This window comes from Pezoporus flaviventris, unplaced genomic scaffold (assembly GCF_033815535.1).
Source record: "Pezoporus flaviventris isolate CSIRO_AGI_PZ_B2104156 unplaced genomic scaffold, CSIRO_AGI_Pfla_v1 ptg000007l, whole genome shotgun sequence".
Lineage (NCBI taxonomy): Eukaryota > Metazoa > Chordata > Aves > Psittaciformes > Psittacidae > Pezoporus > Pezoporus flaviventris.
The window spans coordinates 44,364,280-44,435,182 of NW_026892555.1; the positions used below are offsets into that span (position 1 = coordinate 44,364,280).

At 39.1% G+C, this 70,903-nt stretch overlaps 3 protein-coding genes and 3 long non-coding RNA genes across 6 annotated transcripts; 3 read left to right on the forward strand and 3 right to left on the reverse strand.

The window, feature by feature from the left end:
- Positions 1–6,533: 6,533 nt before the first annotated feature.
- B4GALT6 (beta-1,4-galactosyltransferase 6) lies at positions 6,534–39,337 on the forward strand. Its single transcript, XM_061448596.1, has 9 exons — positions 6,534–6,813; positions 22,852–22,968; positions 23,324–23,437; positions 28,435–28,559; positions 29,074–29,190; positions 30,610–30,797; positions 33,431–33,553; positions 34,423–34,524; positions 35,783–39,337. The coding sequence occupies exons 1-9, from the start codon at positions 6,699–6,701 to the stop codon at positions 35,928–35,930; spliced, it is 1,149 nt and encodes a 382-aa protein (XP_061304580.1). The 5' UTR covers positions 6,534–6,698; the 3' UTR covers positions 35,931–39,337.
- Positions 39,338–40,340: 1,003 nt separating this feature from the next.
- On the reverse strand, positions 40,341–46,789 carry LOC133266890 (transthyretin-like). Its single transcript, XM_061448598.1, has 4 exons — positions 46,632–46,789; positions 44,769–44,899; positions 42,356–42,491; positions 40,341–40,631 (listed from the first exon to the last, which is right to left on the reverse strand). The coding sequence occupies exons 1-4, from the start codon at positions 46,698–46,700 to the stop codon at positions 40,524–40,526; spliced, it is 444 nt and encodes a 147-aa protein (XP_061304582.1). The 5' UTR covers positions 46,701–46,789; the 3' UTR covers positions 40,341–40,523.
- Positions 46,790–47,553: 764 nt separating this feature from the next.
- Positions 47,554–48,881, forward strand: LOC133266892 (uncharacterized). Its single transcript, XR_009742557.1, has 2 exons — positions 47,554–48,323; positions 48,593–48,881. It is a non-coding gene; the product is annotated as an uncharacterized LOC133266892 (long non-coding RNA).
- Positions 48,720–58,116, reverse strand: LOC133266889 (transthyretin). The gene is made up of 4 exons (XM_061448597.1): positions 57,960–58,116; positions 57,056–57,195; positions 50,901–51,036; positions 48,720–48,999 (listed from the first exon to the last, which is right to left on the reverse strand). Exons 1-4 carry the CDS (start codon positions 58,026–58,028, stop codon positions 48,892–48,894), a joined length of 453 nt encoding a protein of 150 aa, XP_061304581.1. The 5' UTR covers positions 58,029–58,116; the 3' UTR covers positions 48,720–48,891.
- LOC133266891 (uncharacterized) lies at positions 51,075–53,872 on the reverse strand. The gene is made up of 2 exons (XR_009742556.1): positions 52,126–53,872; positions 51,075–51,248 (listed from the first exon to the last, which is right to left on the reverse strand). It is a non-coding gene; the product is annotated as an uncharacterized LOC133266891 (long non-coding RNA).
- A 10,986-nt stretch (positions 58,117–69,102) lies between the features above and the next one.
- On the forward strand, positions 69,103–70,418 carry LOC133266893 (uncharacterized). The gene is made up of 2 exons (XR_009742558.1): positions 69,103–69,416; positions 70,223–70,418. It is a non-coding gene; the product is annotated as an uncharacterized LOC133266893 (long non-coding RNA).
- The last annotated feature ends 485 nt before the right edge of the window (positions 70,419–70,903 follow it).

The window sequence follows — 70,903 nt, forward strand, 5'->3', positions numbered from 1 at the left end:
GTGGCTGTTTTTTGGTTTTGTTACTTATTGTACCACTGTACTGCTTATTATCTTACTCTGTTGTGCCTGGGAACAGTTTGATAACAGCAATGGCAACGTGCCGGGGCTGGCCAAAGGCCAGGGCATTGCTGCTGTTCCTGTGCTGCTGTACCAGACAGGCTAGAAGTCCAGTGTGAACTTGAGACAAAGGGACTGTGACCTGTAATGAGTCCAAATGGGAGCAGGACATTTAGGAAGGGATGCAGTGTACAAATGGGCTTATGAGGTGGACTTGACTATTGATGCCATTGCACAGGTTATCCACGAATGTCAAAAGTGCATCATTATTAAATAAGCTAAGCAGCTAAAACCTTTTTGGTATAAAGGATGATGACTGAAATATCAATAGGGGCAGCCTGGCAGATGTTACCATGAACCCACCATGGCAAGCACCATGTGCTTACAACGGTGGAAGCAACTACTGCATGATACCTTGTGCCCCATGCCACTGCCTGGAATCATAGAATGGTTTGGGTTGAAAAGGACCTTAAGATCATTTACTTCCAACCCCTCTGCCATGGACAGGGACACCTCACGCTAGACCATCTCGCCCAAGGCTCTGTCCAGCCTGGCCTTGAACACTGCCACGGATGGAGCATTTACCACTTTTTTTGGGCAACCCATTCCAGTGGCTCACCACCCTCACATTAAAGAACTTCTTCCTTATATCTAACCTGAACTTCCTTGTTTAAGTTTAAAGCCATTGTCCCTTGTCCTATCACTACAGTCCCTGATGAAGAATCCCTCTCCAGTATCCTTGTAGGTCCCCTTCAGATATTGGAAAGCTACTATCTTGGGCATTGAAAAACATGTTTTATGGCAACACAGTACCCCTGAAAGAATTGAATCAGACAACTGGGCTAATTTCTGAAAAACATTCATAAACATGTGGGCCAAAAAGCGTGGCCCTGTCTGGGTGTATCATATCCCTTATCAGGCACCATCCCCCAGGAAAACTGAATGATAAAGCGAACTGTTGAAAACTACTGAGAAAAATGGGTGGTGGTATATTCAAGCATTGGGATACATGCCAGTTGGCTAGTTAACACTAAAAGATCTGCCAGGTGGCCTGCCCCTGCTCAACCAAAATTCCTGCACACTGCGAAAGGAGACTGACATCACCATAGCTCATATAAGGAACTTGTTGGGGAAAACAGTGTGGATTACTCTTTCCTCAGGAAAGGGCAAACCCATTTGTGGGATTGTTTTTGCTCAAGGACCTGGGTACACTTGATACCCAGGGTAATGTAGAAGGATGGGGAAGCCCAATGTGTGCCTCAAGGCAATTTAATTCTGGGTGAAAATAATCCATAATTTGAGTTGCACATTATGGTAATTATTATATCAGGAACCCCTTGTTGCCAGCAAAGCTAGGAGCAAGGGAAAGAGGAGTTAATTGCAATATTAAACAGCTCAAAGGAACTAGGGGTGGAGACCATAATGGAAATACCTTTAAATTATTGTGACCTACGATTTGAGTTGCATGTTATTAGAATTACTATAGCAGAAACCACACAAACCAGTGGAGAACAAGTCTTACAAGAAGCAGCTCAAGTGCAGCAGTGACCTGACCAGAGCTGGCTTTAGTGTCCAGTAAGTCCACGCAGCACGCCATCCCTCCTGTTGTGAGTGACCACCATAATAGATGGAGCCCAAAGTCTAAAGGAACTCAGTATTCACAGCAATTTGTACATTTTGTGGGAATTTATGGATGTTTTACAGACATTTCACAGGGGATAATTTCTGAATCCAGAAGGCTCATGGACAAAGGGAAAAATATTTGTGTATTGCATCAGAGGATGGGAAGGGACTGGTGGGTAATGAGGATGTATTTGATAGTGTGAGACCTGAGCGTGATGTAATAATAAAGGGTGATGTATGGAATAAGGGGTGAAGAATGTGCTGGGTTTGGCTGTGGAAGAGCTAAATTTCTTCATAGTAGCTAGTATAGGGGTTTTGCCTGTGGCTCAGGGGGTTTCTTGGAACCAAGGTAGGTTTGTGGGTTGGCTACAATTCACCAGGTTTGTTTGGGGAATAGGCAGTGTGAGTAGAAGAGAGCTCTTGCAAAAAGAGCGTGAAAAAAATCCTTTTAATTGCTGGGGCTATTAACTACAGCCTAAACAAGGCAGTTGGATTGGCTTAGCTGAAAGTAAAGACAAAGGGACAGTCAGCAACAAGAGCAAATAAACACGATTGTATTGAAATTTACAGGTAGGGTGTAAGAGAGACAAAATGATGTTGGTGTTAATGGTTAAACTTGCAGAAACAAAGACAATGCAAAAGTCCCAAGATTTATGTGGTACTTTAATACTTCATTGTCGATACAAATAGTTTTAAACAGATAAGTAAGAAAAGTTGCGACAGAAGCATGCGCTCTTTCTACCTGAACCATACAGAACACAGAGGCAGCCAGGTAAAACTTAGCAATGTGTACATTGCTTAATGAGTATTAATTGGAGCAGAGGCAGACTCAAGATAGATCATTACACAGAAGAGAAAGAACAGCTAGTTAAACAATAGTTTATCATACCTGATTCAAAGACTGGGTATGAGCAATAAGAAGTAACATAAACAAGCAGCAGTAAAAGACCTAGTGAACAAAATGTGAGATTCTGAATTAGCATTGCAGACTGTAAAACTGGACGTTGTATGAGCAGCACATTTATACATGTATTGATTTAACCTCCAGCTCTAACTAATGGTTTAAGCAGAATACCACCTTCTACTTCCTTGGGTAGTAGAACCTCTGACTCAGATTCAGTGATGCTTGTGTCAGGCTCAGATTCTACACTCGGTGACTATAGCAGTGTAAGATACTTTTGCTTCGCTCAAGGTCTTTCGGCATTCCTTCCTGCCCATTGTCTCACAGCACCCTATGTCCACAATTATAAAACCGCAATGGTTTGGAGTGTCACTCTTTCAAATGGATTCCAGAAGTCACCCTGATGAAAAGCCACCAGACCTATCAAAAAAAGTGCTGTTAATTTTCTCCAACCAGTCAGATTTTGTTAACATAGCATAGTCATGCACAGTTGGACCCATCCAACATGGGAAGCATGTTAGTTTAATTTCATTCACATATTTTCTATGGCACTATTCATTGGACATGATGAAATATATAACCTTTTGGAACAACTGACAAATGTGTTGATTATTGCAGCTTTGGAGACATCGATGGTTTTACAGTTGTTGCTCTGGTAAGATCTTACCGGATTTTGTGTTTGCTGATCCACAAAAAACACACTTTTGGATGGTTAGACTGAAAACAGGAAAGAGGAGGGAGAGTTTTTTGAACTACCAACTTCTTCTGTGGTAAGCTACAATTGTTTATGAATTTTCTGCATAAAATCCATTGCAGGATGAAATACAGCAAAGTGCAATGTATACTCGATGGAACTTCCTTTTCTTACAATTATGAGTAAATTGCAATATTATGAATTATTCAGAGGAGTGATCTACATATTGTGCAGTAATCTTTTTACTGAAGAAAGTAATATTTAAAGAAGATGGAGGATGTTTCAAGCATTCTCTTCAGAGCAGATACTGGGGCCTAGTCATCTGCCACAACGGTGTGAGTCATGCTGCTGCTACTGCAGCGTCCTGCTGCTGGAGAATCAATTAAACATGACACATCTATCTTCTGAAACTCCATTTTGATATTCTTCCACAAATGCCTCTGTAGGTTTTCTCACGCTCATCACAGTAGCACTTAAAGTCTTACAAGTGTACCTAACATTCTAAGGAATTAAAACCAAATTAATACTGTTTGAGCTGAAGGTATGGAACTTGCTTTTAGTTATGCAGAGACAGTGATGTGTATGGTACCACTTAATGTTCCTCCACACAAAAGTTATGGCCAGTTTTAGACTTCATGTACCATGGATCTTACACTCAGATCAGCCAAGATTCTGCAGGTTGTCATTGTATTGATCTTCTACTGTACTTCTCTATTTTTACAGCATAGGAACAATTATTTTAGTACAATAAGAAAACCACTAATAAAAGTGGAATACTCATGTTGTACTCAATTGTTACTCATGTATTAGTTAACACAGTAAATCTATAGCTTTAATATGTAAAAAGACAGCAGCAATAACACTGCATCAGATGTAAAATGAATTCTACCTTAATGTGAGGTAATAACATGACAAAGATACATTTTTGCTTCATAAACCCAAGTTCATGTCCATAGAGACCCTCTGTACTACAGTCAGCTGTAGCTTCAAATTTAAGCCATATATGCATATAGTAGTTCAATGTTGTACTTTTATAGCCTTCTTTACACTCTGCTCAATAACACAAATGACATACATCAAGTTACATAGCCACTACTGGCAATTCAAAAACAATTTACTGACAAAAGGCATCACTCAGTCTATCCATCTCTCTGATACCCACTGCAATAACATCCATCAAAATATTATTCTCAAATCTCTGCTTCTGAGCTGAAGGAGCAGAATTTCTCTCTCTCTTATGGAAACCCTTATTGAGAAATTCTTATGTCTATGCTCTGCATTAAAGTGAACAATCAGGAAATAATGTGATGTGGCTACAGATTGTTACTGTGTGTACTGTATTCTGCTGTACATAGAAATGTTCCTGTTCAATATCTAGCATGATTGGAGGATAGAGTAACCTCTTTTTGACTGTTTAAGGTCCTTTTAGTAAACATGTGGTTTTGTTGTTACTATCACTTGCATCAGTATTCACTTGATTAACCAATAATTTTGTATTTCTAGATCTGATGTTTACATGTCAACTGACTTAGGCTTTCTACGTTTATGCTGCAAAAAACACTGATATGGAATCCTGCAGTCTTTGTTATGCTGTGACTGAAGGGAAAGAAGTGATAAGGTCACTGAGCCTAAAGGATAAACTCTACTTGACCATGAGCTGTGCTGGCTGAACAAAATAATTTGTCTCAGTTGTTACTGAAAAAAAAAAAATGGAGTTATCAGTAATGTTTCTTGCATAAAAAGCACTTGTACCAGTATAGTGACTGAGACAAAATTGTATTGGGGGGCGGGGGGGCAATTCTATATCTCCATTCGTTTTACTTATGTCCGTATAAACTAAACGCACATTAGCAACAGAGACCTGGATTCTTACACAACCAGATCCTGCTGCCATCTCAGGTGCGCTCAGGCACATCCGGGCCTGCTGCCAACCCCTCGGCACACATCTTCCCATCAGTGACAGCATTCTGCAGAGGAGTGGAGAGATTAGTGGCTTGCCCCTATCACCTAGCAACTTGCGGTGGCCAAGGTTAGCTGCTAAAGCAAGAAAGATAAAGAGCGACTTGATGTGGCACTTCCACTACCGACTTTTAAAAAACACCTTTATCATGCGGTGGGTGTGAGAGCAAACTGCTAATGGACTGTGTAAGTTATCACATACGAACTCAGCCCAAGTGTAGCCAGATGTTCAGGAAATGATTTATTATCTGCTCTGCGGAGAACTGGTGGGTCTGCTAGCCCTGACTCCCGCTCAAACCCTTCTTCACTAACAGCAGCCGAAGTGTGACGACGTCCGCCTGCAGCTGCGCTTAGCGGAGAGGCAGCACCGACAGAGCAGGGGCAAAGAGCGGGGGTACAGCACCGCCGCTGGGAAGCGGGCCGAGTTCCTGAGGGGCACGGCGGTGCTCCCTGCAGCGGGACCCGGCCGATCCCAGCCGAGGTGGAGGGGCGCGGAAAAGGAATCCCCCTCCCGACGGGAGCGCCCGCAGAGCGGGACCTGACGAGGAACGCTCTCCAACTCCACAGCCCCCAACGGCTCTTCCCGCTGCACCCCCACATGACGGCAGCGGAGACCCCAACCACGCAGGGAGAGGAGCCTGGCGTCCCCCGCTCCTCCCCGCACCAGCCAATCGGGACAGCGGGCTCGCTTCTCCCTGTCCTCCTATTGGTTCGGAGCGCAGGGCCGCGCGCGCGCCGCCGCCGCAGCATAGCGTCGGCACAACCGTCGGCACAACCGTCGGCGGTCCCCCGCCCCTCCCGCCTTAAGGCTGCTCCGGCGGGGCGCGCGCCCGCCGCAGTCCTGCAGTGCCGCTGCCGCCGCTGCGCCGGGGCTCGCGCACGCTCCAACCGCCGCAGTAGCCGGGTCTCGGCGGGGCGGGGCCGGGTTAGGGCTGTGCCGCGCGGTTGCAGTGCGCGCTCCCCGCCGGTGCGGGAGGAGAGGCGGGAGCGGCGGGGCTGGGCCGGGCCGGGCCGGGCCCCGAGGTGACTGCCCGCCGGCAGCGGGGATGCTGCCGCCGCTACCGCCGCCGCCGCTTGTGAGGGGGCACCAGGCGGGAGAGCGGGCGGCCGGCGGCATGAGCAGCGGCGGGAACATTCCGCGAGCCCCGCGGCAGCGCTAGGGGCCCCTCCCCGCTCCGGCCGCCACCTGCGAGCCGCGGCGGCGGGCTCAGCGCAAAGGAAGGCAGGGCCCCTCCGGCCGGCCGGCCGTGAGGGGGCCAGCCACAGAGCGCTGCCGCCGCTTCTCCCCCGCTCCCGGGGAGGCGGCGGGAGTTGAGGGAGGGAGGGAGGAAGGGGCCGAGCAGAGTCCCCTCGCCGCCTTCTTGCTGCCCGATTCATGGGAGGAGAGGGCCGCTTCCCTCTGGGAAGCCCCGCTGCGGCTCTCTGGGATTGAGCGGAGCGGCCGGCCGCCGGCGCGGAGAGAGGATGCCACTTTTCCGGAAGGTGCTGCGGGTTTCCAATCGCTCCATGCTCGCGTTCATCTTCTTCTTCTCCTTTTCCTCTTCCTGCCTCTACTTCATCTATGTGGCCCCCGGGATCGGTGAGTCGGGAGCCGTCCCCTCGGGGGGATGTGAGGGCGGGGTGGGGCTCCAAGAGCCGGGGGGCGGCGGGTGCTGCGGGGCGGCTTCGGCTGTGCACACTCCTCCTCCCCGCCCGCTTACCCCGGCCTGTCACGGCGGGCACCGCGGCGGGTAGACGAGGGACGTCTCGGGTATGGAAACGCGAGCCCTCCGCTGCCGAGGGAGGGTCTGGGCGGGCTGGCGAGGGCCGTCGCAGCGGCGGTAACGCATGTGTTAATCCCACATCTTTGTTCTGTGGATTTCAAACGCTCTAGAAGATTCAGTTGCTATCGCGAGCTAGGTGAATGATGTTCTTGGTTTACCAGGATGGAAAAGTGGGGCAAGAAAGCACCTCGCCGTTTCGTCGTGTTATAAATTTATGGTAGGAACCAGGAATGAACTGCGAAGCTGCCTGCTGGAGTCACTTGAATGAATTCATCTTAAAGTCATTAGTAACCGCGTTAATAATAAAGCATGTGTGAACAGAAATTAAGAATCAGTTTGAATATTTGTTATTTATTTCTGTCAGTGGTATCTCTCTTCACAGTTTTACAGTTTTGTTAACTTCCACTTCTGAACGAACCATTTCAGAGGGGAAACAAGTCTTTTCTTTTAGAAAAGCTATGTAAAATAACACTGCAAGTCTGGTTGGACAAAAAAAAAAACAAAACACACTCTTTTCCTTGGTGTGCTTTTTGAGAGACCATCATCAGGCTTTTTCTTGCTGCATGATCATTTCAGACCTGGTTAGCCTTAGCCCTGAGCTAAGGCAAGTGGTATCAGGTATGGTGCCCTGTGGTGTTTCAGTGTGGTGGGTATCTATTAGCTAGGCAATGTTTTCCTTTTTTTCCAGGAAACAGTCACTTTTTCCTGCACTTTCCTTGCTTATAGAGTGCTACCCAAATACCTGTAAACCTGTCTTGATCCTTGTCCCCAGTGCTTAAAACTCTGCCGTCATTACTACAAAATGTCCATGTTGATTTGACCGCTGAATCTGCATGAATTGTTTCCCGTTCACTGGTATCTTTCTGCTGTTTGGCTTCCTATTGTTCACAATCTTCTCTTTAGCTTATAAACTCTTTCAAGATGTAGTTACTTTTCCCATGTGTACAGTATTTTATACAGTATTGACATACCTGTTAGTTGTTCTTACAGTTCAAATAAATACAAAAAGAATATTAGGGAATGTGTCATGGGTTGGAGTTCTTGAACTGGGGTTCAGTGTTTCCCTGCTGAAAGGGATGTAATTGCAAGTGAGAGAAGGATGCTGCTAGGGTCCATTTGGACATTTTAGTTCTCTGGGACAAGAGTGCAGTATCAGAGTGGACTTAATTATAAGCAGTTGGTATATGATTTAGAAAGCGAAGTTCAGCTTCCACATCTTTGTAAGTAAATGAACCTATTTGCATCTTACATAATGCATGCAGTTGGAGTTTTACTTCCTTATTTAAATGTTTCTTCTTCAATGGGTATCTTGGAAGTGCGTCCTCTTATTACTAAGCAATGCTTATGCAGTACCATGTTTAGAATTGGAGCCTCTAGTGATGAGGCTTCTCTCTTGCTGCTCAGGTATTGGGGTTTACACGTCTGTTCAGTTTCCACTGTACCAGGAGTGAACTTAAATCAACAATGTGCACCAAAAGTATTCCTGCGGGAGGTTAGTTAGGTCTGATTAACTGTAAGGAAAAAAATTATACTCAAATTGGTCTCTCTTGCTATTTCAGATGTATATACTGCAGTTAGCTCTCAGGCAGTGGTTTAGCAATACAGAAATCTTCTGTAGTTATATGAGTTTTTGAGATTACAGCTCTTTCCGGTGATCAGTCAATGAGGTGCTGCCCTAAGTGTATGCAGTTGTGTTGTGAGGTTGTCTGTCTTAAACCAAACCCCTACAATACTGGAGTTACTCTTTGTGGCACTTCTTGGATCCAGTTTGAAATGCTATCGTGCTGTTCTGGTCTTACTGAGGGAGAGAATATAGAAAATGGGAAATGAAGGAGCAGTAGGAAAGTTTTTACACTGTTAACCTCTCGGCTTCCAGATGTGATGCTGATTTTCCATGAGTTTGCTACTGTAAAATGTTACTGTGTAGAATGGTCAAAAGAAGGTCAGATATTATCTTAAAACTAACAGGCATCTTTGCAGTATTTTTGGAAAAATGTAATTTGTAAGAATGTAAGACTATCAAAAACCCCAGTAACACTCCAACCCCCAAATTTATAGGCAGATGATTTGTCTAATAATCCTATGCTGTATGCTCATGCTGTTTGCATATTGTGGTAGAATAGAATAGACTGTTTCAGTGTGCTTGCTTCTTTCCACTGAGTGTGATGAAATAGGTGTACCCAAGTCAAATGTGATTTTGTGTGTGTGTGTGTGTGTGTGTGTGTGTGGAGAGGAGAGCTTAAGCTTGTGGAAGTTCAGCCACTTTACCTGTTGGCAGCTTTCAAGGAAACATATTCTGCAGTTATCATAAATGGGTACACTGTCAATTTATGTGTACAGGTGTTTTTGTGAAGGTATTTTGGTTCATCAGAACACTTCCACAAGAATTCGTAGGTCACAGTGGCAGAGAGGAGGAAAATTCTGATTGTACTGTAGGGAACTGGAGCTGCTCCCTGGCTGGTTTCTCTTCCTAGTGGTCAGAGGAACTGAGAAGAGAGGGAGACATTGGGCTCCCAAATATTTGATAAAGCATCAGTGTACCAGACAGTGGGAGGGGAGAAAAAAGTGGGTTATGTAGGAGAATGACTTCCTGAGAGGTCAAAGCTGACTGAAAATTTGAATTCTTATGGGTTCATAGAGCAGGCTTCCCTCCTAGCAAGCAGGTCATGAATTATCAAAGGGGGGAGATGTCTGCACAAGTAATATCTTAGCACTAGAAGAATTCTCAAAGAAGTCATTATCACATACATTCTGTCCTTCATGCAAATTAGAAAATAAGTTTTCTTTTTTTTTTTTCTTTTTTTTTTTTTTTTTGGCGAAATTGCAGATTTTGTGACAAATGCAGTTTGGGTCAATTTGAAATACTGACAGTTTGTTTAGAGGGGGAAAAAACTTATTTTAAGGTATTTAATTATATCTATTTGAAATTTTTTATTTGCACATTAATTGTTTGTATATAACTTTGTTTTTGTAGAGGCCTCAGAATGTTACTTCTTTGGGAAATAGAAACTTGTTATCCCATGTATTTCAGAATATGAGGAGAGGAAAAGCATTTAAATTTCAGGTTTTCAGACAATTTGTGTTTTGAGATTAAGATATTAATATAATATTCCACATAATATAAAAATACAATGTATATATGGTTGAGAATAGTTCATACACTATGTTGGGGTAGTTCATGTGCATCCTTTCCTCTCTTCTCTAAGAACAGAAGATGGGATCAGGTAGATAAGGCTGCATCCCAGTGGCCTTTTGATAGGCAGAGGAGGCCAAACACAGGCTGATTTCTGAGGGCTGTTTAGAGAAGAAATATTTTTCTGATTTTCATTTTTCCTGTTTACTTGAATGAATGTTTTGAAGCAAAACCGAAAGGGTAGGATGGCAAGGTAAAATGGTAGAGAACATTTTTGATGTCTCAAATTTCAGAATCTTGTTTAAATACTTATATGTGATAGTATCAAGTATTTGATGGAAGCAGGCAACAGGTGCTGCTTCCCCAGAAAGACCTATTTTCTGATAGCACTTCACCTGGTGCTCCTTTTGTGGAACCTGAAATGAAAAGATACAAACTGAAGTTGCTGGTTTTGAATTAGTCAGTGAAGGTGGCCTGTGATTCTGAAACTTCACTGGAAGTTACAAATATCCATGTGTGCTGCAGTTACAGACTGAAGAAGCTAACTGAAAGCAGGAATCTTAGACACCGATACGTTCTTTTTCATTGTTGTAGATAACAGTACTGATAAATGGGACTTAGTCTATGTCTGGTGTTGACAGCTATTCAGAACCTATTTAGGTTCAAGTTTACATCACAGGAAGGATCTAGAGATGAGGACAATTAGACAAAGTAGGAAGGGAGGGGTGACCAAGAAAGAGCATTTACTGATCTTATTTCACTGCCAAGCCAATATGAGTATTCCCAGATAATTTTTGTTTCTTTGCTTTTCCCATTTTCTATCAGCATCATAACTGGAATCACATTGGACAACATAACTGATCTGAGAAAATGTTCTCTTACTTATCTCTGGGTTATTCCTTTCTGGATGACTGCAGTAGAGAACTTTTACCAGATTGGGTGTAGTACCTTAGAGCTCTCAATAATGTAGTCAATTGCAGTCTAACTTAGGTAGCTTGGACATGATGACCTCTGTAGTTTTATAAGAACTAGTTACAGAACAGCAATTAGGGAAGATGCAGCTTGTCTTTGACATCAGTAGCTAGAAATCCTGAATGGTGGAATAACATTAAGGGGGAAAAACAACCACTATTTTCTCTATTCTGGTCTTCTGCTTCTCTTATTAAAACTTTTTACTACTTCTCTGGCAATTCTAACCAAAGGGCAGGTGTGCAGGCTGGGTGGTGGAACTTAGAAACACCTCCATTGGTTTTAGCTCACAATTTGTTATCTATTTTATATTCTGTTTTTGGGAAATAATTCCTAATACTCCTTTTTGAACTTGTGCAGAAATGGAAGAAAGAGCTAAATGTGCTATAGCAAGATAAATGGTTGCCGGGTTTCCAGGTGCTGAGCCTGTGGATATGGGCACAGCCTTTGTGCTAATATTCTTTGTTCCTGGCATCTGTGGCAGTTGAGGTATTTCTAAAGACCTGCTGTTTGATCAGAGAATGATTTAGATTGGCAGGGACCTCTGCAAGTCATCTGATCCAACCTCCTGCTGAAAGCAGATCCTACCAGATCTAATTGCTGAGGGCCGTGTCCAGTTGAGTTTTGAATAACTCCAGGGATGGAGGTTCTGTAGGCTCCCTGGGAAATCTGTTCCACTGTTTGACAACTGTAAGAAATATATAACTGTGATTTCCCATCTTGCACCTTGTGTAGGTTGCTAAGACGTACATCTTTTCTGTGTGTACCTTCAAGTGTTCAATTTAATCTCTCTAAACTTCTACTATATAGATGAAGACAGAAAAAAAAAAATCATCCTCTCCTTAGCCATTTCTACTTAAGACTATACATACCCATTTCTTTCTATTTTTACTTGTACATCATATGCTCCATCTTGGAGGTGTTCCTCTGGTATGTTAATGTCTGTCTCTTACTGGGATCCCCAAACTGGATGCGGTACCCCAAATAAGGTTTCGCAAGTTGCTGTTCAGAGGGAATAGTTGCTTCTATCAGTCTGCTGGTTATGCTGTTGCTAATACAGGATAGTATACATGTGTTTACCACAGTAATACACAGATGGTAATACTTCGAGGGTTTTGTGATAGAGCCTGTGTCTTCAAGGCAATAGGTTTAGTGCCATTCAAGGGCTGTACTGAAATTGAAATAATACAGCTACCCTGTTTTAAACAACAGAAATCATTTGCTACTCTCCTCCTTTGATGTTGTGTGGAAATATCGTCTGATAACAGGCTGCTGGTTTTTGCAGGATGTAGTAGATGTTCATGGTTTTTTTTGCTGCTGTTGCTGCTTTTTACTCCTTTCTAGGGAATTGTTCTCATGAGCCTCTTACAAGTTTCTTGACTGAAAGAAACTTGTCTGTCCCTGTTTCATAATTTGTATAGGGAAATGTCTGTACTACAGACTCCTGGTTGTTTTCGGGGAGCTGTTTTCAGCTATATTCCTTTATTCTTAAAGGGTTCATTTGGAGGCAAGAGTAACTTCATCTAGCTGCAGTGGTCTTTTTTTTTATCACATTACAGTTTTTCACTTCAGTTCTACAAATTGCAACCAAACCCTTTAACAAAAAAGTTTTAGTCACCTTTCTATGCGTGGGGTCTTCCCCTTATTTTTCTTGTGCAAAGAGGATTATGAGGCTTATACATTCTTCTGCTTGATCACTGATTTCCAGTGATCAGAAGTTTCTGAGTAATGGCTTGAGCTCATTATGAATTCAGGCATTTTCATAGGTAAGTTTTCTGCCTTATTCTGGGAGGTGCAAAGATTTTTCCATGATGTTGGTCCAGCACAGTCATTCCTAGCACCTGATGCTGAATAAATTATTGCAGTTCAGTCATTTATTACTGTCTTCCACTTTTACTAACAAATAAGCTTTGACTAAACATGCATATTTCTTTCTGAATCAGCTGTTTTGCACCTTTATCTGATAGTTTTCCTAAAGCCCTTAGGTATACTTAGTTATTAGTCAGGGAACTTGCCTGCATAAGATTTCATGAAGTATTCAGTTTGCAGTGTTGCTTTTAGTCAAGAAAGGGAAAATAATACAGGAACTTAGGGTGTGCAGCTAAGGGCAAGGTATGAGACCTCATGTGAAATCAGTTTTCACTTAAGCCAGCTAGTTGTTTGAATGAGTTCTCATCCTTTGAGGAGGAAAAACTCTATGCCCTGGAAAAATTTATTTGAACTGTGGTGCTTTACTGACATGGTCAAAGCTTTAACCAGTTCCACATTTGTCGTTGGTGAAAGTTGGCTTATTTACTGGCTTCTCATTAATAAGACTGTTTCTACAAATGACTATGTCTACTTGCTTTTCTACAGCTGTTAGTCTGTTTTGGGTAATCTTTCGTATTCAAATTATGCATTGATTTCATGGGAGCAGCATGCAATGACTGTGCGTTGTGTGGGATCCAGTGCTAGATTCTTACGAATACAGTGCAGAGATTGATGTCAGGACTTGCAGGTACAAAAGCTGGTTTGTCTTTTTCTTTTTTTTTTCTAAATTGAATTTATGATGGTACTTGGAATATTTGATACTACACTTTTCAATTTTTGCCAGTAACTGAACTGATTAAAACAAAATTCTGGAACAACTGGCAAAGCTTAGGCTTAAAATGTCACTATAAAACCATTTAATAGTTGATGTTCAAAACTGACCTGCCTTACAACAGTCTTCATTGAACAAATTAAGGGAAGACTGTGTGGAGACCTTATAGCAGCCTTCCAGTATCTGAAGGGGGTCTATAGGGATGCTGGGGAGGGACTCTTCATTAGGGACTGTAGTGATAGGACAAGGGGTAATGGGTTAAAACTTAAACAGGGGGAGTTTAGATTGGATATAAGGAGGAAATTTTTTCCTGTTAGGGTAGTGAGGCACTGGAATAGGTTGCCCAGGGAGGTTGTGAATGCTTCATCCCTGGCAGTGTTCAAGACCAGGTTGGACGAGGCCTTGGGTGATATGATTTAGTGTGAGGTGTCCCTGCCCATGGCAGGGGGGTTGGAACTAGATGCTCTGAAGGTCCTTTCCAACCCTAACTATTCTATGATTCTAAATGTCTTAGTGAAATTTAGTTATGTATTTTAAAGTTGAAAATTTGTTAAAATAGTAGAAATTCAAGGAAAAATATTTGCTTTCCTGATTCAATTTGTATTGAGTGGAGGGAAAAACCAAACCAAATAAATAAGTTGTGTTGTTGGTGGTTGCAGCAATGCCGAGTTTTAAATTTCTGTAGGATACTGTTTCAGAATTAAATACTGAGTTATTTCTGACTTGCTATATAATCAGCTAATAGCCTGAGACTGGAGGATAGAATAATACCAAAGGTGTTAGAACACTGTATCATTTATCATGCATAAATACATTGCTGAAAAAATTTTAAGTTGTTTCTTTTTCTTCACCTATAAATGGAGACTTGATCAATGATATTTTCTCATTTACCGTATATAATATATATAAAATACATATAAAATAAATAGTGAACTGGGTTTTATTCAATTCCTCAAACTTGCAGTCAGAGGACTCATCCATTCGGCACGTCCTTTGTGTCAGCGAGTATACAGAGATTATCTGGAGTATTGAAAAAAAAAAAGACCCCAATCAAACCAAATCACAACTAAAAACAATATTGAAGCCTCTGTTTTGTAGCTAATACAGATTCATCCGCCTGCACCATATGAATGATCCCTATTAGCCTCCAGAAACACTGGTAGTTTTTGGTATTTTCAGTAGATTGAGGTGATTGATCTCTCTCTCTAATGTATTTTCCCTACAAGGAAGTGTACATATGCAGGCTCAAATGCAGTCTCACCATCCCTATGAAAGAGGTTTGAATTTATTATTAAATTGATATTAGTGCAAAATTGATATTAAATATTCAACAACAAATGAAGTAAAAAATGTTTCAAGGCATACTGGTTTTTGCCTTTTTTCTAGTTGTTACATATGTTTTAAAACCAACTTCTGATTAACAACAAATGTGTAAAATAAATAAAATCCTATGGAAGCTGAGCACTTGCTATAGGATTTATCTGTGTTCACTGTAAATTTCAGTTTGTGAATAGGAGCCAGTTTACAGCAATCTTACATTACTTTGAGTATCGTTCTTCACTGCAAAATTGTTTCATAAATCTGTTTTGCAGACTAAAGTTCCTATCCTGTAGTTATGGAAAATATTCCTAGCTCCTAGAATTGTGACTATGATGTTTTAGAAGCAATCTTCAGCTAAACTCTATGTAGTGTATATTTAGATTAGTTTTAGAATTTAATATTTAACTCTTTTGTGTTAATTTGCCATGCACTACTCTGCCAGTAGTGTATTTATAACTTTAGGATTGCTAAGAATAGTATCATATAACCTTGAGATGCGAAGAGATCCTTGTGGGACTTGTTCTAGAAATGTACCCATGAGATGATTGCCCATTTACAACTACTAGCGGAGAACTTTCTGTTAACCCATTCAAATCCATGTCAATTTTTATGCAATGTGTTGAATGTGCTTTTCAGAAGTCCTGTGAAAAAAGGTGGTGACTTGCAGATCAGTAACTTTAGGGACAATGATCATTTGGCAGGACCTATTTTCTGTATAGCTGTGTTTATTGCATTTGAATTTTGCAGGGTCCCTGGATTCTCTAATAAGTATTTATTATCTGAGCTTTCAATATTTATTTATTTTTTTTTTACTCCTCCTTTCCTCCCTCTCCTCCACCTTCCTCCCTCTGCCTTCCTGGAAGATCAGTGTATAATGTTTAATGTTGCTACAGCTGTTCTGATGATAATCTTCTCACTTATTCAGTATAGAGGGTGCTAAGTCTTTTTGCTAATTGATTTGAAAGTGTTCTTGAGGTAAGGCTTCCCTCTGTATGTGTGTTTTTCCTTTTTTTTTTTTCCCTGATAAAAACTGTATTTTAAAATTAAATTAATGATTTGTAAATCTGTTCATCTTTTCTTCATTGGCATTTAAGAAATCATAGTTTGTAATCATTGATCTGATTTTACCTTCAGTTCTATTGTATACTGTACTGCGCTGATTGCTTCTAAGAGCATGGGACATGGTTTTGGCTTTGCTTTGGTGTATGTGTACAGCATGGTAAATTACTGAGCTTCTGTATAAAAATGAGTTTTATGCTTTTTGTGTCAAGCTAAAGGATGATAAACTAATGTAGTATTGTGAGAAGTGCCTTGATTTTTGGAAGGAGCTTGATTCCCTAACTGACAGTGGTCCATCAATGAGACCTTTTTCTTTAAAACGGGTATAAATAGTCCTTGGGTGAGTATTTAAATAATAGGAATGATGTAAAACATTGAGCCATTTTACCATATATTTTTTATATTTTAAGAATTGATGCATTCCCTCCCCTCAATGGTCTAACACATAAAACTGTTATTAGCTAGTGAGCTATAAAACTGGAGACAAATAATGATCCATCTGACTTTTTTAACATCTCTTCGGAAATACAGGATGATCCCTTTAATGCCCTAATGTAATTTCTCAGAATTAGCTTTAAATAATGCACTAAACCGAAGACTTTTGATGACTGACATGTAGCTGTGTGTCCATGATTGCTGATAAAGATCTGGATCGATTGCTGGTGAAAATCCTTATTAGGTATGAGGTTGTTTTCACAGTGAAGGTGTATCATTGAGTATGGTATATATTCCAGGGTGTCCTATATGGGTGTGCTGTTCTAGATCCTGCGCTGTGCTTCCCATTTGCTTACCTTGTAAACTGTGAAACAGCCTGGATTGTATGTTTCTTGAATCATTAGTGCTGTTTCTCTCTTCCCATGTAACATGAATAAAACTAGTTCTAGGTGGTTACATTGTTAGGTGTTTTCAGTGTTAAATGTGAAATTTTGCCTTCCTGGTTTGTGCATTGCCTTGTACTTTGACAGGAGTGATGGTTGGTACAAATGCAGAGAGATGATAGTGGAAGAAAATCACACAATAGTTGAGATTGGATAGGCCCTCTAGAGGTCTTCTGGTCTAAACCTGCCTGGCGTAGACCACCTGCTCAAGCAGAGACAACTGGAGCCAGTTGCTCAGGACTATTTCCAAACAGCTTTGCGTGTCTCTGACGATGGAGGTTCTGCAACCTCCGTGAGCAACCTGTGCCAGTGCTCTGCCACCCTCACAATTAAGAATTGTTTTCTGATGTTCAGGTGAAACCTCTTGTGTTTCAGTTTGTGCCTGTTGTCTCTGATCCTGTCACTGCTCACCCCTGAAAAGAGCCTGTCCTTGTTGTCTTTGCACCCTCTCTTCATATATATTATATACATATACACCCCCCCTTTATATACATTAATATGATCCCCTTGAGCTTTCTTCAGGTTGAACAGTTCCAGCTCTCTCAGCCTTTCATCATAGGAGAGATGCTCCAATCCCTTTTGTCTTCTTCATGGCCTTTTCTTGCACTGTCTCTAGTATGTCCGTATCTCTGTTACATTGTGGAGCCCAGAACTGAGCACATTACTCCAGATGCAGCTTTACCAGTCCTGAGTGAGGGTTGGGAAGGATCACCTCAACCTGCTGGCGACATTGTTCCTGATGCAACCCAGGATGCCATCTGCCTTCTTTGTAGCAGTGGCATATTGCTGGCTCATGTTCAACTTGGTGTCCACCAGGACCTCCAAGGCCTGTTCTGGCAAGCGGTTTTCCAACATGTACTGGTGCATGGGGTGGTTCTTCCCCAGGTGCAGGACTTTGCACTCCTCCTTGTTGAACTTCATGAGGCTCCTTTCAGCCCATTTCTCCAGCCTGTTCAAGTTTCTGTGGCATATCAGCTACTTATACCAGTTTTATCTTGTAAATGAACTTTGAGGCTACACTTTGCCCCACCATTCAGATCACTGATGAAGATACTGGGTATACTGCTAGTCACTGGCCTTATATTCATTGGGAGAGTGCTCTCTTGAGCTGCAAGGAGGTGATCCTTGAATATTATTCAGCTTTCTTGCTTCCCTCTTCCTTTGAGGGCTTTATCCTGTGCGACTCTTCTGAACAGATCTTTAAAAAGACCAGAGCATGCTTTCTTGAAGTCCAGGGTTCTGCAGTTATTTTTCCTCTTCCTTCCCCTAGGATCCTGAACGCCACCATCTCAAGGTCACAGCAGCCAAGGCTGTCTTTGATCTTCTCATCCCCAGTGAGCCCCTCCTTGATGAGTAGGAGGTCCAGCAAAGCACCTCTCTCACTGGCTCCTTTATCACTTGTGTCAGGAAGTTACCATCAGTGCACTCCAGGAAACTCTTGGTCTGCTTTTATCTGTCTGCGTTTTTCCCTCCAGCTGAGATTGGCATGGTTGAAGTCTTGGAAGCAGGACTTGGCTGCTCTCATATCTGTAGAGGGCATGCTCCAGCTGCTTTTCCACTATGGTGTCACCTTTAATCCTAACTCATAAATTCCCATTTGGGTCCTCTTCCATCCCCAAGCAGAGCTCCACAAAGGGTGACTCTTCCTCCTTGTTTTCCCTTCCTGTCCTCCCTAACCAGCCTGTATCACTCTACTGCAATGCTCCAGTCATGGGAGGCATCCCCCTATGCCTCTCATCCCAATCAGTTTGTAGCCCTGGAACTGTATACAGATCTCCAAGTCATCATGTTTATTCCCCATATTGAGTGCATTAGTATTCAGGCACCTGAGGGGTACCTCAGCATGTCATATTCATGACAGCATAAGTAAGATGTGTGAAAACTTGTGCGACGCTCAGGAAGATAGCCAGTGCTAACAGCTGAAAAGAGGATTGCAGTGGAAGTCATCAAACTCCAACCCTTGGTATTCTGCTGTCAGTTTTCTTCCCTCACCACACTAACAGAAAAGATGTATTTTTGTTATGCTTCTGGCCAGTGTGGATTATCTTGAATGCTTTACTGCTGTCACTGCTGGGTGGTGTGACATGTGAACTATGTCATTTTTCTCAGGTTTTTGCCAACAGACCTGTGCCAGTAGATGAGATTTATTTTTAGGAATAAATTAATATCTTTGATTTTTCCCTGATGCTTTTAGCTTAAAAAGTAATTAATTTACTATTCAAGCATCTGCTAGTACCTAAGCAGCTGTTGTATGACAGTAGAATAAACTGATCAGGTCTGTACTCTAACTATGATTGTGTTGGAGACCCACATAGCTGGGGCAAAGAGTGCACAGAAAGGAAGATGGTTTACTGTGTTTATGTATTTATGTAGAGCTGGATAGTGAGTTGAGAAGATCAGGCAGGAAGAGGAGGTGTTGGGTTGGGGTAGACAAGAATAGCTTGATGAAAACATGGCAAGGTTAGATCTTCCTGTTAGAAAGAGCAGCTCTTGAATACTTAGGCCAAAGTGGCAGCAGAATTTACCTGATGTGTGTTTTTTTTGTTTTGTTGTTTTTTTTCTTGTTTTTTTTTAAATTATCTTTTCGTAATGCCTCCTTTTGAGAGAAATGTCTTCTCTAGCTTTGTCTCTCACAAAGCTCTCGTGTGTGCTGATTTTTCTCGTATTGCAGAAAAAGAAAGTTGTCCTTCAGCAAAGGGGAGATGCAGATACTTTTGCAGAAAATCCACTTTATCAAGTTTTATGTGTGCCTTATCTGGACTACAGTAAGGTTTCCCGTAGAAACTTAGAACACTTATATAGCACTCCCGACTTTTTTGTGGCTTTAATTGAAGTTCTTAGTCTCAGTTCTGTACTGTATCTGGTTCCTAAGACTTCAACGGTAGCATGTTTGAGCAGATGTTTTTCTAATATTCCTTGCAGTGGCTTCTAGAACAAATTTTTTGTCTCAGCTGTTTCAGGAGCAATGTTAGAGCGTATGCTTCTGGCTGTACAGTAATTTCTGTAACTGTGTGTGTAGTAAGTGACATCTGTCTAATTGCTGAATTGTTTGCAATCAATGTGATTTAGTAGCAAAAGAAATAAATTCCCAAGGCTGGTGAACTTGTAGGTAGAAGAAAACGTGATTTTTCTCATTAAGAAAAGTGGTATCAAGTATCATCAGTTTGAAGATAGGGGCTTGTGGTTTTGAGGATGAAAAGGAACAAGGACCATTAATGAAATTATTTATGGGCTATCAAAAAGAGGTCTAGGCATGGGTCTCTGGAGATACATGCCTTGGATTTTTGACCAAAATAGTGTTGATAAACGCAATGTTTTAGCTGTTGTGGCACAGTGCTTGCACAGCATGAAGGCTTTTCTGTTTCCCAGTCTGTCCCCCACAGTGACAAGAGGTTGGGAGGGGACAGCTGGCACAGCTGACCTGTGGTGACCAGAGGGATATTTCATACCATGTAATGTCTTGCTCAGCAATAAAACTGGTGGGTTGTTTTCCCCCCAAGTAGCTGTTGCCTAGGGACTGGCAGGACATCTGTCTCCTGGTAATGAGTTTGGTTGGGTTGTTTGTTTTTGCCTTTCATCACTTTTTTCCTTTGGATTGCTTTTCCCCCATTCCACTGCAGGGGAGTGAGCAAGCAACTGGGTTGTGGCTTGCCTGCCAGCAGGATCAACACACCACACTTGATATATGTGAATTAAGGTTATGTTTGTAGAAACCTGCTGTTCTACAGTCTTAAAAGCTCAGGTGACTTTGGGTTTTGCGATTGCATTAAAAAGGAGATACAGCACATAATATTCCAGAGGTTATCTTTGAAATCAGTATTTGCTAATTGATTTATATTAAAAATGAACATTATTTTAGTGCTGGAATATGGCAATTTTGAAGAAAGCTGAAGAAAAGAGTAATATGTGGGGAAAAGAGAAGGGAGGATACCAGTTTTTTGAAGTTTGCAGAAAGTCGTTCTTTGTTAATTAGGGAATTTTTTTCCTATTTGAAAGGCAAAAATCCACCTAGTTTTACTTTTAGGGAAGCCTTGAATTTTGAAAGCATTTGTTTGAAGGTAAATAATGTTTCTTGAAGATACAGATCAAATTGCTTTCGTGTTGATTCCTAAAGGAGAAGGTTTCTTGAGCAGGTAACTTCATATATGAATTCAAGAACTGTACATATGCCCTGAAGTACTTAATACAGACACCCTAAAAAAACGCAGAGTTTGAATGGAAAACTACAAACGTAAGAAAATAATTGAACCCTGATGTGCTACTTTACAGTGAATTGGGTTAGAGTTTCAAGTTTTTGTGCATATTTTCTTTAAGGGAATCTGAATGTTATGTGTTGTCTTGTGTCTAGTTGTCTTGGATCCTGGTAAATGTCATTCTTGTTGGATTTCCTACCTTTGCCATCAAGCCAAGTTTATAGGTTTTCTGTTTTGTTTCTGTTTTCATGGCGGTGGGGTGTTGGGACAATTTCGGGATCTTAGTAGCTGAGGAACTTTTTACACGTGTGTAAATTCTTGTTAACCAAAACAGGTAGTCATGCTGGCCAGGAGTTTGAGAATTACACAGCATGCATAGCAACTCACATGTTCAGAGCTTGTCTTTTAACTGATAATGTTCTTTGTTTTAATGAGGATTTCTTTGAAAGCTAGGAGGGTGTCTCCATTCATTTTCTTTAAAACAAAAAATTGTGGCATTTGCAAGTAATATTCCTTAAAAGGTTATGTTGATGATTGTATCTCTGTGGGTGTCGGTAGTATTGTTTGCTAATGTGGTAGAATTAGTCACTACATTTTCCTCTGGTAATGACCCAGTCCTTTATAAACATTTCTTTGTAACTCTAGTCACTTTGTGTTGTGCTGTAAGAAGATACCAACTGATCTGGAGTTTTTTTGTGTCATGCCAGTAGTGCTGGGTCATCTGATGAAGTGGAGTTCCTGAGATAATTTTCTAACTTTTTTTAATCTCTTTAGGCCGGTTTTAGCATTAATCTGTTGGTTTTTTTTGGCATGTTTAGTTCTTTCCTCCAGCGTCTCAGAGCATTTCTTAGGTTAGGATGGTTACTAGTTACAGTGACCTAAATATCTGCCAGACAAGTGAGTGCTTAACATAGGTGAAGTGACAGATGATCCCTTTGATCCTCTTTGCTACCCAGAGTAAAAACTGTTCTGTCAATGAAATTTGTCCTTCCCTTTACTTTTTGAGTTCTCATGGTCCTGAATAGACATTTGCTTATTCAGACATAAATGCAGCTTCTTTTTTGACTTACTCTCCTCTGTTTAGAACAAAGAGTTGTCTTGAGATCAGGTTTGGGGATTTGAGTGCAAGACTGAGACAGAGGAGTATTTCATGCTATTATTGTTAGTGAGTCCCTTAATTACTCAGATTGTTGATTTGCTCACCTTTGATGCCTATAATAAATATTTCACATATGATTATCAAGCATACTTTAAGATTGGCAATGATTTGTAGCAGTTGTATAATGAAACAGCTGTTAGGAGTGAATGAATAACAGTTTTCACTGAAAGTTGTATTAACTAATGAGTAAACAGGGGGACTATTTTATGGGACTATTTTTTATTGTCTAGACATTTTTTATAGCTACATATGACAGATGTAGCTACATTACCAATAAAAACGTTTTCTTAATTGTTTCTTGCCACTGTCATTTGCTTTTTGTAAGTTAAATAAAAGTGTCATCTAAGGTGTGTATTAAAGTTTTATAATTTGGGGGTTTTATATAGACCTGTGGTTGTTGTGCTGTTAGGTTTAACTTTTTGTGGATCTTTATCTTGAAGGATTGATGTTCATTAGCCATGGATTCAGACGCAGTAACAAATACTGAACACATTATAAATGGATGTTAATGTAAAATACCTTGTTTTAATTAAAATTCAAAATTTGCTTTTTGTTTTGTCAGCGAACACATATCTCTTTATGGTGCAAGCTCGTGGTATAATGTTGAGAGAAAATGTAAAAACAATAGGACACATGATCAGATTGTACACTAACAAAAATACTACACTGAATGGCACAGGTAAGAATATTTCTTCTTTAATTTTTAAAGGAGCTTTATGCAGGGGAGAAAAAAAGCCAAACCCTTACGGCATGTCTTCACTATGAAAAGCTAGACCCAAGTCCTACCTTTGTGTAATGGAAGTGAAGGTCAAATAGTTACTATTTATCAATTCACTTTAGTAGGAAATATTTGTCATAGTTGTAACAAAGGTATCTTGGTTTAATTGTTGTACCTTTAGTGCAGTAATTTTTTGTTTAGCTCTTTTTTTTTTTTTTTTTTAAATTATGCTGCTAGGAATGTTCTTACCTTCATGATGATATGTTAAATTCAGTGGTAACATAGTTTCTTACAAAAATCAATTCCTCTTTTTAAGACTATCCTGAAGGAAACAATTCTAGTGACTGTGTTGCTCAAACAACAATGTATCTTCCAGAAAACTTCACTTACTCTCCTTACCAGGCTTGTCCCGAGAAGCTGCCTTACATGAGTAAGTTTTAAACTCACCTTAATGTTTATCCAGTTAATTGGAGTGTACTAAAGCAAAGTACCATTATTTTAATATAAAATATCAATGTGGGGAGTTAAAATATATAGCAGAAAAGAATGAATATCTGAGAGTGGACAGCAATGCTTAGCAGAATTTTGCATGTAACCATTGCATTACTAAAGCTTTTGGCCTCTTTGCTAATATCTTAGTATGTTTTAAATTTTATTTACAAATTATTTTACTGTCTACAAGTTGATTGTTTAATCGCTTAATTAATATGTAGGAATAGTCTATTAAAAGTACCCATTCAGAGGTGCATATTTTGAGGAATAGTTAAAAATTTCTGTATTGGAAATGGTAGTCCTAATAGAGTGATTCATGAATCAGAAACTAGTTCTCAAAACTTCAGCAGCTAATCAGTATGTGGAATCAATGGAAAACTGAACAAGCTGGTGCAGAGAAGTGAGAAGTGATAGAGGTAAGAAGGTGCCAAAGCCTTGTCATAATGAATAAGTAGTACTTACATAACAAGTGGAAAGATGTGATCCTCAGGAAATTTTAAAATTAAGCTTTTGAACTCAGATGCTTAAGATCCTAAGCTGTTAAATGGAACTTGTTTAAGTAACCCTAATTTTATTTGTGTTTAAGCCTAGAATCAAACTTCTAGTTGTTTTGTTTGAAAGTTTAGTTGCAGCAGTGTCATGCAGAAATAAGAGACTGAATACCTTGGCACCACTGCTGTTTTGGTTTCCTGGGTTTTTATAAAACCTGTAACATTAGAGTTGTAGTAGTAGCAGTATTATCCCAATGTATGTAGAAGGCCTTATAAGCAGGTATTGCACAGTTAAAACTGTTACATAAATTGACATGTGAAGAGTTCCTTTGTGCGAGTCAGTGTCCTAAACCGGATTTAATAATACGGCTGAAATGCTGTTGGCATGTTTTTTTTTTTTTTATCTTCTTCCCATAGACAAAAGCTTGACTTTCAAAATCATGTGGTTGTTCCTTCCTGTATATTCCTTATGTAGAAAAAAAAAACAAACCTAAATTATTCCAATAGTAAATATTTTAGCTACTTTGGATAACATAAGTTTGAAAAAGGTCTACTCTGGATAACCAGAGAAACAAGAATGATGGTTATGATGACTGAAAAATTAATATAAATCAGTATTTTTAATGAGACCTTCAAGGGCTGAATTCTGCCAGATTAGTTAGTTCAAAACTGTGTTGGCTTCTGCTGCCTTTTTTACTTGTGTATTAGACTGCTGTCCAGGAGTGATGAGGCAAGTTAGAAGGTGCTAAGGTACATTAGTAGGTCAGACCTACTTATAGCACACTAAGATACCTTAGCAGGTCAGCCCACTTATCGCATGTTATCTTAAATCATTGATGCAGTTTAGAATTGCCAGAGTAGCGATGCATTCTACTCTGTCATCCGTGCTATCAGTCACTTTGACTATATGTAATTCTACCAGAATTTGTCTATAGGTCTCCGTATCACTGCTCTCTCTCTCTCTATTTTTTCTTTTTTTAATAACATCCTTGTACTTATTCTCTTCTGCTTAATTTAATAATTTGTAATTTTAATAGAAAATAATTCACTAGTTGCTGTTCTGCAAAGAAATGTATGTCTCACCCTTTGATTTTCATGCATACTTTTTTAATCATCTGTGTGTTTAATTATAATCTAAATAAAGCTTCTCTGAAGGTTATTTAATGCAATGTAATATCGTAGGTTATTTTGAGATAGCAAGGGAAGAAAGCTTTTTGAATGACATATATTTTGACCTGCTTAATAGCTTAAAGTTGTTACAGAAGTCAGCTATTCTTCTTTACATCAACTTGATGAATTTGTATCATGAAAGGAGTATGGTAAAACTGTGTTTTGTCCCAAATATATGCACTCTTAAAATAGGACCAAATAGGGCTAGTGCTTTTGTTTAGTGACTCAGTATTTCAGTTTATAACTTACAGGTTGAGTACTGCTGTGCTAGTTCATAAGCAAGACACCCCTACTTCAAGAGAGAAGCAATACAAAGCAGCTTTAATCAGCATGATTTTAATACTGACTAGAGAGGTAAATGGAAAGCAGATTAGTTTTTCAGTTATATGAATTAAAACCATCCTGTTAAGAATTTTTACGCAATCACTTCATGGTTTGTCTAACAACCAGCTCTTAATGAGCTATAATGAATATAATACCCAGCTATTTTACTTTGATCGCTTCAGTACACTGAGGTTGACTATCCCTAAACCATTTTAGATAGATATTAGAAAAGTCTATTTTGTATTTCAAAAATAATAAGTCATCTGTGGTGGAAGTTCTGCTGTCTCCAGAAGTAGTATATTCTACTATTCTGTTCACTGAATAGCTAAGCTTTTTGCAATATTCAACCTGCATTTACTTTTTTCTCTTTTTCCCCTCCTGCAAGTAAACTGCCCTGCTTGATGCTTGGAAAAAAGTTGGTTGCTATCTATGTACCAGATTATTCTGTCTTGAAAAGACTAAGTTTTTTCCAGCCTCTTCCTTTGTCGATAAACCAGTAATTTCAGCCTTTCTAGACTACATAGTTTCTAAAGCTCTTGTCATTCTTAATTTTTGTATTGTAGACTTTCTCTAATTGGGTTTCCTTTTGAAGTATCATAACTGGCTAAAACCCTGGTTACAAAACAAGCTAGTAATTACCTTCTCTGTTTTTCATGTAACAACAGTTAATGTACTTCAGAATGAGATTTGCCATTTTGTGCAATTGCATTACAGTTTATTGTCTCATATTAATAGACAATCCATTATAAACTGTCAAAATATCTTTCTGCATACTGCAGCATAACCAGGTATTTCCTGGTTTGTGTGTGTATGCTTCATTTCTCCTTCAATAAAAATACTATTTTTTTTAACAATCTCATTTTGGGTTTCAGCATGTATCTGATTTGTGGAAATTATTTGGTTTTCTGATTCTGTTCTTCAAAATCCTTCTCCTTCCTCAGCTTTACTTTCTGGTGGATTGCATAAATATGCTTTACTGCAGCATGCTAGACAGTGATGCAAGTAGTGAATACTAAGCCCAGATATTTACTGAGATGCCTTCTTTCCCTGCCAGTGACAGAGAAATACTGGTGGTTTCTGTTCACTCATCTCCTGTGTACTTTTGATAGTACCAATTTTTAATTTTACTACAGGTAATTTTTAAACTGGATGGAATTTCATCGTGTCCCATAAAGTTAGAAGCACCTGCTTTACATAAGTACTGTTTTACCTGTCCTCCTGTTTTGTTGGGGATTTTGTTTGTTTGTTTGTTTTTTAATTTAAACTCTGTAAGCATCTGATCACATCTAAACTTTTCATGGGAGACTAAGACACCCGAGTCCTCTGCATCATGTGTTATTTGCTTCCTTTTCTGGTTTAGTAATTGACCTTCATTCATCTTTATTTTCCAATTAGATTCTATAAACTGAAAGGCTCTTGTTGCTTTTCTTTCTCTTGGTAGTTGAAATTGATTTGGTGATCTGTTTACTTCTTGAAATTTAATTTGTACGCGTTTATACTCTATAAACTTGTCCTTTGTTGATTGCCCTTGTTTCTATTTTTTGTAACATTTCTTTTTCAGGTTATTGAACAGTTTCAAATACAACCATAATGCTAATCCAAGCTTGCTTATTTATTTATCTGCTCTGTAGGATTAGCTTGTTCTGGTATAGATTTATAATCTTTTTTTCAGCAACTGTCAAGTTTCTTTTTTTCTTCCAAAGTAAATAAATGAATATGAGTGTTTAAATCTGTTCTTGGAAGATATTCTCCTTATTGTGCTGTTCTTGATCCTTTTTTATTTAATATCATTTTCCTTTTTTATAGTTACTTTCTGCATTTAATCAGATCCCACACTAAAATAGCTTTTTCAGTATTTCTGCCTTCTGAAAACAGTAGTTATTCCTAATATACTCCAAATATGTCAATCTTTCAAAAGATTTAGCGAGCTAGTCAATTTGTTGTTACAACATGAAGCAACCTTTGGACACAAATAGGATCTTTTGGGTGCAGGCACAGGGGAGAAAAGTGGAATAATTTCTTTCACTGACTTTAAAATTCCAACCCTTCCTGAAAAAACTTAAAGTTTTAGAAAAAAATAAGCCCAGTATTTTATCGTGTGTCAGATAACTATTGCAAGTTTTTTATATGATGATCTAGTATAGTAGTTGCTGAAGAGCAACTTGAGTTTCTGGTTAATTAGTGTTACTCTGCTCTTTCCCTCAAATTTTTGTGATTCCTTCTGCTTTGGAGTGTGTTTACTATGAATCATCATTTCCGGTTTTGAAATTTATACACCTGTATAAGTGAATGAGCACCAACTCTTAGCTATCAGCTAAGTATTTTCTCATAATAAGTAATAACCTGATTATTTTTGCTACCATATTGAGGTCATTATGCAATATATTACCTAATTCCACTGTCATCAGTAGCCATTTGAAAATGCTTTTTCTGTTGGGCTGATTATCAGTGGTAATTCTCAAATCCAAGCCACTTGCTGTAAGCTGGTTTGATGCAGATAGTGGTGAATTAGTGGATGAAGGCTGCACATGCAGTGTGTATAATTATTTAGAATTTAAATTGAGGAAGTTTGTTGAGTTTAGTGATGGTGCATTTTCATTTTTTGTGGAAGTGCAGGTAGGAAGACACCAAGGATTTGAGCATTAGTTCAGTAGTGCAGATGGTATGGAATTGTTAACAGTGGTAATAGATACAGAATTCAAATTACTTTTCATGTTCTGTGTCCTCTGAAAGGAGTATTTTGCTAGTAAGGTTTATTGAAAGAATGTTTATATTGGGAAATACTGAAATTCATTCTGTAAAACCTGAATATTAAGAGGATAGTATAATAGTTTCAGTTTTTATCTGTAGGTAATGTAACCACAAATTTCTTGTGCTATTATTTATCTGTGATAACCCTTGTAGTGTTAGATCTGATGTCTTAATTCAAATTGATATTTTTTTTCCTTAGGAGGCCTTATAGATGTCAATATGAGTGAAATTAGTTTTGATGAAATTCAGCAACTGTTTTCAAAAGATTTAGACATTAAACCAGGAGGACACTGGAAACCAAAAGACTGTAAGCCAAGATGGAAGGTGAGATGCTGTTGGGTTATTTTTGTAATATTTTTTTTTCTTTTTCTTTTTGTGTATAAGAATAGCTTACCATTGCAAGCACTCAGTCTTCTGCTTCTGTGTATTTTAAACAATATGTTGTATATGTGTTATGCTATCTGTGCTCAAGAGACTATACTTGAAGAAAACTTCAAATGGATTGTCAGGAGCTTCTAAAGCTTCATTAACTGTTGTTAGTAAACATATTATCATATGGATGCAAACCTGTCCTGTGTGTATGTTGCTTAAAGTATAATTAAAAGCAAGTGAACATAAAAGGGAAGTCTTACTTATGTTCTACTCAGATTTTTTTTTTAACTGCTTGAGCAAAATTCCAGCATGCTTTCCTACCAGGAATGAAAATTTAAAACACACAGGTGATTTAAATGTAAAAGTTGAAAAGCCTGTGTATGCCATGGGAAACTTGATCTGTGTTGAAACATTGAAATTTAGAAATGCTAATACAATAGCTAAATATATATCCAATTTTTTGAAGGTGGCAATCCTTATTCCTTTTCGGAATCGCCATGAGCATCTTCCAATTTTTTTCCGTCATCTGATACCTATGTTGCAGAAGCAGCGGCTGGAATTTGCCTTCTATGTTGTTGAACAGGTAACAACATTTTCTTGAAAAGTTACTTTTCAAGATTCCTTGCTAAAGGATGTTTGGTATTTTTAATAAGGTTTGGATGAATCCAGAATTCTGCTGTTCTAATCCTTTGAATGAGAAAGGAAAGTTCAGCTCCATTCCCCAGTTTAAGCAATGGCCAGATATATATTGCTTTTCTTCAAATATGGGCTGATATTTCATAGCTGATAACATGTTGTCTTTGAATCTATTGTCTTTGTATGTATTCAAGGACAAAAAGATGGGGCTACATCTGACTGGCCATGGGTCACTAATGGTGCTCTTCAGTGCTCAGTTAGAGGGCCAGTTCTGTTCAGTATACTTACCAACAATCTGGATGCTGGAGCTGAATGCAACATTAGCAAGTTTGCTGATGATAACAAACTGGGAGGTGCTACTGACTCTCTCTAGGGGTGGAATGCCTTGCAGAGGGATCTAGGTAGGTTGGAGCATTGGGCAATGATTAACTTAACACATCAAAATGCTGGATTCTGCACCTAGGGTGGAGTAAAGCTGGGCACAAGTATAAACTGGGAGAGGAGTGGCTGGAGAGCAGTGCTGCAGAAAGGGATCTGAGCCTGCTCATCATCAGCAGGCTCAATGTGAGTCAGCAGTGTGCCCTAGCTGCCAAGAGGTCAAACCACACCCTGAGGTGCGTGAAACACAGCAGATCTGATCCGTCAAACGAGGTGATTATCCCCCTGTATTCAGCATTGTCGTGGCCTCACCTTGAGTACTCTGTGCAGTTCTGGGCCCCACAGTTCATGAAGGTTGTGAAAGTCCTTGAATGCCTCCAGAGGAGGAAAGTAACAAAGCTGGAGACAGGGCTGGAAGCATGTTGTGTGAGGAGTGGCTAAGGACTCTGGGCTTGTCTAGCTTGGAGAAAAGGAGGTTGAGGGGTGACTTCATTGCTCTCTACAGCTTCCTGAGGAGGAGAAGGGAGGTGCTGATCTCTTTGGGATCCAGTGACAGGACACATGGGAATGGCTGAAAGCTGATAGTAGGTTCTTTCCAACTGAGATAGTCTATCCTATTCTAGTTGATTGTTTCAACAAGAAACAAAGTATAGTGTTTCTTTCTTAGTTTATATCAGTATTTCTTTAACTTGTAATTTCATGCTGTTTTTATCCAAACCACCCATGTTTTGATACTTCAGAGTTACTAGTGCTATAAGTTGCTAGTGCTGTTACGTTTTGTGTAAAAGGGGAGAACAATGCAGTTGATGTATTTGGTTCTAGCCGGAGCTATTTCTCTGCTTAGCTAGAGGAATAACAGCCATCTTTGTCAATTTTTGGGGTTTTTTTTTTGTGTGTGTGTGTGATAGAGAATATATTTCTTATAGTATTGAAGTTTTGTCTCTTTCTTCTTGATTCTTGCAATGTCTCCTTTGTTTTCTGTTTGAAGACAGGTACGCAACCTTTTAATCGTGCCATGCTGTTTAACGTTGGTTTCAAAGAGGCTATGAAAGATGCTGTCTGGGACTGCATAATATTTCACGATGTTGATCACTTACCTGAAAATGACCGAAATTATTATGGATGTGGAGAAATGCCACGCCATTTTGCAGCAAAGCTGGACAAATACATGTACATGTAAGTAATTAGATTTATTCTTGTTTCTTAAAGACCCAGAAACATTCTTAAAGTGTGTATGAATTTTCTGACAGTATACACAGTGGGTAAAACCAATAAAACAGCCTCCTACTACATATATAAATATGTAGTTATTAAAGGAAGATTTAAGTTTAGCGTCTACATTTGATATGTTGCTAATTTTAAGGTATTTATTATTTTCAGTGTTAAACTTGTTGCACTGAGGTTGACTGTATTCAAGTCCATGTATGTCAAAGGGGAAAAACTTAACTTGTTTATTAGGAATCTTCCCTGTCAACATGAGTTTTTTTCAGTGGTTGGTAACAAAAATAAGGAGATAATCTTCAGCAAAATATTACAGGAAAAATATCTTAATTTTCTTATGAATATGCAAGTTATTTCTACTTTATACTCATTTTTAAATGGGAGATTTTCTTACTGCTAGGACACTTGGTATATTGTATTCAGTCCTGTTGTAATTTGATGAATATAGTTGGTCCTGTTGTTTTGTTATTTTCTACACTTCTGCCATTTTACATTGATGATGTTTCACTTGCTTTTTAACACTCTGCTATCTTATGTCGCTTTATATAAAGCTGTAGCTTATTGCTTGTTAGATGTATGTATTTGCCATCCTGAAAATTTGTGAAGTTTATCAACTTGAGAACTTGGTCAACCTGACAGATCAAAAACAATGCACTGAAAACATGACAGTGTTTGGTCTTCAGTTTGTCAGTCAATTGGCAGTCAAACCTGTAAAGATTTTGTATGTATTAAAAAATATCTAAATTAAACAAAAAAATATGTATTTACATAATAACTTATGTATTGATATATAAATTTATAAAGTTTATAAAACGTCAAAATAAAGATTTACAAAATGTTTATGCAAATAAATGTATGCAGTAATGCATATTTATTAAATATAAAAATAAATGCATATTTATGTATATATACAAAAAGTGCTTGTGTACCACATACATACATATGAATATAAAGCTCAAATAGTTCCATTTAATGTCATACTCTGGTTGTTTTTATTTTTGGTTGATGGGTTGGTTTTGGGTTGTTGATGGGTTTTTTTTTTGTTGGTTGGGACTTTTTTGGGAGGGGGATGTATGTTCTAGTTTTTGGGAGTGGGGTGTCTCTGGGATTTTAGAGCACCTGTTATTTCATTTGAGTAGGGATATATATATATATATATATATATATATAGTAACAACCTTCCCCAAAAACAAGATTTGGTTGAATCCTGTGTTTCCGCAGAGGTCAGAAATTATGTGACTGTGTATTTCTTTTTCTTTCCCCTTGCATTCTGGAGTTATTTGTCCTTCAGTGTGGCAATTGTGTCCTAAGCAATGGTAAATCTTTTCATAGATAGTCCTAACTTCTTGAAGGTTCCAGGTTTGGAAGCATCGCCTGAGAAATATGTTTGATTACTTTTATTTCATGAAATTGTGTGCTTTTTCTGTAAAGAGGAGCACACTTTACTGTGGCAGCTTCTAGGTTAAGGATACAAATCAATATTAATGGAAGTAAATATAGATACTTAAATTTTTTTGTTTTTTTAGATTGAAAATATTTTTTGAGAACTGGAAGTCACATTGCCTGGGCCTTAGTATGTTATGTTATATAGCTATAGTGTCTGTTCATGTTGGCCAACTGCTTTATTACTTAATCATAGAATCATAGAGTGGTTTGGGTTGTAAGGGACCTTAAAGATCGTCTAGTTCCATGCCTCCTGTCACGGGCAGGGACACCTTCAACTAGACCAGGTTGCTCAAAGCCCTGTCCAACCTGGCCTTGGGCACTTCCAGGGATAAGACAGCCACAACTTCTGTGGGAAACCAGTTCTGGTGTCTCACCACTCTTGTAATGAGTAATGTTTTCCTAATGTCAGCTAAAAGCCATTATCCCTTGTCCTATCACTCCATGCCCTTGTAAAAAGTCCCTCTCCAGATTTCTTGTAGGTTTAATAATATGTGTTAGGAAATACTGTATGCTTACTGACAAAAAAAACAAACCAACCACAAAAACCCCACAAACCCAAACCTAAACCAACTTGCCTATAGATCCTTTTGATTCAAAAGTTCTAAAACCTGGAAAATTGTTTCTCAAATAAGTATGCTTTTTCCTGTGGTTACATATGTACTGTTAAACTGTTCCCCTTGAGTTTTAACAGTTCTGTAGGATGTAGTTACTAATTAAAATTAATGGATTGATGCATTACTAATTGTAATTTTTTCAGATGATCAAAGAGGATGTTTTTAGTTTTTTTTTTCCCAGTCAAATAGTGTTGAAATACAACAGTTTGAGGATTTCACTTAACACTTCAGCTATGGGTCTAAATCAGCCATCTGAAATATGTGGTAGACTTCTGTTTCATGATACTAATGTGAGATAGTTTAAGAGTAGCTTGTATGCAAATCAGACACTACTACAAACATTTTGTTCAACTTTCATGTATCTTACTTAATGTCAGTGATCTGTGAGCCAGTTTTGCTTAGTAAATTTGTTCATCATCTGTTCATGTCCTTAGCTTGGGGTTCTTGTGTTTTTGAAAGGTATCGTTCAAAGAGAAGGTTACCTATCTAAGTTCAGCTAATAATACAGAATTTGCCTTTTGTTTTCAGTCTTCCATACAATGAGTTCTTTGGTGGTGTAAGTGGCCTGACAGTAGAGCAATTCAGGAAGATCAATGGGTTTCCAAATGCCTTTTGGGGATGGGGTGGAGAAGATGATGATCTTTGGAACAGGTGAGTGTTCAGTACTTACGTCTTTCTCATTGTTTTGTGCAATCCACCCTTTGAGAGCTATTAGGTGTTGTTTTTTTTTTTCTGTCAGATGTTACCTTTTTAAAATTTGTTTTAGATGAACAAATTCTAACACTTCTAAAGAGTTCACTTTAAAAATATCAGAACATACCATTAGAAGAGATAAGTATGATGTTCTTTTTTCTTAGCCTCGGCTTTTAAGAGTGAGATCTTGTAACAAATAACAGAATTAACAGTAGATACCAGTATTAAGCATATTTATTCTTATTCCTTCTAGTCTCCTATGCACTGTGTTTTGATTTTAATTTCCATCTCTCTTGCTACTGGCATTATGGAATACCATCCCACAGACATGAAGAGTAAGCGTGAGGAGCAGTGTTGGAGACAGAGGCTAATTTGTGACTATAGTAATATTCACAAATTGGACAATGGACAGCAATTACTACAAACTGCTTACAGTAAACAAGTGTAAAATGTTCCGGTTGAGCTGTTGAAACCTAGTGACTGCATAAGTTTATATGTAAAGAGATATTTTAAAGGAAGAGTTTGTAGGTTTTTTATTCTTTCTTTCTGATTATTTTTATGCAGTTGTGCTTTAAGAACAAAGCAGGAAATACTAAATAGGAAATAATAATAGTTATAATTATTACTACTATTATTTCACACTTCATTGGTTTTTGCCAGTTTTTGTAGTTGTTGGTTTAGGAGTGTTTCGGTATTTTAGGGAGAGGATGTCAGTGAATGCAAAGACCAGCTTTAAAAGATTTGATGCACATTTTTCACTTTTGCTATAACTTTTAAAACCGTCTCTTTGATACACTTCAGAAAAATGTTTATGTATTGTACCACAGGGTTCACTATGCTGGATACAATGTAACAAGACCAGAAGGAGATTTAGGGAAATACAAATCCATTCCTCATCATCACAGAGGTGAAGTCCAGTTTTTAGGACGGTAAGGGAAACGGAAAACTGTTCGAATGCTAGAACTAAAGATGTAGAATTTTTCTTACGCGTATATAAATCTTCCACACATACAAACAGTCAGTGCTTATCAGCGTTATTCCATCTTTAATGCTAAACTTTGTGTTTTCTTAAACACAGTTTGCTGTTCAGATGTTTCTTATTTAACCATGAGAGAGACTAAGTTTGTGTGTCAGAAGATATTATCATCATAATCTTTGATGCAGAATGTTATTGTTCCTTAATAGTTTGGGCATTAGTGCTGGCAGGGCTCCATTAGCTGGTTAATTTGGATATTCTGCAAAAGAAAGCAGTGCATCTAGGGAAAATCACTCCTGCATGAAAACAAGCTTTAAAACTTCTCAAGGATTGGTTTCTTCCATCATATTCGTTCTTTTCTGAGCTACTTTCTTTCCATTTCCTGTTTATATTGACGTGAACATTTTCTTTTGGGTTTTCTTTCTTTTGCTACAAAGATGTAAAAGCCACTTTAATTGGCCGGTAGGTTCTACCTTGAAATAGCAAATAGAAGGCAGCAATTGAGCTATACCTAAAAATTAGTATGTGAAAAGTAAGATAAAGGGCTTACGGTATGTGTTTTCAGGAAATTAGAAGTACTGCTCATTTCTGTTAACAGTGGGTGTTTTTTTCCTGGGAGCATCTTTTTTTTTCTGCTTTATTCATAATGTAAAAAAAAAAAGACCTGTACAATAGACATGAATAAATACCTGATATGGAATTAAAATTATATATATGTAAGCTGGGGAAGAGGAACTCTGTTTTTTTTTTTAGTCAAAATTTAGTCAAATTTGCAAATGCAGGAGTCTCGAGAATGAAATGAAGAACAATTCCAACTTTTAAGCATATAATGATAAACAGTGACGGTTCCTAGATATTCTCTGAGCTCTATAGTTGAGTTTTATAGTGAAAGAACATGAAGAAATTCAATGTTCTTTAAAAATCAGTTTTGTTTGGGACCATTAAAAGTACACATATTGAATTCCTTCTTTGTTATTTAGTCTTAATGTTAACTTGTGTATGTGAATATAAAATATCACTGTATTGAAAAACCGGAAAGTGTCTTCTTTGAAAGCTTAGGTAGGCAATTTTGTAATTTCAAGGGCTGAGAGGTAGTTTCATAATTTAAAGCATATTTCAGAATTAAATGAGTGTTACAGTATCATGTCTAACATCAGTTGAATCGTCTTGCAAATGTTTCTCATGTTTTCTTCTTCCAACTCCCTCTGCAGATATAAACTTCTGAGGTATTCCAGAGAACGTCAGTATATTGATGGGTTGAACAATTTAATATATACTCCTAAAATACTTGTCAGTAGATTGTATAAAAATATAACTGTTAATCTCATACCGGAACTTGCTCCTGTTAGAGACTATTGATGAAAGTGGAATGACAAGCTACCCTACCGGAATAAACTTTTAACACTGGAAGCTACTAACAGACGCTGTAAAACAAAACAAAACCAACAAGCAGCATCTTAAGAATTAGAGATTTTTGACCATTTGATAATGCATATTAGCAATGAGAAGTGATTGTATGTACCATGCATTTTGTTCAAAAAGGAAAGGCAGCAGCTACCACTCAGATGTTTACAGCATGAGACTACTGTTCAAGCCTTCATTCTTCATATTCTCTATCTAAACTACTCAACTAAATAAACTGCAGAAAACAGACTTGTAGCTTCTCTGGAAGTAGGGACAGAGGCCTCTTCCAGGAATTTTTTTATACTAAACTGCCTCCCCCCCCCAATATTTAAATGAATGCTTTTGTTTCTTTTTAAAACGTGTTTTGTAAATATGTGATGTAAATGAATGTGTGTACATTGCTTTTAAATTGATCAATATTTTATGCTTCAGTATGTATTTGAGTGTGTTCTTGTTTGAATTCTATAGGAATGTTTTTATTAGCATGAAAGAACAAGTGTAAAATGTAAGTATGCTTAAAAAAAGGTTATACCTTATGTGAAATGAAGGAAATATTAATTGTTGGCCAGCTATGACTGTAAACTGTTATACTAGTTTTGAGCTCTAGGCCTCCTGCATATCTGTATAGAAAAATCAATTTCATATATGAACGTGCTAGAAAGAAAGCTTTTAATTTTATTTATTGCCAGCAAAATTGTATGATACCCTGCTTGCCATCTAAATGCTATTTATATGCATATTGCATGTGTATTACAGAAAATCTTGCCGTTGTTGCGTTTTATGATCTACAGGAACTGTTTCCAAGTGTGCCACTAGTGTCAATGTCAGGGATTTTAATGCCTAAAACAGTGTGTCTGGGTGCGTACAGTATTTTGGTATTGTTCTTTTTAAAAAAAAAAAAAAATCCTAGTAAACAGCACTTTTATTCCTCCAAAATCAGAAGAGCCAAAAATGTGTCTTCATTGGAAGAATATTTAATTTAGATTTTTAAGAAAATAATAAAACATAGTTCTAATAGTTCTAACTCTTGTATTGTGGGATTTTCAGAACCACGATGTTGGTCACACTGCTCCGCTGATGATGATGTGATGACCTAAGTGGAACTAAAAGCTGGCCAAATCCAAGTGCTTTTTAAAATTCCACTCATAATATATTAATCAATATAGCTATTTAAGGGCCTATTCTGGTAGAGTGCTGAGTGCTTCCATGATGCACTGAGTATCCTCAAGTCGATGACTTTCAATGAGATTGAGGTTGCACAGTCCAACTAAGGATTGGTCCTTTCTATTTCTCTATTTTTTTTTGTGGTGTTGTATATAACTAGCCCCTTTCCTTGGCTTATAATGCAAAACATATCTTCTTATTTTCTGTTTCCTTGTAATGTTATGCTACCTAAAAGTATCCCAGTGCTAAGCATTATTATGTTTTTCCAATATTTTTTTACATCCCTTGTTAATACTAAGGAAAACAACTGGAGCATTTATTTTCTATGTTAATGCAAAGATACTGACCAAGATCTACTAAGCTGTTTTGTTTGTCACAGTTACTCAACTCTTTAGGAACCAAAGAGTGACTTCTGCTCCCATGAAGAATGGAAAGCAGTATATAATAAGGATTGTTTATCCATAGAGTGTTCTGTAAGAGTGTTGACAAAGAATATTAACTTTAACTCATTACTGTGTGTTGGTTTCCTGAATTGCTACCACAGATGGTGTGGTGCTTTGTATATTTGAGTTTGTTTGCCATAAACATCTTTTATTTTTTTGACATCCCAGCAGCAAATTTTGCCCTTAGCCATTCTTCAGTAAAGTTAGGAGCTTAGTTGTAGGCATCCCAAATATTTAGTAGAAATGTAATGATTTAAGTAGTTGAGAACAGAGAACCATATTGGAATTACCTTGAAATCTATCAGTTAATCTAATATGCTTTAGGAATGATGTAATGCAATAAAAATAACTAAGAGCATAAAGTGAACAAAATATCCTTCAAAAGCATGCTTAAGTGGTTTTATCACTTCCTGATACACTTTTCTATAACTGAGTGTATAGAATATTCTGAAGCATCTAGATAAATGTGAGGTAATACACTCTATGAACAATTATATCTTCAAAATAAAACTGGTCTTACTTTATAGCAGACTAATACAATTCTTTAAGAACTGTTGAATAAATTTTTAAATCCCTGATGTAATTTCTGGTTTTCAGTATTAGTTCACCTACAATTTAATACCTATGATTATGAAACATCCTTTGGTACTGTAGGTCTGTACTGTTTTCTGAAGCATGCTTTTGTGCCTATTTGTTAGGCATTCTGTGAAATTACTGTGCAATCTTTAAAAATTCTACTGCATATATATGTATATATACACACTTATATACATACTATATTACACATATGCTGTGGCTGAGCTAATATAACTTTACAGGTCCAAGTGATTAATCATGTAAGGTCTCAAAAAATGTGATTTAAACCAGTATGTGAATGGATTACGACATGTAGCTGAGTTCCTAAAATGTTTTCGGTTTGATGCCCCAAAGATAGATGTTAAATTATGAATTGTTAACCAACGTTCTTCTCTAAATACCTTTTATCACTTTGCTGGGAACTTCTAAAAGTTGCCATGTTAAATTATATCAAAAAAGTGTTTGTATACTACCTGCTTGAACTCAGTACTATTCTGTAGTGAATTTTAACATAGACAGTGCCTTCAAACAAAATAAATACGATGCAGAACTATGAGTTGTGCACATTCCTTTTGATATTTTCATGGTTCTTGTAAAATGTAGAGAGAAGCCAATCACATTGCCTTTTGCATTGCTTTCAAGGCAAATTAAGCATGTCTTCCCTTCAAGGAGTGAGTATGGAGGGAGAAGAAAGAGGGAGTATTTTACAAGACCCTGAAGGTGTTGCAAATTAACAAGTGAAAATATTACAGAAATACTAACAGTGGGATCTGGTTGATATGCTGTGGTACTCTTCAGCCCATTTGCTGTATTACAAATTAAAGGAGAAAATATAAAATCAATTTTGCAATAGACAGTATATGGAAAAACAAGTGCAAAATGTCCTTTTTCTTGGATCTCGCCAGTCTATTTTTCTATCATTATGTTTACTAATGACTTTGTAGTGGGTAACTAATGAGACAGTTATTTAAAAATATTAAAAGGATCCATTGTATCAGCAAGAGGAAGAGTACTTATTTTATTTGTAGAGGTGTGTAAGATAGTCTTAATGAAAAATGCACTAAAACAAATGCTGGGAATTTCCTGTGTACTATCATAGTTTTGTTTTTTTTGTTGTTCATGCAAATGTTTGTACTTTTTTATCATTGTCTTTTATGAAATATAATGTTCTAAAGATTGTGTTGGCTTGTTTATTCTGAGCTTCTGTGGAGAACTGTCTTCTTTGAGTTTTGTTTATAGACAAAGAACTCATTTTTCTAGTGCTTAGTCCCTAGAAGTAACAACAAAAGGAACACCTGGCCAGCAGATATAACAGGTTCGGCAGTGATGGGAACAAGCCATAGGCTAACAAATTGGTTTCCCTTTACTGGTATTTATATGCATTCAGCTTCTGGTTTTATTAGGATAAATGACTCGTGCTTTTCCAGTGGCTCTCCTAATGGCTCTCTAAGTTTAGGAATAATCTTCCTTATGTATGGGTTATAAGAATGGGAAATAGAAGTATTCATCCCTATTTCTCCTGGCATTAAACAGGGAGCTGCTTTTCTCAGGAATCATCAGTTATCCTTATTTTTCTTTGTATGTTGTAGCTATTACAAAAGTGTCTGATGGTTAGAGGTATGCAAGTAATTTTTGGGAGTACTTCATCTGGGGTCAAAGGTATTTGCAGAATTTTATGAAAGTACACAAACTTATTAAGTATTTTTGTATATACTTTTCTGCAGCGCTGGATACTGACTTTTCTTGAAAGAGTCACCAATTACAATATATTGGAAAGCAGGAAAGAAGGTATTTTAAGTATGTGTAACATCCTTAACTGCTATTCTACCTTGCTGTCTCTTTTAAGCTGCTTTTGCTTCTATATCTTAAAAATCAGAATCTGGTGATTATGTGGCATCCTGGGTAGTAGTCCCATGCAACTTCATCTATTGTGGACTTCAGTGATAAAGTGTAGATGACGGTAGGTGGTAGATTGTGTTTCTTGTGGGCTTGCTTTTCATGAGACCCCTTTCAGATGCGGTTTGTTATCTTCCTTTGCAAGGAGTATAGTTTATTAACTTCATGGAAGACCTTGATTTATTCTTAGAGTCTCAATAATGGAGTTTCAGTGCAATTTTTTTCTAAGCTTAATGTGTTTTTTTCAAACCCTAAATTTTTATTCAGAAGAACAATACTTACAGAATACAGAAATAAAGAATACTTTTATTCAGAAGAGTATTTGAAAGCAAAATCAATACATGTTTCTCATAAAATTAACAAAGTGAGAAAACAAGTGATTTGCTGTTGATACAGTTAGAAACTAAGTTCTTACCATTGATGGAATCTTTAATTTACACCTCTAAATTGCCATCCTTAATATTTGCTTCTACTCCACTGGCTCACTAACTACTGCTGTAGTTGAGTAAGAAAAGGGACTGAGGAGAACAACAATGGAATAATGTCGATAACTACCATCATTAGCTGTGAACACCACCTGGAAAAAGAAAACATACAAGATAAATGAGAAATGATCTCTAGCTGTGAGCCTATATGGAACCATTGTAATCATTTTATCTAACCTCTCACAAAACTTCGAAAATACCTTCTCTTGTGATTTGATCACAGTGATCTGTGACTGCCTGTCACACAGTTTTTCCACGTTAAATATCCTTTCCTAAAAACATCCCTGTCACATATATTATTTAAAATTTCATCAAATATATTTATCATCCAAATAATGGTTTCCTTGTTGATACTTGTAAGTGGTTCCTTATTGAACCCATTGACTGTCTTTATTAAAAATGGAAAAATAAAAAAGGCATTCTTTCAAGTATTTGAAGTATTTGACTATTTTTGTTGCTCTTATGAAGTCCTGAGCTTTGAGGAACAGAATTAAACATAGTGCTACAGTCACTATCGTCAGGCAAAAATACAAAGCAATGAGTTTCTCTTTACCTACATCTAGTAGGTAGAGAAGAACGGCATTAGTCCTTCAGCCGCAACATGGTAATAACTTTATATATGAATGATTTATAATAGTCTTTTTAACATCTTTCCCAGCTCATATCCTATCCTTTGATATCTCCTTTTACATAGTAAAATTATTTGTGTGAGATTATGGGTGTCAACTTTTAAAATAGGTAGTCTAATAATTCTGTGGTGCACAGCTTCTGCTCCTTTCAACATTGGTAAAAAAGATGCATATGAAACAACCAGTGAACTGAGCAAAAACATGATGTTCCCCACTGAGGCTTATTTTTAAGAAAGGAGCTCTTGCACTCTGTATTAAATTTATTTCTAGTCTGGAATATAGACTTAAGCATCTTGATGTATAATAAATTTCTTACATGCTTAAATCATCTTGCCTCTTTTGTTTTAGTTATCACAGAAGGCAAGACTATCCAGTGTTAACCTTCATTGTTGTTTAGAATAAGAATATAATTTCTCATCTATATTTTAGGGAGGCAGAAACAAAGTTTAACCCAGGGGTTTGCTACCTTTTCTTCAAGAGATGAGGAATGGCTGTTTGGACAGCAGTTGCAAACTGTATGGCTGGTGGTGTTCACTGGTCTGTCACAGTCCAGTAAACAATAATACAGGGCTGCAGCTGCTACTGAAAGCTTATATGAAAGGTCTGACACTGCGGAGGGGAAGGGGAGAGCCCCCATGGAGTCCCTAACCCTCTAGTTGGCCTCAGCTGGTAGCTGGTTTAGACCACCTTCTCTAACCAATCTATCCCATGCAAACTAAAAAGGCCTGTTATACTTTTTTTTTTTTTTAACCTGAGGATCCAAGCATCCAGAATGCGTTTCATACTTCCATTATCTTTAAAAATCTAAATTATAAACTGCCTACAGTTGTGAAACTCCTGGATCCAAAAGGCAAAAAAATTATTTTCCCAGGAATAGAATAATTCACCTGTTGTTCTCCCTTAGGTGTCTAGAGTAGAAAGAATCACAGGCTTAAGTAGAGGTAGAAGGCTGGAAAACCTGTTTGAAAGTAATGCATCTAAGAGCTTATTGAGACTTATGGGGAAGCTAGTAATTACATTCTCTCCCGAGTATGTTAAAAAAGCTTTGAGGCTATAGATTTAAAGTGTTAATGCAGAAACACTTTAAAGTGAAAAGAAAGCTCAACATTTAGTTACTAATTGAAGCCTAGACAGGTAAAGGATCTGTATTCTTTGCAGCTAAAGTACAGGAGAAAATGAATACTCACATCAGCATGGTGATGGAAGGGGTTCAAGCCCAGACTCTTCCAATAAGAGGCTGTGTCAAGCTCAATCTTGTACAACCCTGCTACAAATTGTTCCTTAGTAGTGAGTTCATGGAGCCCGCCGTTGTCATTGGTTTGTCTGTGATGACAGAAGAATGCACTTTTATATTTTGGTTGAAACCCCAAGAATGCAGATCTTAGCAATTGAATTTGAGTGACGTTGTGTAGCTTAAGTAATGTGACAAATACTTCTATTGGTCTGGAATGGTGTATGTCCATCTGTATTATGGATGCTTCAGAGCTTATCCTGGCATTTGTTATATCCTCCATTGCCACAGCAGCTGGCTGCCTGCCATGTCACTACGCTGTATGGCTTGAGGGTGAGCCAGAAGTTGACATTATTGTTCATAGACTCTTGGCAGGGTCTTGGAGTTAATTAAATTTAGCCACTCAGAGGGAGAGCTTTGCCACTGTTGTAAGCAATGCAGGAGCTCTATGGTGCACTTACTGTGCAAGTAAGTAGGGTCAACTCTTGATTTTTTTGTTCTTATTTAGATGTATTGAGTATAAATTTTTCTCTACAAGTGGCTATTTGAAATTTGAAGTCTGCTATTTGAAATTACTGGAGGTCAGCCAACATAGCCTTATGGAATACCCTGTTGTCTGTATTGATCAGTTGATTTTCCATCCTTGGCAAACAGATGGTTTTGTTTTATTTGAAGATGCTATCAATGCTATCCAAGGCCATAGTTCTGCCTTGAAATGATGCACCTTTGAACACCAACCAATTTAGGGCTCCAGAACCAATATTGAATTCTGTCTCTTAAACATGTCTCTTGGTTGAAACCTATTTCTGTGAAATAAATTATCCTAGGTTTTTGGTTGGGTAGGTTATCCATTGCTAGTGTCTGATTTTAGTAGTCACAAGCCACTGTTTTGTGTTCTGGCTGCCATATCTTTTCTGAACATATTTTATTCAAATTGCATGCATAAAAAAATTAAGAATTCAATGTTTTTGATATCATTGTCCAATGCATTACTTAAGATTTGTACTTTAATGTAGCGTGTGAGTCATAGAATAGCACTTGTAACTTCTAAGTTGCTCTGTAGTCAGTTGTCAGACTTTTTTTATCCATTTGAATGTCTCTATTTTTGTAGATTGGTCATTATTAGATAAACTTTCATTTTTTTTAATAAGCTTTTTCAACTAAACCCAAACATATTTTTAACTGAGAACAGTTATTTCAGAATCTCTTGTTAAAATTCAGTTATTTACAAATTAAGAAGGCTGGAGAGGTTGATTTATTATTATCACAATGTTTGCACACCTTATCTTAAGGTTACTTTGTTCTTTGTTTCAAATGTTAAGGATGTTTTTATGGCTTTAGTCAACATCTAGCTGTTCGGCCCAGTATCTTTATATAAAGCCTCTAAGTTCAGAGTTGAATGAAGATAAACTAAACACCCTCTTAATAGAAGATTTCGTATATTTCCGGTGACAGAATATGTGTGAAGCTATCTGCTCACTTGAGGGGTGGAAGGTGATTTAAGTAGGACAATGTGAATAGATTGTTCTTCCCCACCTTGTACAAGTATGTGCGGCCTTCACTATGGCTATTTTTCAGGGACACATATGAGAGCACTGTCGTTTCTGCCAGCCTGCTGCTTTATAACACCAAAGAGCCACTTGCATACAGTTTCTCATGGACTGTCTAGAAATGCATCTGGAGTCCCACTATTTAAAAGTTATCTACATATGAAATTCCACAATTCCTTTTTTTTTAAGATATGGCAGCATTTAAATATCTGGGAGATTATTTTTTTCGTTTTAAATGTAATTTCTTTTCTGTGGGGAGGAGATGAGGAAGCTTTATCGCCAGATTTTCTCCTTTGGCTGATTCCTTGTTTTTGAATTAAAGGTGGCTATCAAATATGAGGTTGTATATGTTCAAAAGAGTTTCATGTTTTCTTGCTAAAGCTGTGGTGTTGATTAAATGAAAATCCATTTCGAAAGAAGGAAAATAGCCAGTAAAGGTAGGATGCTCCACCCGAGTCTTAGTTTAAAAAAAACCTAAGAATCTGCCTGATTCTTCTGGTAACAATGCAGCAGTTCATTGCTGGGTACTAAAAAGTAATATAATCCTTTGTAATGAAATTGAAGAGAAGTGATGATTGAATTAAAGGGTATTTTAGAATACTTTCTTGGGCTCATAGTAATTATAAAAGCATTATAAAACCATTTTGGTAGTTGAAACTGTAGTACAGTTAAAAGACAGCAGCAAATTTGTTCAATAGTATGTTACTTTCTGCTGAATAAAAAAAAGGCATGTTAGAGAATGTGAAGCTGATTTTTCAACTATTTGGCCTCTTCCCATTGCCTTTCCCTTCTTTCACTCACTATTTTGGTATTACTTACTTTGAGTTTAACAGTTCCCAAGATCCATCTGCAGCTTCTTTATATAACTTAACTGGAACATTTGGAGCTGGACTTCCTCGGACTGAATCCAGAATTTTTATAAAAAGAGGATGCTTGGAGTCAGCAGAGTCCTTCAGAGAGGAAGAGAGAATTTTTGTATTGTAAGAAGGGTTCTCAATGATGTGTAATAAAGCAGTAAGCACTATTATTCTTTAGATCTATAGAGTATACTGTATTTTTCTGAACAAGAACAAGGTGTACTGCACAAATGTAGCCTAAAGCATTCTGGGGGCTGGATACTGTGTGGAACTAGGAAGAAAGATGTCAGGAGCCGTCAGGAGTGTAGCTATGTGCACTGGGGAGGCACTGCGGCTGTGTGTGAGTACACACTTGTGTTTTCTATTTGCATGGCTTAAGTACACATCATCTCCAGCATGAAGTTGTAACTAGATTGTGACCTCAACAGGAAATAATTAAATCACCAAAAGTAGTAGGAATGTTTAGAAATCTATCAACTCTTTATTTTGGAGTGGTAATTCAAGCACAGCTTTCTGCATTTGAGAGACTATGATGTCTTGTTGCCATGGAGTTATCTTCATTCTCCTGTAAATTTGAAAAGCACCGCATAAGAAGCCTCTCCTTATGTTGTATCAGATTTGTCACCCCCTGGCAGTTGTGCAGGGGTAGGAGAGGAAAACCTTCCCTCCAAGATGGGATGGCTGTAGTTTCACTCCCAGCATGTTAATAGCAAGCAATGGTTATGCCTTTATGTTTTACCTACTCAAAAGTGGAGTTGAATCAGGACTTTGACCTTCCATTACCTAAGTCTGTACGTGAAAAGTGAGAAAATAGAGCTTTGTGGAAGGTGCTAATCAGCGATGATCTCAGAATAGCAATCATTGATCTCCATTTAATCATTACAAAATAAATTGTGATGTAGATGTTAAAAACTAAGAGCCCTCTCTTATGTTCCGTCTTACAGTCTGTCATCTGTTGAGTTCCCCACCAGCCAGGAACCCTGCCCTATATCAGACCAATGTATCTGCATGTATCTATACTGCCTGTATGCCCGGACTCCTCACATTACCTTTCTGGAATGCAGAGGCTCCTCACTAGTGTTCTAAGGCATTGGCAAGGTGGGGCTCTAATTCCACTACTTATTTTCCTGTTTTTTATACCCTGGGAGCTCAGTGGAAATCTGCTTCCTCACAAGGGTTGGTCAGGTATTTATTTTCCCAAAGATCAGAGCAGGAGAGGATGAGTAGGAGGGGAGACAGACAAGTCAATCTTAGAAGAATTCCAGGCTGAAGCATATGTCTCTGGCTTGCCTTGCTGGAATAAATGAGCCCTCTGGAAGTGTGATCTTGGGTTTAGCTCTGTTCTTTGCTTGCATCGATGAGTGTTGATATCTCCTCTTGCTTGCTTGGGATAGAACTGTAGTGGGTAGAGTAGAAAGGGAGAGGACTAGAGAAGGCATTTCCTCAGCGTGGGTCTCACCAGAAGAAATGAAATCCCTCACAACAGGATTTTGGTTATTGTGTTATAAGGGCTGTTAGTTTCTTTTCAACAGGCCCAAGGCTTTTGTGTAGTGATTAAGATATTTTTTTCTTTTCAAGTTTCACATTATTTTTGACGTAGCTGAGTCTAATGACAAGTGCTGCTTCTGTAACCTTCTCACTAGTCACTAGCAAAGGGGAAAGAAGGACCAGAAAAAGAGCAGTAGGAGAGAACCGCAGTTGATGAAATCAAAAGAATTGCAGTAAAATAGAATAACCTATTTTTCATTTGTAAGAATTAAAGTATACATAAAAAAGAAAATCTGGGACTACATAGTATGAAGGACCTCAATCCTGAGACACTTACCAGTGGTGCAGCTTCGGAGACAAATGCCAGGCCAGCTAAGAAAACGAGAAATACAGAATGAAAAGCCATTTTGCCTACCCCTAGGAAGTCTCAGCGTCAGCAAGTAGAAACTGTTGGGATCTCTGATTTTTATATCAAGGCCTCTAAACTGAGGCTACTTGTCAGAAAACCCATATGACTTTCAACATACTGATTCATTCTATTTACTTAGTAAACAATGGGAAAATAAGTAACCCGTACAAACATGAACCTTGTCTGCAAAAATATGTGTCTGCTACCATTGCCTATGGAAGTATTGTGAACATTGCCTAGCTCAACTGCAGTATATTTATTTTCTTGGAAACAATGTTTATTCTGTTTTATTTGTCTCTGTTGAGGAATTAGTGCTGTAAAGACCTCATACAATGAAGAGCAATACAAATTTCTTGTCAACTTGACAATTTCAGTTTCAGTGAGAATTTCTCTGTGGCTTGGCTTAATTGACTCACCCATGTTTATCAGTTAAGAGATTTCCCTCTATGGTGGCCTTCTCCCCACCTCTCATGAAAAGTAAGTGGATAATGTGTGGGCTGTAGTTACCTTATGCATTCCTCTCAAGAAAAAATAATACTTTCCATTTCCAGCATGATAACCAGATCCCTACATACCCATTTCTGAAGCATAGTTAAACAGTGTTTTAAGTCTTGTCACTTCATTTCTCCCTTGGATTCAGTACAAGTTCAAGTACAACTCAAGTCAGCTCCCACCAGAAGCATCTGCTTCAATTTAGGGAAATGTTACTTCTTGAAATTAAACTTTGCCTTTCTGATCTTTGGTTAGACACGTGTATTCACTCTCTTGCTAGGTTTATCCTGTTGCCAGATGAACAGATGTGTGCAGAGTAGATTTTTTATTTGGTTTTGGGTTTTTGAATTACTGCACATACGTAAACATACGTCCTATTTTGAGGGCTGGGCATAAGCCACAGCAAATCAAACCTACTGGTTTTCAAGCCCCAGGAACAGCAGGACCCCATGAAATCTGCATACCTTAAAATGGGTGCTGTTTTGAAACTATTTGCACTGCTTACAGGGGTTGCGTAACTGTGGTAGTGTCCAGAAATCAGGGAACAAAGTAACTGAATAGTGAAATGTTAAAGGCAAGCTTTTAGAAGTTATGAATTCATTTGGTATGCAGTCATTCCAGAAGGCTGTATGTGTAGAGGTAAACTCCAATGTCAGTGGCAGGTGAAGGCTGATAGTTTCTGAATGGCATGATTTCAGTAACTATCTCTGTAGTTTCTGTAATCCTGTTAAAAAAAGTAATTCCTGTGCTTTATGATACTTTAAACGCAGTAGGCCGTGAGTCTGTAGAAATCACTGTGAAAGCCCTCGAAGTCTTCAGTCAGTTTATCAACAATATTATTTGAATCACAGTCACTCTACAGCTTACCTTTTCCTGTTTCTAAAAATATAAAGAGAAATTTAAGATGTTGGTTTTATTTTAGGACTTCTTTTAAAATGATAGATGGAGATTTGATTTATTAGAGATTTAACTGAAATGCATCTGGAAAAGAGCCAACAGGGTTAAAGATCAAAGTTATTAAAAATGGTGCTAATTGAAATAGCTTCAGAACTTCCTACATTGATTAAGCAGCAAATTTTCCCCCTGAAAAGACAAAGTATTGAGGCTTACCTGAAGTTTTAAGTAAAGGTACACTTTTAACTCCTTCAGTTCTCTGCATGTATATATTTCAAACAGCCCTTCAGCATTGTTTATTCTGCTGCTAGGTATTCAGAATTTCTCCTGTTTACCTTGTGACCCAGTTGATAGCCTGACCATCTCTTCTGTGTGTAAACTGTGAGTAGCATGGATGACTTTCTTATTTTGAGTATGTGTGTTTGGTCAAAATTTTTTAAGGTAATACAATTTTATATCTTTCTTATTTTGAGCCAGTGCATGTGGTGAGATTTTTTTTTGAGGTAGCGGAGGAAGATAACAGAACCAATTCAAGTGCCATGCCATGCATATTTTCCAGATGTCCTTTGCACTTGAATGTAAATCATGACACCTTAGAACACAATAAAACTTCACCTATAGAATCAAAACTGTTTTAAAGAAGTAATATTTTATTGACTTGTCTGAAGTTTGCCAGGTTACAAAATGGAAAAAAAACCCTAATGGAGCAAAAAGTTATGTATTAGCAGTAGGAAAAACCTTCCTCCTAAAAGCCTACTATAGTTCTAGTGGAGGAGGGAGTTTGTGTAACGACAGTACATGTTTATTCCTTGGGATCAGTGACAACAGCAGTGGTTGAATAAGAGAAAGGACTGAGGAGAGCGGCAATGGTATAGTGGCGGTGACCAGAATCATTAGCAGTGAACACCACCTGGAAAAGAGAAAACTTGTGATCACAATGAGCAATGTATGTTCAAAACTACCTTAGTAAGAATAAAGAAGCACACTCCGTTTCCTCTGCAAAATACTTTGCCTGTTCTGTCCAGTCAGTGATTTTGCCCTTCTGAAGTGTAATGCTCCCCTTACTTCGTGGTACTTGCTGAAGACTGAGAAATGTGTTAAGATCTGGAGTGAGGATCACAAAGAGCCTTGGCTGCAGTGAATTTGAATGTAGAGACCTACACACGAGTCAGCCAAAATAGTTAGTGATGTGGAATGGGAAGATGAGCGGGAGGTATCTCAAAAAAACAATAAGAAAGACAGAGAGATGAAATCCCATCTAGTGACCTTAAATGCAACCTCTCTGTGTGAGGTGTCCAAGCAAGGTGGGCTGTTAGAAGCCGATGCTGTTTTCTGTACTTCCGTGCTTCACTCCTGTTTTTAACACAGCTGGTGATGGGTCAGCTGTTGCATTAAGAACTGTGTGTCTAGACTTGCTAGAACAAGGAGAACACTTGGCCTAAGATAATTCAGGTTTGCTGCTCTCCAGATCAGTCCCTGGAACTTGAGACACCTAGTTTCCAAGAAAGTGTCATCACCAGGCTTAAGCTCCCACTTTCTTTGTCTCTCTTCAGTCTAATATTTGATCTGTTTTCTGAACCATGACATGCTTTCTACAAGAGGACTAGAGTTCCCTCCTACATCCCAGCCCCGCCAAAGTCTTAAGCAGCTGGGACATGCGGGCTGTAGGCTCCCGTTACCTTGTACACAGACACAGTCAGTCATTGCCCACTTCTGAGGTTAATTTGTTGACCTGTGGGCTATTACATCAAAGGAAGTCTTCTTCAACAGCCTAGCTGGAACAGTCTCAAAGAGGTGCTTTTAAGCACTTTTTGAGGTGAGCCTTTCTGTATGCCCCAGCAACTTTCAGACATCCAGGTGGCTAGAGGATGTTTTTGAGGATTGTTTATTTGACCTAAATGACCCAAGCTGCACCTCAGACTTTTATGGACATGGGCCTTAGTCATCTGTTTTAGTCTTCACAGACCTTCATAAACTTAGGGTTTAAAATGTTCTATAATACAAACTGTAGCCATTCCAGACTACTTAATTTGGGGAAGCTTAAATTTAATGGCAGATTAAGCCTGAAGAATTAAAACAATATTTTTGAAGAGCACACAATAAATCAGTGCAGGGCTGAAAGCAAAGGGAGACATAAGACATGATTATATTGCTGGCCTACTTGTGACATCTGAGTATTGATGAAACAGCCAACTTTTCTGCTCCCACTATGGTTATTTCTTCATACTTTTATGCCTTTTTTGGGGGTTGTTTTTTTTTCTTTTTTTCTATTGCATATCTCAGTACTAAGCATCTTTTTTCCTTTTTCTTTTTTTAAAGGGACATCACAAAGAATTGTCTTTTCCTATAATTACAGGTCACACTAGAATTCAGGGATTGCCAGGGGCTGATATGGGCAAAATACATCTGCTTAAAGAATAGCTTATTTCCCATAAAACTGTTTTTTCCAAATCCCTGTATTCCTTCAGCAACAATAAAAGCAGTTTTTTATTTCTTTTTTTGCCTCCTTTGTTTTTAAACACTGTGTACTTTCGAATAATGTAGCTTTTTTTGAACGAAGGTCCCTACTAGTCTGAATGGGTGAATGGGATCAGCTCCATTTGGAAGAGCTGTATCAGTATTTGCACAGAAGTCAGCTACTTCCTTTGGCTTAGCCAGTTGTATATTGCCTTTATCTGCCCAATGTTATGTGGCAGTGAACCATTTCACTGAATTTTGACACTCCTGCAGTATTAAAGGACTGCAGCTGTTTTTTCCAACTGATGCCACTACATTATATACAGGTTATTAGATATATTTGCAGATACTTACATCAGCATATTCATGGAATGGAGAAAGCCCAAGTCCCTTCCAGTAAGAGCTGGTGTCAAACTCAACCCTGTATACTGCTTCTACAAACTGTTCTTCTGTTGTGAGATCATGGATCTCCCCATATTCTGTGGTTTTCCTGTAATGGTAAAATATCTACATAAATATTTTATACTGTCATTTAGATGCTAAACAGAAACAGTTGATGTGGAATATTAAACAGCAGAGGTGCTGCACAGCCAAATTCTACACTGAATGGTTTCTAATCATCTGAAATAATTCCCTCCCATGTAGCGTATGTTTCTGTATTGCAGAGCCTGCCCCTGTGGCTTACTTAGAATCATAGAATAACTAGAATCATAGAATAATTAGGGTTGAAAAGGACCTTAAGATCATCTAGTTCCAACCCCCCTGCCATGGGCAGGGACACCTTACGCTGAATCGTATCACCCAAGGCCTCGTCCAACCTGGTCTTGAACACTGCCAAGGATGGAGCACTCACAACCTCCCTGGGTAACCCATTCCAGTGCCTCACCACCCTAACAGGAAAGAATTTCCTCCTTATATCCAATCTAAACTTCCCCTGTTTAAGTTTTAACCCGTTACCCCTTGTCCTATCACTGCAGTCTCTAATGAAGAGTCCCTCCCCAGCATCCCTATAGGCCCCCTTCAGATACTGGAAGGCTACTATGAGGTCTCCAAGCAGCCTTTTCTTCTCCAGGCTGAACAGCCCCAACTTCCTCAGCCTGTCTTCATACAGGAGGTGCTCCAGTCCCCTGATCATCCTCGTGGCCCTCCTCTGGACTTGTTCCAACAGTTCCATGTCCTTTTTATGTTGAGGACACCAGAACTGCACACAATACTCCAGGTGAGGTCTCACAAGAGCAGAGTAGAGGGGCAGGATCACCTCCTTCAACCTGCTGGTCACGCTCCTTTTGATGCAGCCCAGGATACAGTTGGCTTTCTGGGCTGCAAGCGCACACTGAAGCCAGCTCATGTTCATTTTCTCATCAACCAACACCCCCAAGTCCTTCTCTGCAGGGCTGTTCTGAATCTCTTCTCTGCCCAACCTGTAGCTGTGCCTGGGATTGCTCCGACCCAGGTGTAGGACCTTGCGCTTGGCAGGGTTAAACTTCATAAGGTTGGCATCAGCCCACCTCACAAGCGTGTCAAGGTCCCTCTGGATGGCATTCCTTCCCTCCAGGGTATCAACTGAACCACACAGCACAAATCAAAGCTGGGTGGCTTTTTTTGTCATTTCTATTGCTACAGCAGAGATTATAGTTAAGAACCCTCTTTTAATATCATGTTTAACTTGTACCAAGTGCCTTCTGGAACCAAATGTTAGCGGCTTAGGAAAAGGATTGGTATGATGAAAGGTAAGATGGCAAATCTTAAATTAGAATTAAAGAGAGAAGAGAGATTTTAGTGGAAAATTATTTTGTTCTCTAGTTATTAGAACTGAGGCCATAGGTTTTACCTTTGATACAGTTTTATGTGACCCTGAGTGGTAGTATCTTGGAAAAGCAATTTAACATCAAGATTTTATTAATTTGAAATACAGTGCCTTGGTCAAAGAGCAGGGACCTCTTCTGGGTGCCACGTAAATGAACAATAGGAATTCTCAGCTGAGAGAGAGCATGTACTCAGCTATTAACAAAAAATATGTGGATGGATGAATGAAGTCCAGAAGGAAGAAGGAAATATAGCTGGCATTGCACCCTATTTGTTTGAAAAGGACCAAGTTTTGCGTGACAGCTGTTTAAATATTTGCATACTTAGCTGCTAAACCCCACTTATCTCTTTTCTCTCCTTCTATTTCTGATTTTTTAAACATTTTTTCCCCTGAAAATATTTATTTGATATTTATAGCACTTCATAATCACATGATGTAGTTGAAGAAAAAATGAAGAGTCTTGACTTGAAGAACTAGTGGAACTTTCCTGTCTTACAGCAAGAGTAACTGTTCAGGCAGAAAACAGAAAAGCTTGAGGAGGAAGAGAGGAAGGGGAGACAGCAGTGGCGCACTGCTTGTCAGAGACACAATTAGTTGGGCTATTGCAGCTTTTCTTTTCCAGCTGTTGCCTCCTTCTTCATCTTACTTGTTATCTTTGGTTAACAGTGGTAGATGAAAAAAGTCTGAATGACAGAGCCTTTGCTTAAATTAAGAAGAAACAGGATAGGAATTGCCATGCTAATTTTCAGATTTTCTTATATTTCAAGTTTAGCAATTTGAAGACTGACAAAAGTTTCACTAGTCCAATACAAGTGAAATCAACTGGATCCAGGGTAGACCGAAGACCGAACCTGCAGAGAACCCAAGCCCTATTTGAAACATGGTTCGCGGGCAATTTGTGAAGTGTACACATCTGTTTTCATTCAATTAGTATTTCCTGCTTAATTCATATTGCTTTAATAAGAGGCAGTAGGTAGAAGGAGGAAGAACTCATTGACAAGACCTCACTTGGAGTATTGTGTGCAGTTCTGGTGTCCTCAACATAAAAAGGACATGGAACTGTTGGAACAAGTCCAGAGAAGGGCCACGAGGATGATCAGGGGACTGGAGCACCTCCCGTATGAAGACAGGCTGAGAAAGTTGGGGCTGTTCAGCCTGGAGAAGAGAAGGCTGCGTGGAGACCTCATAGCAGCCTTCCAGTATCTGAAGGGGGCCTATAGGGATGCTGGGGAGGGACTCTTCATTAGAGACTGTAGTGATAGGACAAGGGGTAACGGGTTCAAACTTAAAGAGGGGAGGTTTAGATTGGATATAAGGAAGAAGTTCTTTACTGTGAGGGTGGTGAGGCACTGGAATGGGTTACCCAGGGAGGTTGTGAATGCTCCATCCCTGGTAGTGTTCAAGGCCAGGTTGGACAGAGCCTTGGGTAACATGGTTTAGTGTAAGGTGTCCCTGCCCATGGCAGGGGGGTTGGAACTAGATGATCTTAAGGTCCTTTCCAACCCTATTCTATGATTCTATGACAAGTGTCCTGGAAACCATGAAATAGAATTGCTAGGATCCTGTAGAAGTGTTCAGAGTACAAGATAACAATTTGTTTACATCTACTTAGAAGCTGAGTAGTTTACACAAAAACCCATTAAAAGGAAAAATAGTGTCTACCTCAAAATCTTTGTTCATGTAAACACATAAGTTTTAGTTTGAGAAAAGCATGGATGCATCTTGAAGGGTGCTTTCCCTAATAACTGCTGACCCAGAGTTTGAGATGTTAACTGCACTGAACAGTTGGGAAACTGGAAACAAGAGTTCACTTGAAGACTCTGGCCCACTACCAGGAGTTAGTGGCACTTCATTTCAGTTATTAAGCAATAGTCCTTCAGTGCAAGTGGTATCACAAGGAAAGCCTTCAGCAGTACTGCTTCATTGACAGCCAACAGGACAGTGTGCAATTCAGAGCCTGGATGGGAGTAGCACAAGCCAGAGGATGCCCTACATTCATCCCTGGTAGCAAAAGGCTACAAGCGATCCCTTCTGAACAGCACTTGTATTACTGTCTGAGTTGAGGAATAAATATAGTATGGTTGTTTATTCTTAATAGGATGCGGACTGCCAGCATCTGCTGTAAGATGGATAGTCATATTAAAGCTGTGCTTTTCCAGCAGGAAATTTGCAAACCTCTGGTTAAGCTACTATGGTTCCAGCCTAGACTGCAATCCTGATGCACGTTTTCACTGTCTGGACCTTAGTTATATGTTGTGACCAGGTTAAATCTACGCTGCCTATGCAATAATGCCTTTATGTACTCTTGCGCTACATACTGCACTGATATAAACTCTGCGCTAAGATGCAGAATGCTGAAGAAATATATCTCAGGAGCACGAATTATTATTTTGAAGGAGATTGGTTTTTTTTTGGAAAGAAGGATGTTGAGGGAACCACTCAAATATGCTGCAGTTGTTTTTTATGATTTACAGCCTAGCTCACATGAGAACTATGTTTGGTGACTGCAACTCTTGATCTATATGATAAGACCTAGATTTTTCAAGAACATGTGAGGAGTGAGAGGTTCAAAGCTAGGGAGGAGCTAATACAGAACCCAAATCACATGTTTCCCAGTCTCTGTGCCCTGAGGCCTTCCTCAGAGTACATCTCAGCTCAAGTTATCTCTTCTTGAGTATTTTTGGTTAGACTAATTTTGAAATAGCCTTTTTAATAAAGTTAGCTGTTGCTATGCTAACTTCCTGTCTCTTAAATACCATTACACCAAATTCACCAGTTGCTAGATGCATTTGCTTAATTTCCTAAAATGTGTTAGCAAAGTCAAAACAAACAAACAAAAAGGAGAAAAATATTTTTTATAGACATTTGTACAAAATGTATTTTTTCCACATGTATCTGCTAGGTACTGTAACTTACAAATGTTATTAACCTGACCGTAGTAGTTATAGATTGTATTCTTTGATTGCATTCAGATTTTCATCTGCTTTAACACAGAGAAACTCTGGTTTTCCCAAAAGAAAAAAAAAAGGAAAAAGAAAAATAATGTGAAAACTCAGTTGAAAAATGTGTCATCAGCTAAAGTCAAGGGTGTCACTGTAAGAAACCTTGGTTAAGATGCAAGTCAAGGGAAAGATCAAAATCTTCACCTGCAATAAAAATTGTGGTTTAATGTTCTTCCACTGCCTTCCCCCAGCACGGTGGTTCTCACTTGCCTAGGGTTAGTCTCAGTTTATATTTCAGGAGAAAGGATTTGATTTTCTCAGGGGTGTGCTGACCTAAAATGTCAACAGCGGTTGGCTGAGGACTGCAGGATTTGTCTCCTTGGGCTTGTTGAGACCAGCATTGCAAATTGAACAAGAAAACACTGTTATGCCACAAAACTGAGGTCATTTAACACCAACGTTAATTTATCTTCCATTTATCTTACTCCTCTGTAAACTGTATTTTGTATTATATATTCAAGAGCACTTGACAAAGCATTTGAAGTAATCTGGGTTTCTTGATAATGGCAGAAATACTCATTAAGGACAAGACATTATCCTTGTCTCTGCTTTCCTGGAAAGCAATGTATCTTTTTTAATGGTGTTTCTCTGTTCGTTATGGTATATAAATCCATTCTGAGAGTAATTTGTTCCTGGTTTAACACACAGTATTTGGGAGTGGAGGTGTTTGTTTCTCCTTCAGTCTCCTGACCTTGTTCCTTTTCAATGGGGAAAAAGTAAGTTAGCTTTGAGTTTTAGAAAAAGAAACCCTTCAGGGGGAGAGAAAGGTACCTCTCTCCTTGTGGTCTTCTGTGGGTTTTTTTTCTGCAGCTTTTATGTAAATTGTGCTATAAAAATCCAAGGAAAAGACAATTAAATGCTCTGGTGGCTCCTGTCCATGCTTGTGCTTGTCATTCTGTGCTTGAATATCCTGCTGTTACTAAAGATTTCTCTTGATTGATATAAAAATTACATGAGTTGTTATAATGAAACCTAAATGCCTGAATATCATCTCACCTATTTGAATTCTAGTAAAATGTTTTCCTCTGTTACCCATACTTTTCCCAAAGACTGAAGAGAATTGTATTATTGCCTTCCCCTCAGTGATGCTTTGTAGGCAATAAGCTGTCATTCTAGCAAAAGCCATGCAGATATATAGAAATAACCACAAACAAATGCTTCTGTGCTGTGTTATCATGGGACTTCTTAAAACTCCCTGGTCAAGGAGTTTCTTCCAACCAGCATGCTTGTTAAAGAGGAAAAGACAATTAATGTGCTTATTATTTGCATGTGTACAGTCAGATCTTACAGAGAGGATTTTGTATGTGTTTACTGCTGCAAATAAAACTATATCCGTTATGTATAAAACAGTAGGTTAGTCTGGATTACCTACAAAATTCTGGTAAATAGGCTTTTAAGTATTTTTTAATTCTTTTTATAGAAATGAAAGATAGTACTAGAGCTAGAAGAATAATTATTAAACCTATTCCTTTACACAGGTAAGAGAAGCATCTCAATATATTTTTGCAATTAGCATGTATTTCAGTTGTGGATAAATTCCACTTGAATCTGACAGATTTTAGACCAGAATTCATGTCCTGTTAACAGTGATAGTGTGACATGTGCTAGAAAGCTTTTTTGATCAGAGCCCCATTCCCTTTATTTCTCAATTGTTTGCCCGAGGCACCTTGAAAACGGCTCCATAAGACCACGTAACTTACCCAGTAGCAAAGTCCTGCCAGCTTCCATCTGCAGCCCTTTTAAAGACTTTAACAGCTACGTTAGATGCAGGACTTCCTCTGACTGCATCCAGCACTTTCACCATGAGAGGGCATTTGGAATCAACAGAGCCATGGGAGACCTAGGGAAAGCAGGAGAGGTTGAATAGGAGCTGTTCATCAGCCCTACAAAAACCTTGTTTCAAAGAAGAGATGAATTCTTATTGCAGAGCTAAAGTTGACTTAAAAGCAATTTTTTTTGACAAATGGTTCACAAACATCTATTTCTTAAAGCAGACTATCTTAGAGTTTTATACTGAAGACTCTATTACACACACTGACACACACAAACAGATTGCTTGATAAATATTTAGATTTGCATATGGCCCTAGGAAAATGTTATAATGTGCATGTTTTTAATGAGGTAACAAATAAGAAAATAGTAACTTATTATAAGTGCAGGCAGCCTAGGAAACCAACGATGAAATACCTATGACATCCCTAGAACTGAAAGAATATTTGTTTCTTGAGATTCATTATACTATAAAGAATTAGTCATACTTCAAAAGTATTTTTTTAGTGTTTTAGAGAAGCAGTTGTTTGGTGAAGAGGTAAAGCTACCTCTTATATTGGAGATAGGGGATGTGAGTCATGGACTGACAGAAACAGACAGAAATAAAAGGTCACACCTTCTACATCTATGACCCTTTCATAATATCCTGAAAAAGATGATAAATGACAAAAAAAGGCTTTTTAGGAATCTTGAAGAAGCTGCTTAAAATATTGGAGCAAAATAACACTCCAGCAATGCCAAATGGTTAAAGAATTTCATGGATGAAGAGAATGCTAGTCATGTAGAAAATCTCAGTTATCATTAATGATTGAGTTTGAATAAAAAGCGACTCACCAGTGGTGCAGCTTCAGAGAGAAATACCAGTCCAGCTAAGAAAATGAAGAGCACAGAGTGAAAGGCCATCCTGTTTGCTGTTAGTGAGCCCTGGTGCCAGCAGCTAGGAGCTGCGGGGATTTGGGATTTTATAGCAAATCCGACAACAAAACAGGCTGCTTATTGGGTGCCCATATGACTCCAAATTTGCTGATTCTGACTATTTGCTTAGTAAACAGTCCAATCCTAGAGTCAGTCCATGAATAGCACTGCCATTACAGTCAATGGAAAGACTGTAGGATCACTAGAGCAAAGAGAATAAGTAACGGACACAAACATGACCCTTGCCTGGGGAGATTAGACTCGTAGAAAGCCCTCCAGAAAATAACGCAAATGACCTTTGTTTGCCCAGAAATCCAACCAGTTCTAGGAGATCTTCTTTACCTTGCCCTCAGGTTGTGCATGATCATGCCCTAGTGCTTCCTCTTACTCCTGCTCCATGTTTCTTCTCAATGTAGTCAGTGCTTTCTGAAGACCAGTTCCCACATATAGATAGATGCAGACTCAGTATAAGGGTGATGGAGTTTGTTGTCTGGCTGAAGCAGTGCTAATGGTCCATCCTAGGAGACAGATTCTGAAGTAGTTCCCTTGCTTGTTGAAAAGGAGCAATGTTTCATTTTGAAACATAATTTAGATAGGATCTGGCAATGTCTGCCTTTCAACCTAAGGATTCCTAAGGATTCATCTTGCCTAATCTTCAGGTAGACATTGAGGTTTCCTCTTAGCCACTGGGAAGAGACCTAGAGAGATCTATCCCTTTGGGAAGACAAAGATCTCAGAAAAGTGAAATGTGTCCTGTCTTGCTCCATGTAACCCAGAAGGAGCCAAAGCAACTAGGATAGACTGGTAGGTTATGTTAACATGTAGCTAATGTTCTTGTTGCCAAACTCTTGTTATGCTGGAAATATTATTATGCTCTGAAATGTAATTTTAGGTAAGATGTTTCTCAGGAATGAACTCTGCCCCAAACTGAGAGAAGATGTCAGCTGGGGGTGTAGGCACGATGTAGCTGGATTTCTCCAGCTGCATTACATAAGACTTGTTCATGCTGTACTCTGTGCTAGTTGAGAGACAAAGAAATAGTTCTGTTTGGCATCTCCTTCTCCCCATGTCCTAAACCACCCTGAGCCTACCCTTGTGTTCTCAGGAGCTGGCATGCTTACCTTTTACTGATTTCACAGTATTCTAACAAAAAGCAATTTTACCCCTGATCTTGAATAGGATTATGATGAAGGTCCTAGAGAGAAGTCACGGACAGTCTTCTCCAGTGGCTTTCATGCCTTCGGGCTGCTTTGTGCTCTTGTTCTACTCAGGCAGAGTTGAGTTTTGAAAAAAAAGCTATATTACAGTAATCTCCTGAACCGGGATCAAAGTGCACTTTGTACTTACAGCAAAGCAGGCTGATACGTAGGTAGCATTCTACACTAGCTTTGCATGCACATGAAAGTCAATTCAAGGTGCCCAGCAGTAACAACTCATGCTGCAATCTAGTGCTTATGAGTTGCATTCAGGTCTTGGAAAGGTAAATACTGCACTTAGATCTGTGCCTTGACATTTTATTTCATTATTTTGCTCTCATTGTTTGTAAATATTTCTCTGAAACAGTAAAGCTTTGTATGGGAGGAAGAGAAATTATCTGTGTTCTTGTGCAAGTAGGCTGTCCTGTCATTTGCTATCAGCTGTTCTACAGGGAAAGAAAGGAGCTAATGATATTGGCACCTGCCTACATGTGAAATTGCTCTCCTAAGAGAGAATGACTTCAAAAAATAATTATTTTTCCTACCTTTTCCTGCAAGGTAACAGTTTCTGAAAGCCCAGGTCTGCAGGGATGGTACATTGCAGCTGTCCATATTATCCATTTTACTTTCCTCTTTTATAACATTTATTTTTGGCAGCTGTTTTTTGAAGTGAATAAGGAGCATAAAAAATTCTAACCCCAAACATGTATTTTTTTATTCTCCTTCATTTTCTGTTTTTTTTTTTCTTTTCAGCTCACGCCATCCCAGAGATAGCCTAGATAGAGATCCTTTGACTATGAGCAGGGGCACCACTCCAAAAGGAAATTAGACTTTGTGTGTTGGTGAATCTCCATTCACACATTTTCCCAATAACTACATTATTTCTGTACATTCTAAGGGTATAAATGGAGTCTGTGGGAAGGTAAAATAAAAATCTTTGTTGTTGATCTGGAAGGTCATGGGGCATCTAGAATTCATACAGAACTGTACTAAAATCCCATGTGAACCTAATTGTGAATTATTACAGCCTAGTGGTATCAATGCTCAGACTCAACCTATTAGCACAATATACTAATACTTTCCATAAAATGCATGGAAGGGCTCAGGAACTTGGAACAGCTGACTGAGAAGAATGATTTTCCCTTGGCTTGGGAGCAAAATGGAGAAAGCGATGCATGACTGCTGAGCATCCAGCAAGTGTTGTCTATTGTTATTAAACCTTTTCTGTGTAGTGCAGATCTGAAACTTATATACTGAATAACTTTTCCCATATAAAAAATCTGGGAATGTCAAATAACAAGGAGCTGAACACTGAGGAGTAAGTGGAGCTGGGGATCTATAGGCCCTCTGAAGTAGCAGGGAAGCTGCCATGAAGAGCAGGAAACAGGGCAGCTCCCAGAGACTGCTAGCAGGATGCATGCCACAAGGAAAGCGGTGCAACACAGAGCGGTTAGCATGGAACAGTAGCATAAAAGCCCTGCTGCAAGAAAAGTGTAAACAGAGTCACTGAAAACTCCTCAGAAAGAGATATTTAGGAATCATGATGTGGAAGAAATAGTAGGAAACATAGCTAATACAGAGATAGCATCAGACTATTTGGGGGCTAGGGGACACACAACACCTAGAAGAGGGGGTGATCACCCAGCAGACAGGGTGACTAGAAGGCCAGAGAAGAGAATTTCAAAGGGTCCCTGGTGTGCACAGTAAGCTCAGCCTTATGAAAGCCAAGAAGTATGAGACCCCCAGTTATGGAAAAATTTAGGTAATCCTCAAATATGTGAATGCTTTAAGGCTTATCTGAATTCCAAATGAGTTGAAGTACATCTCTGAAGAATTAGAATTAATGCCTATTTTTAATGAAAGCATGTTCCCTGCTTGGAAACATTACAGTGTTCAGGTCAAGAACAAACATGTCCTGCTAATACTCTTGTTTATGTCAAGGATTTTTCCAACTGTGCTATGCTATTTTTCTCTCGCTTCCATGAAGTTTCACACACTTGTGCTTGTTCTACATAAATAAGCTTCTTATACTCTGCTCCATTCCCTTCTATTGGAATTTATTTAGAAACTCAGCTACTTCTACATGACAAAATTCTCAGACAGGCTGGAATATCTGACTTTGACCATAAAAACCTGTAAGATTATCCTGTGACATTGGAGTGAAAGAGACTGATAGATGGTAAAACATTCAGTAATCTGGATAGACTTACACAGTGCTTTCCAAAGAACTGATAAATTCCTGAGCCCTGAAAAAATCCTTTCTATAGTATAGAGGCCTGAATGTGACACCTTTTTTCACTTTTCTGGAGTAATATTCCATAGCGACTTGTAGAAAAGACCTGGAACTTGCATCTCAGAGAAGTTTGTCTGAATTTTCTGAACCAGAGTCAAGAACACTTTGAGTTTTACTGCCAGTTGAGTTGCTGTGACAAAGCTCTGACATGTCAGTGAGTGCTCAATACAGTAACTGCTGAAGCCAATGAGAGATTTTGTGTTGACTTCACTACTTGCTAATTATGTCACATTTTCCCTCTCTGCAAAGCCAGGGATAATACCTTTCTAATTAAAAAATGTGCTCAGGGAGGTTCATGTTTGAGCTTGAATTTCAGTTCCTACAGGATTTCATCAAAAATAGTGGCATTTCAGATGTGTGTGGTGTGTGCATGTTTGTCAGCTTGCTGTCTGCTTTGATTTTCTATGAGGACTATGTCTGTAGAGTTTTGATGATCATTCTCAGTTTTGTTTGTTCATAGGACTAGCACTGGCTGTTTTAATGGGAAGTAAGGAAACACAATTGCTCTTAAACAGAAAAATAAGAAAATCATCCTTATCTTGTAACATATATCAAATCCAGTTAATTTGAAAATGAGGAAGCACATACACTTAAGAAACAATCTAGACGACAGATGGGTTGAGCTTCAGGAATAAAATCATAGGTTTATGTCCAAGGAGCATCCTGGAACATAGCCCAAAGACCAAAAAAAGAAACATCAAAATAGATGATTGCTGCTTTGGGGCCTTTGTAATGTTTGAATTCACTTGGCACCTGCTCATTTCAGCAGGCTTTTGCTCTGAAGTATTTAAACTCCAAGGTCACTGGGTACTGATCACTATGAGTCACTACTTCATTAGCTACCCTTATAGTCCCTGTGAGCCCTCTGAATCAAACTTCTGTTCTTCAGTTTTAATATGCATTCATGTCTACATCCCAATCCGTCAGTCTAGACAAGTGACTGCAAAAAGAAAAAAAAACAAATCAATTTATACACGAAGGTAACTGAATAATCTTGTGCCAGCCCTGATGCCTTAACCTTTCCTATTGCTGAAAGATGCTTGGAACTTGCCATGAGATCAATGTTTCTAAAGGTCAGTTTCTTTATTAGCGAAATGATTACATGGTTTAGGCTGTAAATATATTTTTGCCTCTTTCTTACAGTAAGAGATCCACAGTAAATCTACAACATGGTGCAAACGTTTCTGATTGATATCAAAAAACGTTAAGAGAGCCCACTATCTGCATAGGGTCTTGGCTGGGCTTTCTGGGGAATGTATGACACTTTTTTAAGGGAATCTCCATGAATTCTCAATTTATTCTCAGTGGGCTGCATATGTTAAATGAATAATCAGATCAGACATGGCAATTAAAATCTTCTTCTAGCTATTATGACCATTGAAAAGATTCTGTAGAGTTAAATTATAATCTCTTCTTAGGTTATATATATATTTGCTAAAGCTATTGCAGTTATGTACTTTGCTCAGCATCTTGCTGTTCAAGATTGTAAAATGCTGAGTCTAAGGCACTTCATTCTGGTACCTGAATACAAATAGATGTGTGGAAATGCCTGTTTTTCCAGCATGCAGGGCCACCTGGGTAGTCTCTTCAAAAGCTTCTTCAAATTTGCACAGGGCCAAATTAGCCATTGGTTAACTGCTAATCACAGAATCATGGAATGGTTCTGGAATAGGGCTGGAAAGGACCCTAAGATCATCTAATTCCAACCCCCTGCCGTGGGCAGGGATGCCTCACACTAGGTTTTCCAAAGCCCTGTCCAATCTGGCCTTGAACACTTCCAGGGATTGGGCAGCCACAAATCATCCTGTGATGTCATTTGAGTTACTCAATTCTTTCTCCAGAGGAGATCAATATATATAGATCACCACAGGGACTCATCTGGATGCAGCCTGAATGTGAACTATTGCTGGTGTGCCTGTGAATATCTTTACATGCTGTCATGTGTCCTGGGCTGCCCAGCTCCTATATCCCTCCTGCTGATCTGTCCCTCCTGGGAACAAGGTCCCCATCTGCCCTGGAATGAAATCCACTGAGCATGACGTTGAGTGGGAAGCTACCAAGTTACAGTGACAGTCACACATCTATGCCTTTCTTTTTATTAATTGAACCAGTGCCTGCTTCCTGCCAAAAGCTCTGCGGAAATTCTGCACTAATCATTTTATCTCATAAACAGTGTTCCTGTATCTACCATGGGCTTCACTGAACTTTTGCATTAGCTTCCAAGTACTTAGCGGTGTCACTGGTCTGGCAAAAGCAAACGTGTACCACATGAAAATGGATTTGAGAGGAAACAACCTTGTCTTTTGAAGGATAGAAAGAAGAAGTTATCAAAGGGCAGATGATGACCCTTACGTACAATACAATAATAACATTTGGATGTTTCTTTTTTTTTGTCTTTTTGCTCTTCCTCAGCTTTTAAGATCAGGAATAAAGCATACTACAACATTTCAAGGAGGAAAACTGTTGGAGAAGGGCTAGACACTTCTGTGCTGCCAAACCAACAAATGGTGTGATGCATAGGAAAATTTAATATCTACTGTAGACCTGCAGCTGCTCTTAGACTCGTTTACCTGAGAGAAAAGCTGTTGCTGGTTATACCTGTAGTAGATTTGAAAGCTAACTCTGCGTAGGAAATACATGGTAAAGGAATACTGTAAAAAAATATGAGTAACTCTTGAGATTCTTAGTGCTTCTCACCACATTGCTGGTAAATTGAGCTGTATTTGTACTATGTGAGACAAAAATAATTTGTACACTTTGAAACACTGTGGGCTACATGAGTCAACAAGAGATTAACTGGCAGTCATGATGGTATATTGTGAGGGATGTGTATGTTTTCATATATGTAAATAGATGAACTCTCCAGTATGAACTCTGCATGAAGTGCTGCCTGCTGTACATAACTGCAAACACAGACTGCTGCTTTAAGTGGATGATAAAGGCAACATGTGTATACTTTCCCCTGATGAAACCTCTGTGGTTAGAATCCCCTTTGTCTACTGCTAGCCAAGCTGGGAGACTGAATTCTGATCATGTAACAAGTACATGCTAAGGTTTATAAAGTGCAAGCTGTGAACAGTTCGGTGCAACTCTTGCTGAGGATAAAAATAGCAGATTCTTTGCTCACTGTCTCTGAACTAGGTTCAGAACACCTCTTGTAGCACAAAAATAAAGTGTGTATTAATCACCCGAGGCTGCGACTTAGCTGTATGCATGGCCATTGTGCCACTGTTGTAGATCTACAATCACAGCTATTATAAAATATGCTTTCTGCAGTTGGCCTATGCTTTTTATCCTGGCCCTGTGTCTGTGTATGTTCTTCCTGGGGAGCATATAGCTTCTCTTTCTTGGTCTGCAGAGTATATGAGCCCACCACATACAATTGCTGAGAAACTGTTCAGTCACAGGACTGGTCAGGACTTGTTCTGCATCCAGAGATGCTTTATCAATAACAGCCTGCTGTGTTTAGGACAAACTCAAGCAGAACAACAAACACCTTATCCAGCTCTATCTCATCCTCTAATATAGTAGGTAGTTTCCAGGGATGAAACAGTAGCTGGCTTGCAGCGGCCAGTCAGATCTCTGCTATAGTTAAGGAAAGAAGATGTGTACTTGTACTCAAGTCAGAGAGATAGTAAGTCTGATTTTCTGACTAGCAACAGCTTGTTTTACAAACCTGGAGTCCACATAGTGGCTTTAAACATTGCATAAAAAAACACTATGCAGGTGAAGTGATACACAGCGCTGGATGAGCTTGGAGCTCTAAGGGAATTATTCCCACTGTTCACTATTGTGGGATTTGGAGGTATCAAGCAACTTTGTATGAAGGCTCATTTTCCTTGCTCACAGCAATTTGGGCTAGTAGCAGAGCTGTCCAAGAGATCCCTTGATGGTGGATGTTTGTCCACTGAATGCTATATACCAATGACTTAACTTCAATATAAGCCCACAGATCTTTCATATTTAGGGAATTAGTTTAAACCATTCTCCTTGCTAGGCTCTAAAATCTATCAATTCTATAATGCGGATTATGCTGTGGAATGTGCCAGTTAAGTGTGCCCAAATTGTGTTTTACCTTTTGGGACATTTTTCCCTACAGAGATTGAATTTGAATTTTCATATCTCTGAGGAATTCAGTGTTGCTTGACTAAAGTAATCGAAGAAAATCTGCAGTCCTTATGGTAAGAACTGTGATTGTTATACTGGCCGTTTTAGAAGCAGTTCCCAGACCAGAGCTCGTGGACCACTCCTGCTCCTCATTACCCCAGTGTTAATACAGAGCTGATCTGGTGGCCCCACAAGGACTCCTGCCCAAAGGCATCTGCCAGGTAGTGCCCTCCCAGTTTGTAAGGCAGCGCTACGACACAGTGCGCAGCATTTCATGTCTTCCTGAAACAGCATCACAGCCCATAATGGAGCCACTGGAAACCAGCTTAGGGAAATACGTACTGGTAAACTAAATTCCTTTAATCCCCTTCATCTGTGCAATTTTCCTCTCTAAGTGTGTTTCAAAGGAATTTTAATCCTCTTCCATGTAGGCCAGAGAAGACACTGCAGCCAGCAACTTATCCACACCTAACAGAATAGTTACCATTCTTTGTGTTCAGACACTGCCTTAACTAACTCTCAAGTGTGGCCAAATAGACAAGTCTGTAGGAAAGTTTGGATCTGTCAAAAACCTTTGAAATGTCAGATTGAAATGCTCATCCACCCTTGCTAATTAGCACTTTCCCCCCAACAGAGGACAAAAGACTTATGCACCCTGGGTGTTTTTCTTTACTCTGCTTTCCTTCATATGATGTAAAGAATTCCCTCTGTCCTCATTATTAAGACTTCAGAACACTGTTGGCTCTTAGTTTGTACTGATGATTTCACATGAGCTTGACATCATTAGTTATTGGGCTCCTGGTAACAGAGAAAAAGTAAATTTTAGCTTTTTCTTTCGAGATGATACTTGACAGGTAGGTGCTTTAGTCTTCAAAACAATTATGAAAGAAGCATAGCCTGATATAGGCAAAACCAGCAAAGAACTCCAGCCCATGACTGTTATCTGGGGAACATTTGACTATAGACGAAACTGTAGATCTTTTATTAGTATCAGCTTGATGAGCCTATTGAAGTTCCTCTGCAAAGTATGAAAAGTCACAAAAAAAGAGGAACACATAGTGCTCCTTCTTTGTACCATTATGTGAGGAAAGCTGTAAATAGCAGAAGTGTATGGCTGCTTGTCACACTTCTTCCTGTCAAGCAATTGGTCTCTTATTTATCTATTTATTTATTATTTAAACCTGGGGCTGGCAAGCAGAAGTTAGGGAAAACTCAGTGCATGAAAGCACAGAGCTATACATGGCTTATGAGACCTTTCCCCCCACCCTCTGTCTGAAGTGGCATGCACAGCTGCATGCCGCATGCATGCATGTAACTGGCTTGTGGATGGTGGAATAATTTCCTACAGAGGTCCACGAGTACTCCAGTAACATCTACCAACACGTGTAATTGCTTTGAGAAACCACTCCCTGACTCTTTTAAAAGCCAGAACTCCTCTAGTTGTTCCTTTCACCCAACTACCCCATGGAGTAGAGAAGAGGTAGCAGAGTGCCTTGTTCTGCCCTTCTTCTTCACCTGCCTCTCAGCTCCTTTTGGAGGGCACTGTGCCCCATGTAGGTCTGCAGTCCCCCTGACCAGACCTGTGCCACCATGGTTGGTTTGGCTTGGGAATAAACGGCACCAGCAGCTCAGAGCAGGGTCATGCCATGCTACAAAGAGACACTGTCAGACAAGGTTTATGGGTCTGGCATAGGCAGGTCTTGGCTGCTCAGTTTCAGAGCAAAACATCACTGTAAAAATGAAAAAAAAAAAAAGCCATGTCCTTGGCTGAGGATAAACAAACCCTGCAAAGCAAAGTTAATCCTTTTAGAATGTAAATATTAAATTAAGCTTTCATTTTAACAGCACCCATGGGTCTGTTGCCCTTTGGCTCTTCCCCTCTCTCCTCTGCTGAGGTAGGAGGCCACCCCTTCTGCAGAATGGGGAGCAAATTGCTCAAGGTGGGAGGAAGCTGTCATCGCTGGAGTCTAGTCTCGGAGGATCATGACACATGGAAAGAAAGAGGCATCCGTGGTGGACTATGGGAGAGAATCTGGTGAATAACAAGGAGGGTGTGCAGTCCTACTGGCCACTCTGAGATGAGGCTGAGCCTGGCTGCCAAGCAGTATATAGCATGTCCTTTAACTGCCTCTCTGCCCCCAGATTCATAGCAACATTGCAAAAGATGATGGCTTGTCTGACTGCTACAGACTCTCCAGTTAAAAAGCACAAAAAAAAAAAAAAAGAGGTAAGAGAAGAAGGAAAAAGAGGTAAGAAGGAGATGGAAAAAAGAGGCTGAGATGTAAAGAGCGGTGGCAAGCACCTAGAGCTAACACTTTTTGTGATGTTCATGAAAATAACTGAACCTGGGAAAGGGCTGAGATAGGCTGGCACTGTCATGTGCAGGGTGTCTCTCAAAGATAGGATGAGGAAGGCCAGTAGCTTTGGGTAAGGATCATTGCAGAAGGATAACACTCTCCTGTACAATTCTGTGCATCTTTGTGAGACTGCAAACCCCAAAAGGTGTGTTGTTTTTATTAACTAGTTAAGAGCAATTTCCAGTGCAGCAGCTTTGGCCCACTAGTCCCTTCTATGTTCCTCCTGCTTATCATAGAATCATAGACTCACAGAGTGGTTTGGGTTAGAAGGGACCTTAAAGGTGATACAGTTCCAATCCCCCCGCTACAGGCAGGGACACCTTCCACTAGACCAGGCTGCTCAAAGCCCAGTCCTGCCTGGCCTTGAACACTGCCAGGGATGGGGCAGCCACAGCTTCGTCTGGGCAACCTGTGCCAGTGTCTCACCACCCACACAGTGAAGAATTTCTTCCTAATGTCTCATCCAAATGTCCCTTCTGGCAGTTTAAAGCCATTCCCCCTTGTCCTCTCACTACATGCCCTTGTAAAATGTCCCTCTCCAGTTTTCTTGCAGGCCCTTTTATGTACTGGAAGGCATTCAGGGCTGCTTTCAACCCAGTTTCCTCACAGCCTGCATTTGTGCTTGCGACATATGATTTTAATGCAGTCCAGGGATGGATGTATTTGTTTGGCTTAATCCTGTGTTTCTGTGAGTAAAGTTTGCTGTTTCTCATAAACAATTTTATTTGCCCACCTGATCTGGACTTTGGGCAAATTGAAATTCAGATGTCTGCGTAACAGTGCCGAAAGGCACAGACCAGTACCTGGGAAATCTGTTGTGCCTGCCCAGTGAGGTGCCTTTTCTCCTCTCTGCTCAGCAAAAAGAGGAATTTTAAGTCACCCTGGCTTTCCATCCTCAGTTTGGAATTCTGTTGCTAAGTGGCAAAGAAAGAAGATTATCAGATCACAGATTAACAGAAACCTCTATTCAGTGCTCCTTTGTAATGTTACCTTTCTGTTACTTACTTGAGAACTGATTTTTAGCTGCTGTGCTCCTACTCCACCCTCACCCATCCATGATTCTGTTATCCTCGGGGGCTGGTCAGGATTCTGTACAATTTTCCTTTCCATGCTCAGCCTCTGTGCCCTGGGGTGGCTCTGCCTTCGAGGGTACCCCAAGGGTCTCTGCTCTTAGGGGGGGTGTCTCAGAAACTAGAGTCCTACCCTACCCCTCCTGAATGTTTTATATGGGGAGAAAGAAGGAAGGAGTTTATAAAATGTTTTGGAGAGTTCCTATATTTCAGAGGTCACCCATTTGCTTCCTTCATTGAGAAATTCTTTGTTTCTTTTTCTCTTTTCCCAGCCAGTGTGGTTCTACTCTCTCAAGCAAAAGCAGTCAAGCAGCTTCAGAAAGTGGATGAAGAAACATAACTGAGTGGCCAAGGTAATTATCAAATGTTAAGGGTGAATCTCTGGCACAAATTGCTTACAGTGGGGTTTGGGAGGCAAACAGTGAAAAGGGCACAGCAAAATCAGGAAACAGCATAGTTGGCCAGTGTCGGGGATGCAGACAGAAAGAGGGTTTGGGAAGGAGAGGCAATTTGACAGCTGGGAGGAGGGGATGGTCTTGCACAGCACATGCATTCAAAGAAGCATGAGGAGCAAAGGTCTCTTCATGTGGGAAAGCGGTTTAGATTATTTTAAGTAGAAACGCTTCACTGAGGAGAACCATGTAAGGAACAGGAGACAAAAGAAGGGCAGAGCTGCGCAGGGATGTGCCCCTGAGACTGAGCAGGAGGAAGACATGTGAGCTGAACATTTAATGGAGCAGGGAAGGGCAGGAGAAGAATTGCCCAGCTGAAATGGAAGTAAAAGGTAGGATTGGAAGGGAGGGATTGTGAGAAAAAGGAGCTGCAAAAACAACAGAAGGGAAGGGCGTGTGGAAGCAGAGAGGTAAACAGAAGTATACACATTCAGGAGGTGATGGACACAGACTGTGATGCAAATAAAGCACAGAAAGTAGTAATGTACAATTCTGTGAGCATTTCAACATACCTGCTTTCCAGGGCGCTGTATTTTCAATGTCTCATGTGCTTGAGTCTCCCAGGGAAGCAGGAACCCAAAACCAAACAAGACTGAAACATTTTTTTCTGGGGCTGTCTCTGTGTTTTAACCTGTAGCTGACATTAAACATGTGCTGCCCATGCACCTACACAAGGCCTTGTGTTTGACTGACATCCTCCTTTGCAGCACCCCTGGTGAAGGAGACATGACTCTTCCAGGAGAGTGGGATGGAGAGGATGGACTGCAAATGAAAGAAGCACTGACAGAAGAAAAACAGCTTCCTGTGGAAAACCTACAAAGCAAGGAGAGAGAAAGGGGTGAAAAATGTACTGTGTTGCATAGCACACAACAAGACTTAGATTTTTGAGGGAGGTGGCATCTGCTTTTGTGTGTAATTTTTTTCTTGATCCTTTCCTGTTCTTTGCTGTTAAAAAAAACCCAAACCAAACAACAAAAACCAATCCATAATAGTTCTCTTTTCTAAAAGTGTCACTGATTGGCTGTTCCTTTTTGCCTTGGGGTGATAGCCACACAGAAACCACCACACAGTGACCTGGGATCTCTCCTCCTTCCCTGTGTAGCTTGACTCATCACCTGTATAAGTCCAGCACCCTGGTAGAGCTGCCTCAGGTTAAAACCATACAAAGTTGAGAGGAAGAAGAACGAAGGAAAGGGGGTGGAGAGGTGCTTCTAGAGCCTTTTCTCTGTCATTACTTGATAATAAAATATGTAAGGAAACTTACTGCTCCCCCACGGTGCCTTTTGTTTGTCGTAGTTCTATTACTCAGGTTTATCGATTTTCTTTTCATTACAAAATGTGTCAGAACTTCTGAAAGAAAAAAGCCATAAGTGCTTCCTAAGGGACCT

What these genes read in the sequence shown, in the direction of transcription:
- B4GALT6 (XM_061448596.1), top strand. Translation starts at nt 6,699, where the DNA reads ATGCCACTTTTCCGGAAGGTGCTGCGGGTTTCCAATCGCTCCATGCTC. An exon ending in CTATGTGGCCCCCGGGATCG is followed by an intron (nt 6,814 to 22,851) that starts GTGAGTCGGGAG and finishes TTGTTTTGTCAG; the next exon opens with CGAACACATATCTCTTTATG. An exon ending in GAAGTCCAGTTTTTAGGACG is followed by an intron (nt 34,525 to 35,782) that starts GTAAGGGAAACG and finishes CTCCCTCTGCAG; the next exon opens with ATATAAACTTCTGAGGTATT.
- LOC133266890 (XM_061448598.1), bottom strand. Translation starts at nt 46,700, where the DNA reads ATGGCTTTTCATTCTGTATTTCTCGTTTTCTTAGCTGGCCTGGCATTT. An exon ending in TCTCCGAAGCTGCACCACTG is followed by an intron (nt 44,900 to 46,631) that starts GTAAGTGTCTCA and finishes TCCTCTCTGAAG; the next exon opens with GACTCTGCTGACTCCAAGCA. An exon ending in CCTTCCATCACCATGCTGAT is followed by an intron (nt 40,632 to 42,355) that starts GTGAGTATTCAT and finishes TTCTTTTTCCAG; the next exon opens with GTGGTGTTCACAGCTAATGA.
- LOC133266889 (XM_061448597.1), bottom strand. Translation starts at nt 58,028, where the DNA reads ATGGCCTTTCACTCTGTGCTCTTCATTTTCTTAGCTGGACTGGTATTT. An exon ending in TCTCTGAAGCTGCACCACTG is followed by an intron (nt 57,196 to 57,959) that starts GTGAGTCGCTTT and finishes TGCTTTCCCTAG; the next exon opens with GTCTCCCATGGCTCTGTTGA. An exon ending in TGGCAGGACTTTGCTACTGG is followed by an intron (nt 51,037 to 57,055) that starts GTAAGTTACGTG and finishes TTACCATTACAG; the next exon opens with GAAAACCACAGAATATGGGG.